Genomic DNA, 72,089 nt, shown 5'->3' on the forward strand with positions numbered 1-72,089 from the left:
TGAAATACGGAGTGGTATAAATAAGTATGAGCAAGTGGCAACGGCACCGGAAAAGTGCTTTGCCCAGGACAGTAGACAAGCGAGTAGTAACGCAACAGTAGTAACGCAGCGATAGTAACGCAGTAGTAGTAACGCAGATAAAACGAGTAAACAAGCAGCGATAGCGATATTTAGGAACAAGGCCTAGGGATTAGACTTTCGCTAGTGGACACTCTCAACTTTGATCACATAACGAATAGATAAATGCATACTCTACACTCTTGTTGGATGATGAACACATTGCGTAGGATTACACGAACCCTCAATGCCGGAGTTAACAAGCTCCACAATTCAATGTTCATATTTAAATAACCTTAGAGTGCATGAAAGATCAATAAGACTAAACCAAGTACTAACATAGTATGCACACTGTCACCTTCACACTATGTAGGAGGAATAGATCACATTAATACCATCATAGCAATAGTTAACTTCACAATCTACAAGAGATCATGATCATAGCATACGCCAAGTACTAACACGGATGCACACACTGTCACCATTACACCGTGCAGGAGGAATCAAACTACTTTAATAACATTGCTAGAGTAGCACATAGATAAATTGTGATACAAAATACATTGCAATCATAAAGAGATATAAATAAGCCCTTCACTACGCCATTCATAACAGTGAGTAAGTATTACGTGAAATATAGCCTAAGAGACCCACACGGTGCACACACTCGTCACCTTTACACACGTGGGACAAGGAGTCTCCCGGAGATCACATAAGTAAAACTCACTTGACTAGCATAATGACATCTAGATTACAAGCATCATCATATGAATCTCAATCATGTAAGGGAGCTCATGAGATTATTGTATTGAAGCACATAGGAGAGAGATGAACCACATAGCTACCGGTACAGCCCCGAGCCTCGATGGAGAACTACTCCCTCCTCATGGGAGCAGCAGCGGTGATGAAGATGGCGGTGGAGATGGCAGCGGTGTCAATGGAAAAGCCTTCCGGGGGCACTTCCCGGCTCCGGCAGGGTGCCGGAACAGAGACACCTGTCCCCCAGATCTTGGCTTCGCGATGGCGGCGGCCCTGGAAGGTTTTCCGTATCGTGGTTTTTCCGTCTCGAGGTTTTAGGCCTGGGACCTTTATATAGGCGAAGAGGCGGAGTCGGAGGGGCGACGAGGCGGTGACACCATAGGGGGGCGCGGCCAAGGCCTGGGCCGCGCCACCCTGTCGTCTGGGGCCCACAAGGCCCTCCTCTGGCGGCTCTCGGGTGTTCTGGAAGCTTCGTGGAAAAATAGGATGCTGGGCGTTGATTTCGTACGATTCCGAGAATATTTCCTTACTAGGATTTCTGAAACCAAAAACAGCAGAAAACGACAAGCGGCCCTTCGGCATCTCGTCAATAGGTTAGTTCCGGAAAACGCATAAATATGACATAAAGTATACATAAAACATGTAGATATCATCAATAATGTGGCATGGAACATAAGAAATTATCGATACGTCGGAGACGTATCAGCACTCCTTCATTAATAAGAGGGGTTTTTAGATTGGTGATGAAATCGAGAAGGCAAGACGCCATGACATGACCCGATGAAGAAAAAAACAGAGTGATTTTGGAATTGTCGTTTCCAAAACCAGGGGGCATGTGTTATCACCAGAATTTGACCGGATCAGAGGTGAGCCGCGATTAAAGATGTGCTTGAAGAATATACATGGAAGATATACATGAATCGGCCTTGTATACAAAGTTTGGGCTAGTTTGCCCGTGTATCTGTAATATAGTAGGATACGTGTCGGTTAGATAGAATTTGGCTCGTGCACGGTTGGGACTATTCCCACGTTAGAAAGTCTACGGACTTGTTGACTGCCAAAACCCACCGGCGGGCAGCGGCCTTGTCAACACCGTAGAGCCGGGAAGAGCCTAGAGCTGCGGCTGGCTGAGACCCCTCCGAGCGACGGCCCGCAATGCTCTTCCGGTCACACGCGGCGATGCAAAGTGCAAGGGCGTGCCACCGACCTATACCTGGTCGGGAAGGTGATGGGGATGCCTCGCTTAGTTTCTGCAGGGCATACATGTAAACATTAAATACGAGCCTCGATCGGCTCTCGGGTTATCTCGTGAATCGGCTCAAAGAGCCGATCCACCCATGATTCGTACGGGGTGCACGAATACTTGGTGGTCCTGCTTGGTCAAGATGAAGCTAATGAGATCTACGACGATTTAGGGTTTTCACCGCATAATCGGATCATCCTACTCCAGGTTGGGCCTCGCGGCCACGCGCGGTGCTCGTAAGCCGATCCTAAACAAGGCCTAAAAACCAACATGAAGTTGATCCTCGGAACATCCCGTTTAGGACTTGCGAACGCCACCCTACGTGCCACTTTGGATCCTCCCCCTTTGTAAGGCCTAACTATTGCGGATATTAAACTAATCCTTGTAGAACAAGGAGCAATCGTAACGGATCAGATCTACTAAATAATGATCAAGCGGGGTGCCGCCCCCACACTGAGATAGGCGTGAGGGCGGCTAGATATGCAAGGGTTGCACTACGTAAGCATGCTTAAACGAAGAACAATGCTAACCCTAACACATCTAATGATAACTACGTTGCTCGCCATCAAAAGCGCTTCGATACGAGCAACGCATGAACAACGTGGGGCTTGTGCTTGCCTAGATCGCAAGATGCGATCTAGGCGACATGTCGCTACCCGATAGAAACCCTCGAGACGAAGGAGTTGGCGATGCGCCGAGATTGGTTTGTTTTGGGGTTGAACGTGAGTTGTTGTTTATTCCATAAACCCTAGATACATATTTATAGTCCGGGGGACTTTCTAATGTGGGCATGCACTAAACCGTGCACGAGTAAGATTCTATCTCTAAACTAAAATAGATCTAATATGTTACGAGATACACGGGCAATTAAGCCCAACTTGGTATAACGGGCCGATTCATATAATTCTCCATGTATATTTCCTTAAGCCCATCTTGATTGCGGCCCACCTCAGACTCGGTCAAATCTTGGTGATAACACATGTCCCCCTGGTTTTGGAATTGGTAATTCCAAAATCACTCTGCTCCTTCGTCGGGTCATGTCGTGGCGGAACCGTCGCGAGTATCCCTCATGATGATGCCTTGCCTTCTCAACTTCTCCGCGTGACACTGGCAGTTTTTTTTTCTTTTTAGGCACCACTTCCTCGGAAGCTAGCTGTGGCATTGAATTTCCACTATATCCTCCTTCGATTTAACCGCTCTGAACAGTTCTCCTTTGTATCTCCTCCGCATTAGCACTCCAAAAACCCTCCCAGCCACCATGTCTTCCTCCTCCTCTGCCCCATCGGATCTCGCCAGCCAATCCTCCACGTCCCGTGAGCCGACGCCGGAGTACAACGCGGCGGCGGTCCACGCGGCCAACACCCGCCGCGCCATTGCAGCCGGAGAGGAGTCAGACCATGACTTCTCCATCTGGTCCGAGGACGACCAGTCCTTGACGGACGGGGAGAGCGACCTCCGCTTCCTCGCCGTTGGGGGAGCGGAGGAGGAGAGTAACGACGACAGCTTCTCCTGCGATTTCACCTCTTCCGGGGAAGAGGAGGAGCGAGGAAAGGAGGAGGAGGAGGACGACGACGAGAGCTCCTCCGACGAGCCGCCGGCCAAGCGGTTCTGCCCTTGGCCGGGCAACCTTAGCGACTTCGACAACGACGAGGACGACGTTGACGAAGAAGATGAAGATAACGAGGGCCCGGTCGGCGGCCATTGGAGCGACGAAGAGCCCGCCGGGAGCAGCGCCGATAGTGGCGATGACGGCGACGACGAGGGCAGTGATGGCCCATAGATATGACCTCTAGAATAGGGCCGAGTAGTAGTAGATGGGGCAATGGATCCCCTAGCATTTCCCTTTTGAGAGCAATTAGCTCTTTATGTAAGAAATCTCATCTTAATCAATGAAGAACTTTTCCCCAATCTTGATTTTGCCGATTCCTTCGAGTTTAATTGAGCCGATGCTCTCTTCTACTGACCTTGCCGATTCGTCCCCTTTGCCAATGCGTAATGAGCCGATCGCACCGCATCGGTCCTTTGAAATTCACCCTTCTCTTCTTCAGCTGACGATTTTCTAAATCTGGTGGAAAATGCAGGATTTTCAGGAAAACCTTCGAACTTTCCAACCAAACCCAATAATCCCTTTCAGTACCCATCATTGTGAAGAAGGTTGGAATGAAGGATCAGCCGATGGTATCCTCATCGGTTCTTTTAAACAGAGTATCCACTAGGCCGGCTGCCCCCGAGCCTCACTCGAGGCGAGAATATCGGAGAGAATGCGCCACGGCTCACCCTCTTTCTTCCTCCGACAGCCGATAATCTTCCGTTTCAGCTGAAGAAGTTTCCATTGTTTTACTCCCTCGAGGCAACAGAAGGCACCACCGTTGGTCTGGATTTGGTGGAGACTCGATAAACATTGCATAATTCCACTTCGAATTTTCATTTTTTTTTTTACGGGGCCGACCTGTGCACATCGGCCCCCATACTCCAATACCCATCACCAGAAGATGAGATGCTTCCGTTGCATATCCTCGTATTTTATCTACACAGGTGCCCCAGAGCCGATTCTGTCAAGAGAATTGATGGTATCGGCTCTGTTGGATAACATGTTGAACCCGAGCGAGAATGGTGGGTGAGGATAATTTTGGCCGATTGCTGGAATCGGCCTCCACGTTGCTTGCTCGTTGAAGGTTTTGTAAGTTCCCTTCATAAATTTTTTGGGGCCGATCACAAGGATCAGCCTCTCCTGGTTTGCTCATTGGTTTGATCTTGCTACTTGGTCAGGCTGGATAAAAACCAACCCAACCTCTGACTTGATGCGCTTGCTGTCGTCCACCTTGAGTGCTCCGTAGAGTCGTGGAGCGCTAAGCTCTGTCGGCAAGACGAGTACCATGTTTGTGCCAGCCGATGTCTCATCATCGGCTTCCCTCTGTTTGGGGCGCCACTCCATTTTCCGCGGACACCTTCTTCATCCAGGGTTCGCTCGAACACAGACACGTTGGCTGCCTCCTTCTTTTTATTGTTGCATTCTGGGCAATTGCCGATTGTGGGCAATCGGCTCATTCCTGAATCCCAGCAGTGTCTGAAGAAGGGGCAGTCCCAATGTCTGGCGTTGTCATCTTGCTCCCTTGATGCTTCCGTGGCATAGCGCTCGTGCTCCTCCTCATCGCGATCCTGCCGACGACATCTTCTGGCTTCTCTAGCCAGACGATCTCCTCTATCATCGTAATTGGACCGTCGGCGTTGGTCATACTGACTCACATATTTGTTGAGGAGGTGATCGAGAGAGGAGTCGCTGATATCTTATATTCTTCACCTCTCCCTCTGTGACATAGCGCTTGCCATCATGACGGAGCCGATCGCGTGGAGCGGCCTCCTCTGTATCCTTGCTATGAGAGCAGCTGCCCTCATCTCCATCTTTGCCAGAATGGTTTCCAGGTCCTACCATGTTGATGCTGAACGAGGGACCCGGCTGGCAACCTTCAGGGTAGGTAATTTCTACCATGTTAACGGCGGGGAAGGGTTGGGTGTCGACCTTCATGGCGTACTGGTTGAAATTAGCCGCCCCTTCTCTATCGCCGCTTGGATGTGCGACGCCACACCGGCGGTCGTTGGTGGCATGGGAAAGCGAGTTGTGGAATTTGCGGTACGGCTTTCCGTTTAGCTCTTTCGCCGTGGGGAACTTGAGACCTTCGGGAATCGTCAAGCTGTTTCTCCTTGAGCGGGAGGTCGAAGATTTGTTCGGTCTTGGTTACGTCAAAATCAAATCCCACGGGCGGCCACGGTGGCTTTACCCATTTGCGGGCCACGGGGTTCCTCCCCGAGTCCACTCGGCCACTGCTATTTCTTGGTCTCCCGCGAGCACTTCGTCTTCCTCTGTATCGACCATAACTACTGCACGCTTGAACTTGTCTTGGTACAGGTCGGGGTGGCGCTGTTCATATGCGATAGTTTCTGAACCATGTGCGCCGGCGAGGGATAATCTGCTTGGGAGGCCATGTCCTTGAGCTGTGTTGCAAGGCCTGCCTACGCCAACTCGGTTGCTTCCTTTTCGGTTATACGAACCGAATAACATCGGTTCCTAAGATTCTGAAGCGTCGGATGTGATTACTGTCACCGTTTCCCCGCGCTTCGACGTAGTTGTGCTAGATCGGCAATGCCGGACTCGGAAGCTTCGAATGGTATTGCATATGGAGCTGTTCTTCCAATTGCTTCCAAGGCTGGATGGAGTTTGTCGGCAAAGAGGTGTACCATCCAAAAGCCGATCCCGTGAGGGACTGTGAAAAGAGCCTCACGCGTAGCTGATCCGACACCGAAGCCGGTCCTAGTTGAGCCAAATATCGGGCGACGTGCTCGATGGAGCTGGAGCCATCGATCCACTGAATTTGGAGAAGTCGGGGAGCCGATATTTAGGTGGCAGCGGGATCATCTCGTAATCGTCGGGGTACGGCTTGGAATAGCCGGCGCCCTTCTTTTCGGCATCATGCCGAGCTGGTCTCTCGGTATGGTGCGATCGATCCATTGTGCTGGCCGTAGGAGTTGCACTGCGAAGATTCGCCGGGGTGGCGTACTTGGCCAGCCATGTTTGCTTTTCCAGCTACGAGCCAAGCTGCAGGAGCTGGGCTCGGGAGTTTCGTCGGTGTGGCGTATTTAGTTAGCCACGTACGCTTCTCAAGCTCCGTCGCCGACGTTCCTCCTGTCTTCGCCGGAGTCCCCGATGTTGTGGCCTGGTTTGTGAGTGCACGGTCACCACAATCCGGCACATACATGCACGCGTATCCTTGAGGGATCTCCTTAGGCGCCTCCATTAAGAGCTGGTAGTCACTAGGGTCGCCACCAATCACTGTAGACGAGGAATGCCGGTGTAGTCGGCACTTCGGCAGAGTGCTGCCAACGCATATGGCAGCGGTGGACGGAGCCTGGAGTGGCAACTCTCCTTGATGAGTCCGAGAGCTGGTCCGACGGCGAGTGCGGTGGCTCATGATCTCTGGATCACGCGCGGAGCGACACGCTCCAACACGTTGACCAAGTTCTCGAGTGGCGGTGTAGCGAGTGAGCCACCGGGTAGTTGATCTCCTGCCGCGGACCCACTGGTGCGTTCCTCCGACGGGGTAGAGAGGTCTATCCCATCGAGCGCACCTTGCGGTGAGAATCCCTTCCATCGATGCCATGGGAACGGGTTCTGCGAAAAGAGCCGATGAGGTCGGCTTCGAGGGTGGCCTTGATCTCGTTGTATTGCTTCTTGAGGTCGTCGAGCGGATCCTCGTAGGTGAGCTGGCGTGCCGTCCGCCATCTCGGATGTAGATGGCGATGTGGTTGATGTAGACGATTGTCCCACCGGTCGTGCCGAGAATGTGTTGACTGCCAAAACCCACCGGCGGGCAGCGGCCTTGTCAACACCGTAGAGCCGGGAAGAGCCTAGAGGCTGCGGCTGGCTGAGACCCCTCCGAGCGACGGCCCGCAATGCTCTTCCGGTCACACGCGGCGATGCGAAGTGCAGGGCGTGCCACCGACCTATACCTGGTCGGGGAAGGTGATGGGGATGCCTCGCTTGGTTTCCTGCAGGGCATACATGTAAACATTAAATACGAGCCTCGATCGGCTCTCAGGTTATCCTGTGAATCGGCTCAAAGAGCCGATCCACCCATGATTCGTACGGGGTGCACGAATACTTGGTGGTCCTGCTTGGTCAAGATGAAGCTAATGAGATCTACGACGATTTAGGGTTTTCACCGCATAATCGGATCATCCTACTCCAGGTTGGGCCTCGCGGCCACGCGCGGTGCTCGTAAGCCGATCCTAAACAAGGCCTAAAAACCAACATGAAGTTGATCCTCGGAACATCCCGTTTAGGACTTGCGAACGCCACCCTACGTGCCACTAGATCCTCCCCCTTTGTAAGGCCTAACTATTGCGAGATATTAAACTAATCCTTGTAGAACAAGGAGCAATCGTAACGGATCAGATCTACTAAATAATGATCAAGCGGGGTGCCGCCCCACACACGAGATAGGCGTGAGGGCGGCTAGATATGCAAGGGTTGCACTACGTAAGCATGCTTAAACGAAGAACAATGCTAACCCTAACACATCTAATGATAACTACGTTGCTCGCCATCAAAAGCGCTTCGATACGAGCAACGCATGAACAACGTGGGGCTTGTGCTTGCCTAGATCGCAAGATGCGATCTAGGCGGCATGTCTCTTACCGATAGAAACCCTCGAGACGAAGGAGTTGGCGATGCGCCGAGATTGGTTTGTTTTGGGGTTGAACGTGAGTTGTTGTTTATTCCATAAACCCTAGATACATATTTATAGTCCGAGGGACTTTCTAATGTGGGCATGCACTAAACCGTGCACGAGTAAGATTCTATCTCTAAACTAAAATAGATATAATATGTTACAGATACACGGGCAATTAAGCCCAACTTGGTATAACAGGCCGATTCATATAATTCTCCATGTATATTTCCTTAAGCCCATCTTGACTGCGGCCCACCTCCGACTCGGTCAAATCTTGGTGATAACAGGACTATAAATATGTATCTAGGGTTTCTGAAATAAACAACAATCACGTTCACCACAAACCAATCTAGGCGCATCGCCAACTCCCTTGTCTCGAGGGTTTCTTCCGGGTAAGCATCATGCTGCCTAGATCGCATCTTGCGATCTAGGCAGTACACGTTTATTCGCTGTTCATGCGTTGCTCGTGCTGAAGCCTTGTTGATAGCGAGCAACGTAGTTATCATAGATGTGTTAGGGTTAGCATTGTTTCATCGTATCATATGCTTTCGTCCGTGCAACCCTTAGACGTCTAGCCGCCCTTACACCTATCTTAGGTGTAAGGGCGGCATCCCGCTTGGTCATTATTTAGTAGATCCGATCCGTTATGATTGCTCCTTGTTCTTCAAGGATTAGTTTAATATCTGCATAGTTAGGCCTTACAAACGGGTTGAAGGATCCAGTGGCGCGTAGGGTGTAGTTTGCTAGCCCTAGGCAGGATGTTCCGAGGATCAACTTCATGTTGGTTTTTAGGCCTTGTCTAGGGTCGGTTTACGATCACCGTGCGTGGCCGCCAGGCTCAATCACGCGTAGGATGTTCCGATTATGTGGTGAAAACCCTAAATCGTCGTAGATCGTTTTAGCTTTATATTGATCAAGCAGGACCACCATGTGATCGTACACCTCGTACGAATCATGGGTGAATCGGCTCCTTGAGCCGATCCACGAGACAATGCGAGCCGATCGAGGCTCGTATTTAATGTTTACGTGTATGCCATGCAGAAACTAAGAGAGGCAAAATCCATCACCTTCACGACCAGGTATAGGTCAGGTGGCACGCCCTTGCACCAGCATCGGACGTGCGTGCCGAGTCTTTGCGGGCCGTCGCTCGGAGGGACCAGGGCCAGCCGCAGTCCTGGGAGCCTCCCGGCTCTACTGTGTTGCCCGTCGTTGCTCACCGGTGGGTTTCTGACCGCAACACATCCGTTAAGTCCTCATTAAGAGAGAAGGAACTTTCCTCCGGAGGACCAAACAGATCTTTATAATAATTAGTAATGCAAGATTTGAGTTGCTCATGGCCTTCAATCAACCCTTCATCTTGAATGAGAGAGTGAATACGTTTTTTCTGATGTCTTCCATTGGCCAAGCCATGGAAATATCGCGTATTCGAATCTCCTTCCAATATGAATTGGGCTTTGGAGCGTTGATATCATTTGAGTTCCTCTTCACGGAGAAGACTCGCTATCTGTGCATTGGATTGATTCTTAAGATCAATCTCTTGCGTGGACAACGGTCTCACCTCCGCTACAGCCTCTAGTTCATCAATCACATTTGATAAACAAGCCTTCTATTTTTTAAGAATACCAGCCATATGGGTAGCCCAACCAGAGAGATGTTTGCGCATTGCCCGCATCTTATTATTCCATCTCAAAATTGGAGTGCTACCCCCGACTGGTCTCTCCCAAACCGTCTTAACCATCTCATGGAATCCCTCTCGATGTAACCAGCCAAGTTCGAATTTGAACGGCCGTTTACAAACAGGTCGGGGATTCCCAGTAGTTAGGAGGATAGGAGCATGGTCAGACAGTTTTTCAATACGTTCTAGTGCACAGACCGACACCATAGGGTATTTATCTTCCCATTCGGTATCCATCAACACACGATCTAATTTTTTGTATGTGGGTTCAGGCAAGCTGTTGGCTCAAGTAAAGTGTCAACCGGACATAAACACCTCTCTTAAGTCAAGGCTATCAATGACAACCTTAAACAAGAAAGGCCAATGCCCATAGAAAAGGCCTTTGCTTTTCTCATGAGGAAATCTCAGCAAATTGAAGTCCTCCCGACCAAAATCGGATACGGATTATCTTTTGCAAGATTTACCAAGTCACGTAAAAAGTCAGCCTTAAAGGATTCTTGGGCAGCACCATACACAGCAACCAGACTCCAAATGAAACCGTCTGCTTTGTTCTGAATATCGAGTTTAATGCGATACTCTCCATCAGAACTAGCTAAGACATTCATGGTGTCTATGCGGACACCAAGTAAAATGCCACCGGACTTACCACGAGGCAGGCGAGAAAACCACTGAAAGTTAATCCCGCCTGACAAACGGTCGAGAAAACTCTGTGAGAAATTTCGCCTACCCGTCTCCGATATAGCAATAAAATCTAAATCATAATCTCTACAACCATCGGCAATGTAAGAATTCTTAGCCAAGTCACCAAGACCTCTGCTATTCCGAAACATGCCATTCATCGAGAAACTATTTTAGATTTAGTATTTTTGCCATATCTACGAGATTTCTTTCCGGCCGACGATCGAGAACCACGTGCAGATGCTTTTTGATCATAAACTGAACTAAGTTCCGAGTGTTCTAAATCGACTTCTGTAATATTACATAGCCGAGAGAAGCTGACCATCTAGGATGTCATCCTCTTCATCATCGTCTACTATGGTAGTTTCAAGCCGAGTGGATCCATTCGGAACAACCGTTAAACGATCAAGCTCCGTCTGTCTCAACACATTAGCCGAAACCAAAATCTCATCAGACCGATTACCCAACGAAATACCTACACTACTCAAATTTGAAGAAATACGAGCATATGAAAAAGAAGTAAATGACTTGGCTGATTGTTTAGTACCTGCCGTGTCGAGGTTCTTCTCCGCCTTGCGCCGCATGGCTCTCTGCATAACGTCCTCATCCGTAGCTCCCACGCCGTCCTCCGCCAGAGCATACCTCCCACTCCTCACCGTCGGCTGAACGACGGGTGGGGGACTAGTGGGACGAAGCTGCTGCACGGTGGAGGACGGCGGAGGAGGGCTCGAGCGTGGTGAAGAAGGTACCGAGACCGGCGCCGAGGCTGGTGAAGACGGTGGCACCGAGGCTGGTGAAGACGGTGTCGATGCAGGGGTAGATGGCGGTGTAGCCCCCCTGCACTGTTCCCGATGGTGACGACACTGCCCCCCTAGGCGAAGGGGGCGTGGAAGATGGCCGGCTGGGGCTCCCCCCAGCCCGGCCTGTTCCTCCGCCTCAGGAGGCTGGTGCCCCGGCTGCGCTTCCCTCCGGTCCTCGCTACACCAAGGGCCAGCACGTGGAGGCGGCTCCGGCGAGGCAAGCTGCGCCTCCCTCTGCTCCTCGCTGCGCCAAGGGCCAGCGCGTGGAGGCCGCTCCGCTGAGGCAAGCTGTGCCTCCGCAGACTCCCCGACGGGCTGCTGCTGCCCCGACGGAACTGTGGCCGGCTGCAGCTTCCCCAAAGGTGGCGCCGCCAACTGCTGCTGCCCCAAGTCCGTCATCACAGGCGTTGAAGGAGAAGACGTCAACGGCTGCTCCCCCTCCGTCTGTGCTGTAGTAGAAGACGGAGTGGGTACAACGGGGGAGCTACTCGGCGGTGGAGGCGATGACGCAGACGAAGAAGAAGGACGAGTCTCCCCTGCATAAAATAACACGTGTTCAGATAGTCATCGTTCCAAACATGTGATACACGAAAACAACATATACAGAGAGTAATACTTCCCGTTCCAAATTAAGTTACGCAATTTCTTTTTAAAATAAACGAATTTACACAATGAAGACATATGTAGACAAAATCTAACCAAAACTGCGTCACTTAATGTGGAATTGAGGAAATACTGTCTTTATCTCAAATTAAATATCATGGTCTCACAGATTTAAAAGATTTGTTCAGACCCGCATGCATGTATATACTATGTAGACAAATCAACAACAAGTAATTCAGTATGGAGGGAGTACTTCCGCTCAATAGCCATGACCACCAAGCAATATAACCAGGGGAAATTCAAAACTGATCTTAGGTGCATATGCACCCGATATATTTTAGAAACTTTAAAAATTTAGAAAAAAAATCGCATGTAGAAACATGTTCTATGTGTGCACATAAAGTTTCGCATAAAACCGACATTTTTTTATGTCCTGTGTAAAAAAGTCAAAATAGTGTCTCGAGAAGTGGATTAATTTAGCACCAAAATTTATCTTTTCTACACATGACATAGGACATGTCGGTTTTTGCTGAAATAACTTTATAAACATGTAACATATCAAGATATACACGAGTTGTTCATTTATTTATTTGATATTTTAAAATAATAAAGGGTGTATATGCACTCAGGTGCAGAAACACCCTGTCCTATAACCAGTTCTTGCTTTGTACAATAGGTAACAGGTTGACAAGAATACACACTCTTTCCTTCCTTGCTTTGTCTGTTGCTTTCGGTCTTTGGTTACTGAAATACATATTCTTTTTGAGGGAATTGGCTAGTGAAATCTTGCCCCAACGTGTTAGACTTTCTTCGGAATGATTTTTGGTCTGAGCTGCCATTCAATGGTTATCGTTCCGACCATGTTGTATTTTTCGAAAATGGGCTCTTTATTACTTGCGCAATAGATCCGGCCTCTGCATAGCTAAGATGCACACAGCCGCACACGAATCCGTTACAAAACCACACAAAAGGGTTCAAAGATAAAACATAGTCGAACGAACAGTAACAAGAACTAGCTAGATGGGTCTAGCCGAAGTTCACGCTGCCACCCATGTTGGGAGAAAATATCCCTCGCCGTATCCTCCAACCGTGAAGACACCTCCGTAAATAGGTCTCGGTGCTCCACACGCTGCAGCGGTATCCATGAGCGAAGCAAATCTGTGCACCGGTAGATGACCTGCAAAAAGGAAGATGAAATATTATTGAAAATCTTGTCATTTCTACATAGCCATAGCGACCAAATGATTGCAATCGCTCCCATCCTAATAAGACGTTTAAACCTAACATTCACACCATTAAGCCAGTTACCAAATAAATTGGCAACGCTACGCGGTGGGTATAAGGTAGACCCAATTTGGACGGCTGACCATATAGACCTAGCAACCTTACATTGGAAAAATAAGTGTTTAATAGTCTCGTCCTGATGACGAGAAGACACACTTTTTACTTCCATGCCAATTGCGTTTGGCAAGATTATCTTTCGTAAGAATAACCCCCCGACGAAGATACCAGGCAAAGATTTTTGTTCTCAGAGGTATCTTCATTTTCCAAATCTTGGAGTTATTATCGACCGGGATAGTAGGCTGAATTAGAGCATTGTACATGGAAGCCACTGAGAATGAACCATTCCCGGTAAGATTCCAGCGAAATTCATCCGGTCCTCAAGACGCTGTAACAAATCCTGCCAAGAGGCTTGTCTAGGACCGATGAGACTTCTTCTGAACTCCACATTTGGTGGGAAATTTTCCAACACCTTGGCGATAGTATCGCCTTTGTGGCGCACAATATTGTACAAAGCCGGATATTGTTCTCGGAGTGTGGTATTACCCAACCATTTATCCTCCCAGAAACGAATTTCCGATCCATCCTTTATAGAGAAAGAACCATATGGAAAGAAAAACTTCTTTGTTTCCATAAAACCAGCCCAAAAATGCGAATCTCCTGGTCTCCAAATAACCTGAGATAAATCCTTTGAGCCAATATACTTCCTCTTAAGGAGCGTTTGCCATATGCCATCTTCGGTAAGTAGCTTATATAATCATTTACCGAGAAGTGCCCTATTCTTGACCTGGAGATCTTGAATACCAAGTCCTCCATGATCTTTGGGCCGACACAGCACACTCCATCTAGCCAGCCGATATTTACGCTTCTCGCAATCCCCTTGCCAGAAGAATCTTGATCGGAAATAATCCAACCGTTTTAAGACTCCTCTGGAAAGTTGGAAGAAAGATATCATATAGAGTACCATATTACTCAGTACCGCATTTATGATAACTAATCTTCCACCCAAGGACAGCAATTTACCTTTCCAACTACTTAATCTAATCTGAAGCCTTTCCTCAACTAATTTCCACTCAGCATTGGTAAGCCTCCGATAATGAATCGGAATTCCCAAGTACCTAATTGGAAATTGGCCTTGGCCACAGCCAAACGAGTTCGAGCATATTCCGCAACATGATCTTGGGCCTCGCCAAAACAGAACAATTCACTTTTATGGAAATTTATTTTTAGACCCGACAAGAGCTCAAACGCAGAAAGAATTAACTTTAGGTTCCGAGCCTTGTCCATGTCGTGATCCATAAAAAGTATTGTATCGTCGGCGTATTGAAGAATGGATAGCCCTCCATCAACCAGATGAGGAATGACCCCTTCAATTTGACCCTCAGACTTTGCCCGTTCAATCAAGACAGCAAGCATATCATCCACTATATTAAATATCACTGGCGATAATGGATCTCCCTGTCTAAGTCCTTTCTTAATCTGGAAATATTTGCCAACATCGTCATTGACTTTAATGGCAACACTTCCACCCGAGATAAAACTATTGATTAACGCACGCCACTCAACATAGAAGCCTTTCGTTCTGAGAGTTTGTTGCAAAAAAGACCACTTAACCTTATCATAGGCCTTCTCAAAGTCAATCTTTAAGATGACGCCATTCAACTTCTTTCTATGCAATTCATGAACAGTTTCATGGAGGACGACAACCCCATCCAGAATATTCCGTCCTTGCATAAAAGCAGTTTGAGAAGGTCTAATGACATGATCAGCCACCGAATTTAAACGGATCGTGGCAACCTTAGTGAAAATTTTAAAGCTCACGTTAAGAAGACAAATAGGACGGTATTGTTGAATCCTTTCTTCTTCATTAACCTTGGGCAATAAAATGATCTCACCAAAGTTGAGCCTGAAAAGCTCTAATTGCCCATCATGTAGATTCGCAAAAAGAGCAAGAAGGTCATCCTTGATGACATCCCAGAAAGATTGATAAAATCCAGCAGGGAAACCATCAGGTCCAGGGGCTTTATTATGCTCCATTTGGAAGACAACTTTTCTTACTTCCTCCTCTGAGTAAGGCGAAGTGAGAAAACTATTCTCCGCTTGCGAGACTTGGGGGATATCCTCTATTCTTGTCTCATCAAGCGTGAAATTGCTTTCCTCTGGGGCACCAAAAAGCCCTTTATAATAATTTGTGATAAACGACTTTAGCTGCTCATGACCCTCAATCGTGCCCTCGTCCTGAACAAGAGTACGAATAAGTTTCTTCCTGTGTCTGCCATTGGCAACACAATGAAAGTACCTTGTATTCGAATCTCCTTCAAGAATAAATTGGGCCTTAAACCGTTGGTACCATTTCAGCTCCTCCTCCCGCAGTAGTTTTGCGATTTCCGCATTTGATTGGCTTTTTTGCTCAATCTCTTGTGCGGAAAGCGGTCTAACTTCTGCTTTGGCTTCGAGGTCATCTATAATAGATGAAAGTCGCTGCTTTTCTTTTTTAAGAATACCAGTTGTATGTCGTGCCCATCCACCGAGGTGTTTGCGTACCGCACACATTTTATTATTCCACCTTTGTATCGGAGACACTCCCACAACCGGTCTTTCCCATACCTTTTTAACCATGGTTTGAAAACCTTCTCGATTCAACCAACCGAGTTCAAATTTGAAACGGCGTTTAGTCGGAGGTCTAGGTAAACCAGTGGATAATAAGATGGGAGCATGATCCGAGAACCCAACAATACGTTCTAGTGCGCGTACCGTCACCATTGGGAATTTCAATTCCCAATCGGTATCCATTAGTACGCGATCTAGCTTTTCATATGTTGGCTCCGAAAGACTGTTAGCCCAAGTAAATTGTCTGCCAATCATTGATACCTCTCTCAAGTTCAAGCTGTCAATGACCGCGTTGAACAGGAAAGGCCAATGATTGTCAAAACTGCCCCTACTCTTCTCGCATGGAAATCTTAGCAAATTAAAATCCCCCCCAATGAGAACTGGGTGAGGGTTTTCCTTTGCTAGGTTCACCAACTCACAAAGAAAGGCGGCCTCATGAGCTTCCTGAGCAGCACCATACACGGCTACAAGACTCCATATGAAATTGTCAGCTCTATTACGGATGTGGAATTTGATATGATATTCCCCAACCGAATGTGCTAACACTTCCATAGAGTCTGTTTTGACACCGAGTAAGATACCGCCGGAACGCCCACGGGGTGGACAGGATATCCAAGTAAAGTCTATACCACCGGATATACGGTTCAGAAGACTTTGCGAGAAATCCCGTCGCCCCGTCTCAGAAATAGCCAAAAAATCCAAACTATGATCCCTAATGCAATCGGCAAAATGTAAGTGTTTAGCCAAGTCACCAAGACCTCTGCTATTTGCAAACATGCCATTCATTGGGAAACAATTGGATATTTGGGAATTTTTGAACGTTTCCGCGGTTTTTTATGAGAGGGAGATTTGGATTTCCGACGAGATGCCTTTAATTCATATAAAGAGTACATGTCATCCTCATCCAATCCCACCTCTGACACCTCACCAACTAGATGAGAAAGAAGCTGACCATCTGATGTGGCAATCGCTTCATCCTCATCCAAGTAAGTGGAGTCCAACCTAGTCGAAGCTTTTGGAATAACCGTAAAACGATCAAATATCCGACCATGTTGTATGGCACAGAGTCTAAGTGTACGAATCTTTAGAGTATATTGCGTGTATGGCCGCAATGTTGTTACAGAGGTATCTCGTGATTTGAAGCTACTTGAGAAATTGAGTTGCAATGAATAGGCGATCGATGAGCCAAAACAAAATATAGTGTTCTTTGAATAAACAAAATCCTGATGGATTAGATCAGAAAACAACATGACGTGTTCTCATATTCTCAGCAGAGCAGTAGCCTGGCTGAACCCACAACAACTGGGAGCCAGAACATGATGTGCTCCATCAGTTATGTAAGAAATTTGTAAGTTGTAACCTTGGAGCCAGCATGGCACTCCCGCTGGAGCTGCTCGCACTGGACGAGCACAACGATGGGATTCTAGCATAGGTGATGGCTGGTGGAGTGGTGGACGTACATAGCCTACACATTAATTCGATCCATAAGCGTGTGCTCAGTTCACGTTTGAGTATGACACAGACCAGGTCAGCATGTTGCCATTCAGATTTGCAATGTCTTACCTTCCGATTCGCTGATCTGAATTTAATTCCTGGCAGCATGCCATCTTTTCTTGTCTCACAAGTTAAGTCAATTCGTTGAATTCCCGATTACAAGATAGTCAATCCTTGTCCTTTGCAACCCGGTCTGCAGCAGAGAAAAGTGCTAACTGCACTTCATTTTTATCTGCACGTACACTTTTTTTTTTTTTGAGAGAAGGAGGCGTATATTCAAACAAACAAGCTGTTACAACGTGAACACGCCCGAACCCACTCGAACGCCCAAGAAGCACACGTGGCCAAACACATAGCAGAAAGGCCCTCAGAAGAACAAAAAAATACAAAGAGGTCCCTAGCCAAACTGCCAACACCATCTTCACCACGATCCACCGGCGAACGCCGGCGACGAACACGGCCAAGCACCATCGCCCAACAAGGCTTTAAGAGCTGCATAGGGGGCCCGCCCGACACGGAGCCAATAGAACATGTGGAGAACATCAGCCGGGAAACATCCCAGTGCTCACCGCGTCCCGAATCTCGCAGCCGAGATCCGTCGCCGTCAAACCACCGCCATCCCGAGCTTGACCAACCGGCGCAACCTGGACTGAAGCAGGTTCTTCCTTCGCAAGATCGCAGCAGAAGTCTTCGACAGGCTCCCCCGCGATCCAAATCTTGCCCTGGAGACCAGCCCGAGCAAAAGACGCTCCTGTACAAGGCCCAAAGCTCCACGTCAACGCTGGAGCGAGCGTCGCCGCGACGGCGGAGCATAGGCACAAAAGCCACTTCGAGGTCAACTCCGCCGCTGCGCCAACCCCGACTGGAAGAGGAGCTACCAGATCCGCCAGCGACCGCCGCCACCGGATCCGAAGCAAACTTATTCACCTCCGCCGTCGCCACCGTCGAGACCGAAGCTCCGGACAGGGGAAAACCTAGCCCTAACCTATCTACACGCCATGGATGAACCGGCGAGGTTCCTCCACCCTCCCACCGCCGGAACGGCCGGCGGAGGGCGGAGGAACCCCACGATTCACTGGCGGAGGGAGGTGGCAGATGAGTCGCCTTTCTTATCGCCTGCTTTCGCGAGAGGATAAGGAAGGAGAATAGGTGGTATCTGCACGTACACTTAGGAGATACCGAAACAATGCATTGTGCATTGTGGGATAGATGATGATAGATGTAGTCACTACGACCTAAAACTAACGTACTCTCTAAAAATAATGCAAACGTGAGCACGGCTCCGGGAAACCCTTTATTTTGGAAATTCAAAAATAGTTTTTTAAGACTTCGGAAAAAATGAAAACAAATCCACATGTACATAGTGATGTCTGCTATAAGTGTACAATTTTTTCAATGTGAAATACTCTCTCCGTCCGAAAATGTAAGGCTCCTAAAGGTTAGTCAAAAGTCAATATTTTTAAAGTTTGATCAAGTTTATAAATAAACATATAAATATTTACAATACTGAATCAATATCAATAGATTCACCGCAAAGTATATTTTCTTAATATGTTCATATTGTAGATGTAAATATTTTACTTAAATATTTGGTCAAAGTTAGTAAGATTTGACTTTTGACTAATCCTTAAACGTCTTACATTTTGGGACAGAGGGAGTACATTATACTCTAGACTACACATAAATGCCAAATCTTGATAATTTACACCCCAAAAAGGCATCCTCTCCACCTTTTTTAGACCTACATATTTTTCGGATAAAGAGAGTATATTAATACCAAAATGATACTCTCTCCGTTCCTAGATATAAGGTGTATAGGTTTTCCCACACAAATTAAGAAACACACTTGGAGAGAAAACTACACAAGGTTTTGGAAGGATTGAACCTAGACAATTCACATGATAAAATAGATGAGTTGTCAAAAGATAAGGAAACGCAAGCAAATCCCTAAAAAATGTCCACACATGTTATACAACGCAATACACCTTATATTGTGGAGACTTTTCCTAAAAAACTACACACCTTATATCTAGAAAGGCGGAGGAAGTATTAGTGTGCAAAGAAAAGAGACATAAAGGATGCACACAACATAAAGAAAAAAAGAAAAAGAAAAAAGAAGTCCCCACGGAAACAAACAGAAACTCAGAGCAGCAAGAGCAATGGCGACACCAGCTAAAATCCTAAAATGTTTCCCAAAACGATGCATCTAGAACAGTGCTCAAACAATGTCTTGTTAGGTGATAATAACATGATCAAAATCGTGAGTTTTCACCTTAAAGATGGTCCAATCCCCCAATGCCTTCCACAAGGGAACGTCTAGGAAGATGCCATTACTAGACCGATCGAGGGCTTTCGTCCCGAGAATTGAGACCGCAATAAAAAAAGTCTGTCATTTTCATCATTTCCACTCGACATTGTTGCAAAACACAGATCATTCGACACGGGTGACATAGGCATTCCAAATGGGCCTGCCGAAGATAGTACCCGGGGTTTAATGAAGGCCCACTACCCGAAGAATAAGAAGATTCGGGAGCCCAAGATATATTAAGGAAAGTAGAGTTGTAATAGGAAGTGTTGTTTGTAATCTGGCGGGATGAGTTAGAAACCGTCCCGGACTCTGTAACTTGTACGAAACGAAACTCTCGGCTCCGCCTCTTATATAAAGGGGGAGTCGAGGGACGAAGAGATCATCGAATCATTGTTCACAAACCCTAGTTTTCATAATCGTCGAGTACTTTCCGGCTGAAACCTTCGAGATCTACTTGCCCTCTACTTCTAACTAAACCCTAGCCTATAACCCGTAGGCATTGACAAGTTGATACCTTGTCAATTGGCGCCGTCTGTGGGAATTAGAGGCGTAAGGATCTGATCTCGATGGCACGTTCAAGATCTTCGACATCGTCAACCGGAAGTGATGAGGTCTAAGACCCCGTGTGTGGCCCGATCTTGCGGTTGACCCGAAATCCAAGGAGGGAGAGAGGGAGAGCGCGAGGAACACGATGAACACGAAGAACACGAAGAACTCACGCACGCACACCAACCCGATACAATCGATACTTACCCCGTGGCTCGATGGACCACGCCAATAGAATCAACCCGGGAGAGACGCGCGGTAGAATCCCGGAGTGAGAGATCGGTGAGGGAGATGAATCAAGGAGTGGGAGAGAGAGTGGGTGGCACTAGAATCTCACACTCACAAGTCCAATCATCCAACAAGGGTAGCCTTGATACAAAGGGGATGAAACCCTAGGGAGACAAAGCTCAAATCCATATCTAAGCCTAAATCATGTCTAAAGAGGTAAGGGGGTGCCTTGGGTCTATATATAGGCATACAAGGCCAGCAAGGGCGAACAGGTACGCGAATGGATAAGTTAAGGCAGTTTGGTGGGTCATTCCCGTCAGATCCGGTTTGGGTCCGGTCTGACCGGGCCTGTGACCGGGCTGTCCGGTCAAGGGTCCGGTCTGACCGGGCCTGTGACCGGGCTGTCCGGTCAGGGGTCCGGTCGACCGGTCGGAAACCGGGAAACTGCGAGGTTTCCGGTCTTCGCCCGGTACGAGGGAGCTGCGCCCGGTTGGGCGCCCGGTTGACCGGGCCTGGGACCGGGTCGTCCGGTCGTGGGGCCGGTCTGACCGGGTCCTGGACCAGGTCGGCTGGGCCTCTTCCTCCCGCCTCTTCTTCCTCTTCCTTCTTCTCTTCTCCTTCTCTCTTCCTTGCACCATGGGAGTTCCTTCTCTCTTGGTCCTTGTCGATGTCGGCACCTATAGACACAATGATGATAGGCATGAGGTAGCATACCATTCAAGTTGGTGTTGAGGTCGACCATAGAGAGGAAAGAGTTCACCTTGACATATATGGCGGGGTTTTGTGTTGTTGGTCCACTTGGGGGACTCCGTGGCCATGGTGTAGCGTCGACGATAGGCGGGGCTGCACTTGACGGTCTTGAGGTGGAGGTGTCCGAAGGCCACCCCGCATCAGGAAGCAACACAATGGATCAAGGTAAACAGATCGCTGCTGGTCTTGTCGATTTTGTTCCTCACCCACCCTCCCGTTTGGATGCATATGTGTATCTGGCGGAGCCCATGGAGATGACGTTCGGAAGGTTTCACTTTCGCGTCGAGAAGGAAGGATCGTATCGTGTCGAAATTCCGATTTCATCGGGGTCGTCGGCGGTCGATTCCGATTTTTCAAACTATACATCGTCAACCGAGTCAGGAGAAGAAGAAACTTCGGAAACACGTTACGTCAGCACCAGAGCAAGAGAGAAACTCGCCAAGATCTTCGGCGACGTATCGTTCGAGTCATCTGCGAACTCATATATAGCACACCATTGAAAACTTAAAACAATAGATGAGTAGATCACAGTTGGTATACAATACATGGTAGTCCAAAGAGAGGATACAACCAAAAGGAAGATATCCTATTGGAAGATGTGTACCAAAACTTATTATGGTTAAGCAAAAGTTACTCAAACTTGTCATAGGAGTAATAATAAGTGATTAAGATTAGTACATAAGGAAGGTATCTTACTAGAATATGTATACCAAGACAAGTAATGGGTAAGTAAAAATATCCCCAAATTGTGACACATTTGATAGTAAGTGGTAAATATAAGTTAGATGTAGTAGTATAGACCATGATAAGTCAGTCATGGGGGTAAGGAAGAGAGATAGGAATAAAATATGTCTACATACATGGTAGGGATAGTAATCATATATGATTCACCTGAGAATCATTATGTGATGGACTAGAACATCATAAATACTTAGAAGGAGAATAATAAGAAGCCAGTTGTTCAATAATAGTGCAAGAATTGTATTCCAAAACCACGGGAAGGGTGCCAAGCACATCAGAACCATAGCCTTATGGTACAATAACTAGGAAGTATAGGAGCTATATTCCAATAGTTATGTGTCTAGGATAATAAAGTTAGAAACAGATATATCATGTGAAGTAGTCCTCAATATAATGGAAGTTAAGTTAGTACTTCCAAACAAAACTAGGTTAACTTTAACCATCCCAAACCACTTTGTTTCAAGTTTATCTCTTTGCAAATGTGCAATTAAGGTAAAGGTTGAGACAAATAGTAGAAATCCCCATATTCGTGCTAAGTATCACGATATAAACCTATATTATGTGGTGTTATATACTACACATCAGAGCCTGATGTTTAGAGATGTCTTACTCAACTATTTTATTCAGGCTTATGATGGTGTGTATTATATGCACAAAGCTGAATCTTCTTGGATTTTAATGGATTTTCATTGTTTGACTAGATCCATACATGAGGTTAGACTTTGATATGCAAATGCATGTTGTAATATCAAGTCCTTACTTGATGCTATAGATCTAGAGGGTAATGGTATTCTTGTGAGGAAGTGACGGATTCTGTATATTCCGAAGATAAGATGAAGGTCCATCAGCAGAAAGGAGTAAAGTTGTGGGAAGTAACCACAATACTCTGAAAGAAGTACAATCAGAAACTCATGCTTACCTCAACAGAGGAGTACTTTAGTACAGGGGAAGCATGAAGGTGAGAAATATGATGATTATGGTGAAGCTCAAGCAGATCCCTAGTCATCATGAAAGAGGGAATGCATGGGAAATCACTTAGGATACTATAATCATAGTGTCAGCTAGTGGTTTTCTTGCAAAATAAACCCTGAACGAAGGAGGATTATATGAAATCATAGCAGACATAAGAAGACCATAGTCGATATCAGAAGACCACAATTGGTATAATATCAATACTGCGAGATAAAGTAGAAGATGTCTCGTCCAGTTCATCAGAACCTATAATAGAATCCATTTTTAGATATCAAATAGCCACAGTTGGTATAATAACCACAGCTGGTATGAGATGGTATTACAAATAGTCCATGATTTAATTATTTGTAACAAAAGTTTGTGAACAAATAAAACCTTATTAGCCAAATAACAATGATCTATAAACATTTAGTCTAAGGAGTCACATTGGATGTCCACAATTGAGTGGATACACCACTGATGTTCTTCATAAGACCTTAGAAGAGTACAACCCAGAAACTAGACCTAGACCAATATTCTAACCATTAATCTAATGGTTGGAATAAAAGGAATTGAAGACCCTAAGAAAACTCTAAGGGGTAGAGTAAAGATTGAGTTGGATGTACAATAACTCAATACTTTGAGCAAAATAGAAACAGAAGGTCTGAACTGAGAGGAAGTTCGATCTTATTTTCATAAGATTATTGAACAATACTTTCAGAAGAATGTCGGACCAGAAGCCGAGATTTATACCTCGAGGAAGTAAGAAGTGGACTATAACTTGAGAAAGTGAGTAGTATTTACTCAGAAGTACGAGAGCTCAAGTAAGTCAAGCATAAAGAAGTTGGACGAAGGAAACACCATAGACCAAATACAGCTCAAGAAGGCCAAAGACTGAAGTAGATTGACCATACCAAAACTACAGTCTATTTGAATGATTCCTTTCATGGAACCTAAATAACCCAAAATAGTTATAAGTATCAACTATAAACCATGATTGGATGGACTAAATGTGTCTAATCCATTCTTAGGGGAATAAATCATCATGATCATTTCCATGTTAAGCACCTTACCTAGTACCATTACTGCAGTTTGGTAGTAAGGGAAAAACAAAGACCTATTTTATCAAATAGGAGATTGTTATCCAATTAGTCCTCAATTAAGACTGTCAGGACAAGAAGAAGTCCCAATCATTGAATATCCAATGAGAAAGGAAACAAGCTTATAATATTGGAGGAAATCATGGAAGTAAAGGAAGTAATAGTTGCTTGATGTCAAACACTAATGGATTCCAGGAAGAATCTGGACAAGGGATGTATTCAATTATATCCGAGTGAGATCACCAAGGAGTTTGAGAAAAGATGTAGTCCGCACAAGACAGATCCACACTCCGAAACGTGAGAGATATCAAACTTCGAGGACGAAGTTTAGTTTAAGGGGTAGAGACCGTAATATCCCGGGTAATGGGGTTACGGAAATAGAGGAAACAGATGTGTGCATTGCATTCATGCATAGAAAATGCAGGGAATTTTCGCGCTTTAAAGTAAAACAGATCACGATGAATCGAAGTTTCACTTGACCTTGGTGGAATTGAAGTAGCTCATCAAGTCAAGCGCTATAAACCTCAATGTGACTTTGTTAAAACATTGTTTTGGGTAGAGATAATTTGATCTAAGGGGTTAGATCAAATGGAGTTAAAATCAACACAACAACACTAGAATCAATGATCAAATGTTTGATCTCATAAAAGATCATAATATGGAATTCCACGACATAACATATGAACATACAAATAATGGGAAATCAGGTAACAATAATTGGAGAAACTATTCCTCACTTATCTTCTCCATGTCTTAAACTAATCCATGCACTTATCATGAACTCTATGATATCCATTCTACTTTAATCTTGGAAGCAAGACAAGAAGATCCACTCCAGAAATAGATATTCTTCTCCATTCCAAGTTATTACACATCAAACCTAGAGAGGTGAGAGTTCTATGATAATTATTAAAGAAGCAATAACAAACCTTGAGTTAAACCTTGGATATACATCCAAGTATTCAAATCATCATCTTCAAGACAACTCTAGAAAGAGATAACCATTGATGTTAAACATAGATCTTGATGATCACATCAACCTCTATGGAGCCTAATATTAGGTTAGCATTGAAGTCCTTCTTAAATGAGAGAGCTCATCCATACTAATCCTAGTCTATCTATTCAAATATCCAAATGGTTAAACCATCAGTTCTTGGGAAAACATTAAGTAAATATCTCAGGCATTCCCTGGGATATAAAACTATTAAAGATAACCATGACCATCCTAGAAAGTAAAATAGAAATGATATATCCTAGTTGATCAAGACAATGCTTGATCATGGAAGTGAGAACCCATTCCATTAGAAATAATTTAGGAAGCTAAACCTTGATCATTATGAATTGAGTGATGATCATAAACCCTAAGAACTTGAGGTAAAGATATTAAGAACAAGTTGATCATGCTTAATACATGATCATGCTCTTGAGGTATGTGAGGATAAGTTAAACCCTAATAGGATAAGTAGATCTCATTCACCACATGAAATCATAGGGAGGTAACTAGTAAGCAACCCTAGGCTTATATTCCAACCTTAACTTGTGATCCAATTGGTGATCATAATTACAATCCTACCATATCCATACTTCAGAAATTAAACAACCTAAGAAAACCTTAGAGTTAAACTCTATGCTTTATATGGTGAGAAACCATATATCCATATGACCAAAGTTAACTATAAAAAGAACTATAACCAATGTAGTTACTCTAATGATAAATTGAAGATAATAATAGAAGTTAAATTGGTAGAAGATAAAAACCATTCTCAAATCCTTAGTAATTTGGGAAGCACATTAGATATGAAGCAAGCCACCACCTTATCCTGGTTGGGGGAAATTAAACCCTAGCACATGCAATATGGAGACACCCCATCTCTATAAACTAGAATTAAATCTCAACCCTAGTTGAGTATCACTTGGGTGATCACAAATAAAACCTAAACCACAATTAAGATTCAAATCATGTGTCATTAGGTAAATATCATTAGAACCCTGGAATGGCATATTAATGAAATCTTATGCTTCACATATTAAACCTCAGAAGCATCTAGTGCTTAAAATCACAATTGAAACCCATGTCTGCTGATCAACCACTTGCCCTTATAACCAAGACCAAACCCTTATAAGAGTAATGTCTACTCTAGGTAATTCAAGGTGTTATTAAATATAATCCTAGTGCCACCTTTGAAATGTGGTTACAATAAAAACCACAAAACCTTAACAAGCAAGTGCTCACATAAAATTATGTGCAAGTGACAAATTCCCTAAATTGAAACCACCTCTTCATACAACCTTTAAAATACTTTGAGATGAAAGTATCAACTATGCTAATCCAAATAATTGGATTCACAAGGAAAAAGAAAATTAAAAATGAGAATATAAACTCATGCCTATTTATTTTTGAATAAGCCAACAAGCATGAAATGTAATCAAATATAAAATACTTGCTTCATATTGGAGTGTGGTGTAATACATCACACTAAATTTTCATTGAATTAACATAATAATAAACCTGCAAGAAAATTTTGAAAACAAATTAGATTTATAACAGAATTTAATAAATGAAATTAAAAACAGAAAAGGAAAAAAAAAATAGAAAAGAGAAGAGAGCCTACCTGGCTTACCTGGCGGGCCACCACAGCCCAGCACACGGCCTGGCAGCAGCCCAAAACGGCCCAAGCCGCAACCCAAATAGCGACCCACGTACCTCTTCGTTAAAAACAAACGAAGAGGAGGTCGTCCTCATCCCCTCCGTGCGGCTGGAGGCCACGGCAACGCCGTGCTCGACCTCCCCTTCGCGCTGTCGACCTCCCCTTGCTCCAAATCGCGACGAGGCACGCGCCCTGCACCGTATAAAAGCCGCACAACGCACCGAAGCATCGAGTTCTTCCTCTCTGGCTCAAATTTCGTTCCCCAAGCCGACACCTGCCGCACCACCTCACCATTGCCGTCGGCGAACTAGGCTTCCCCGAGCCAAGCCAAGCACACCAGCGCAACCACCGACCTCGACTTGCTACGCCCACGGGAGGAATCGAGCCGAGGTACCCGAAATCGACACCAACGAGCTCGTCTGCTCCGACACCGGCGACACCAAATTCCGGTGAACTAGACCTTCCTTTGCCTCGCCATCAAGCCATGCCTGCTCAGGGTGAGTCCCTCTTCCTCCTCGTGTGCTCGTCATCCTCGATAATAGCTTGGAACGCCGCCGCGTTTGATCGCCTGTGAGCGCCGCCGTCGGACATGAACGCCGCCGCCGCTCCGGCGACCATTAGGAGGTGGCGCCGCCACCTTTAGGCCCCTCGCGGTGCGCTGGTTCGAATGGAACCAGTCGCCCAGCCGGGCTTGGCCGGAATCGGCGACGCCGGCGACGTCTGCCCGCCGGTCACCATGCTCCTGGCCACGTCGTCGATTTTGACTCTGGTCAAAATACGCGTGGCAGGTGACGTGGCCTTGGCCCACCAGTCAGAGACTGCGTGGGTAAACTGGCCGGGTAGGTTTAGTCATTTCGTTTTAATTTTTCAATTCAATAATTACTGCAACTTCAAATAATTATAGAAAAATCATATTAACTCAGAAAAATAAAAATAAGACATCAAAATTCTTATAAAAGTAAATTCTATTTAATAAAAATATAATATGAAATTTTTATTTTTGATAAAAATTTAATTGTTTAATACCTGTTAATTAAGCCTTTAATTTTAATTCCAAATTCAATTAAAATTCAATAATAAAGAAAAACCTCTAAAATTAATAAAAACCAGTAAGAAAATCAGGAAAATATTAAAACTAATTTTCCTTTTCTTATTATTTATTAAATCCTTAATAGGAGGATTTAAACCCTAATTAACAATTACCTTAATTATTAAATCCATTAAAAATAATAATATGCCAAATTCAATATTAGTTTTATTTCCAAGTTACTAATAACTTCAACTTTGCCATGAAGTTATTAATCATAGAACCATAGGGTAAATAGCAAACCCTAATTCATTATGAAATGATGTGACAACCTTACCATTTCATGTGAAACCTAAAACCCTAATTCAACTAGGAACCAAAGCTCCATTAATCAAATTGAAACTTAATTTACTTCTAAACCTAAAACCTAGGTTAAGGTATGTGATCAAGAGACATTGTATTCATATCTAGATCCATAATTAGCCACTAAGTGCATATCCAGGTCCACATAAAATATAGGAGTCTATCACTAAGACTTTAGCATTCCATGTGTTCATCCCCTCAAACCTAGATGATCAAATAGGAACACCTAAGTCTAAACCCTAATTCCTATCATCAAAAGTATCAACCTTACTCATACCTATATAGCATCACACCATTGTGATGAACTCCAATAGCATCTATGCCCAATAATTACCATTACATAACCATACTCCACTAAACCCTACTAGTGTGAGATACTTATGAACCATCCTATTTTAAGGAGCCAATTATTCCTTATTTGATAGAACCAACAGTAAAACCTAGACCACCTCAACCCTAATTGATATACTTCTTGTTATTTAAGAAGTATGTTCTTCAAAAGTTATTCTTTTGAAGAAAATAAAGAATCATCATCAACCCTGCTTATAAGGACTTATAAACCCTAGCTAGCTATCACCAACAAGATGAACCAATCATGATAGCAACCTTGTATGAATAATTTCTTAGAATGCCAGGCTTAACTCAACCTTACAAGCCCTAAGTGTTGATTAATCCAACTAGGTTGTGATCCATCTAATACCTATACCAGCAACTACATGCAGCCATCGTCAACCATAGAAAACCACCCACTTAATTATCATACTTGTTCTTTATTAAAGAACATGTTCTTCAAAAGTTATTCTTTTGAATTATATAATAAGTAATCATTAACCATGCCATATAGTACTAAAACTCGACCACTCGTTATTTACTTGTTAACATTAGGCCAATTATCGGTCTTTGTGTGCTCAATTGATTACTATGTTTTATTACCTACCTGTTCATGATACCAAGTAATCCCACTCGAATAAGAACCTTGTATGTGAATCACTCTAAAAGTGCAACACACCCTGAACTAATCATTACCACTCACTAATCCTAAATCATCGGGGTTAGGTCACGCTTAGAGCGATTGCATCTCATACTTATGCATTATTGCATCCTTGCCAATCTTTTAAACATCGTCCTTACCGGACGATGATGCTATTTCAGAATTTGGAGTTATTGCGTATCGAAGACCTTGTCTGCATAATCTTGCAGCCAAGAAAGGCAAGTTCATCGCTTGCTCATGTCATTTGAGTATTTCTATCAAATTACTTGCAAAGTATTATGGTTATCACTATCGCATAAAAATCAAAACCACTACTTTCATAATTATGAATATGACTATGTGGTGGGCAATGGAACCATGGATTGTGTTGATATGGTGGAGGTTCCATTGCACGGGTTTATATCCATCTAGGATTAAACAACAAATGTCGCCAGATGATTCTTGTGCCGTAATACCCGTGTTAACCATAAGATCCGGAGTGGGACGGAGTAGTCAAAAGTGTTTCCACCTCTCGTTCATCAACGGATGCGCTTTACCGTAGACACTTGTATCCGTCGGCGGCAAGCGGTAGGCTGGGGAAGCCTTAAGTCCCCACGGCACAGTCCGTAGACACTTGTCGTTCGAAGAACAAGCGGTAGGCCGGGGAAGCCTTAAGTCCCCACGGTATTGCGGTCTATGAGGGATTGTAAGGTGTCCGGAACGGTCTATCCATGATGATAGGGGAAGGCATATGAATGCCCGGAACGGTCTCATCATGGATATAGGGGAGGACAATCTTACAAAAGGGTGGGTGTTCGAGGTAGCGGAGGAACATGATTGGCTAGACCTTATACCGGGCCTCACACCAAAGGAAGTGTGGACGGGTCGCCCTTGGTTGGCACCAAGGTTAAGATCTCTTATGGGTAAAGCAACACACCTCTCGCGAGTGTAAAGAACCGTGACCTGTCACTCCCTGTTCCGGGATATGGAACTGCGAACGCGGCCGGAAAGGAGCTCCATGAAGTTCTAGTAAACCGGTGAAGGCCGACGGACATAGTTCTTCCGAATAAAAACAACCTCTTGAAGAAATGATTATGAAAACCTGCATTGGTATTAGACTTTCCGGTCTAATGCCGTAGCTAGTGCATTAAACACCTCTTTCCTATAATGAACTTGTTGAGTACGCTCGTACTCATCCCACTCTTAAATCCCCGCTTAGATATGGAGGCATCAAAGGAGGATCTACCGTGCAACTCAAAGGCCGAGGAGTCAACAACTACTTCAAGAGAAAGGACCATGTCAGAAGAGTCAGATACCGCATCCAACAAGGAGAAAACCTAGATTAGCAATAGAAGGGGACTAGTTCCCTAAACCTAGCTCCTATTTAGCTAGAATCTATTCTTATCCTCTGTAGTTAGTGAAATACTCTACAAATAGAGTTCGTGTTAGGACTAGGCTACGAGTCGCTCTTCTGGAGTTGAATTGCAGTTTTACCTCATTGTAAAGTAGGAGGCTGTGATGATTTTATGTAACAGAGTCAATGTATGTAATTCTATAGACATGCCTTGGACCCGCATATGTTTCTGTTGTACCACTCTGAGCGATATAATACTAGTGGAACGGTGTTTCATTGGTGTTATATCAGACTTGCATACTACACCATGCAGTGGTATGCCGGGTCACCACACGGTGGTACGCGAGTTACCCAGCTTCGGAACACCTGTACGAGGACAGGGCCTACTGCTGCTTGTCTGAAATTATCTGGGCGCTTTCGTGTTGTTACAATGAGTTGTGGTTGTGCCTCTAGGACTCCCGAGATCTAGCTTATAAAGACGCACGGATCTAGGGTTTACATGGAGAGTCCTAGCCGGAATACAATTGCCTAACTACGGAATATTACATTGTCGTGCACGTCAAGGATCCGCCCTTCCATATACATCGTACCGGATCCGGCTACCCCCGATGGGTTAGGCCGGATCCGACTTCCAGGGTTGGTTGGTGGATCCGGCTCCTTGTTCCTGGGCTGGACTTTATCCATCTTGATCTACAGCAACTGGGCCGCCCGATGGGCCACATGCCACCATCACCGTCTATGGGCCACCCGGGCTTGCCGGATCTGAGCACTTTCCATGATACACCCATGAAGTATACCCACAACAATATGCTTTCTCGAAGTCGATTTTAAATAACACCCCATCCATTTACTTAGTATGTAACTCATGTATTGTTTCATGAAGTATGACTACCCCTTCCAAAATATTTCTACCTGACATAAACGCTCATTGAGTTGGCTTTATAACTCTTGGGGCAATCCCCGAGATGCGATTCGTACCAACTTTAGTGAAGATCTTAAAACATACATTTAGCAAACAAATAGGTCTATATTGCTGTATTTGGACCGCATTATCTTTCTTGGGTAGTAAAGTGATAACACCAAAATTTAGTTTGTAAAGAGGCAAATCCCCTTTGCTAAACTGTAAAAACAAAGCCATCAGATCATCTTTTATTACTTCCCAAAAAAATTGATAGAACTCAGCTGAAAAACCATCTGGTCCAGGAGCTTTATTCAATTCCATCTGAGAAATTGCCTCAAAACCTCCTCTTCCGTAAAAGGGACTGTCAAGATCTCATTCTCTATTGATGAAATTTGCGTAATATCGTGGATCTCCTCTTCAACTAAAGAAATATTGGTTGGTGCCGGTGCCCCAGACAATTTCTTATAGTATTCAGTAATATAAATCTTCAAATTATCATCCCCAACAATAGTCCCCTCTTGTTGCTCTAATTGGAATTTTTTCTTTTTTCGGTGTTTACCATTCGCTATTAAGTGGAAATATCTTGTGTTATTCCCCCTTCTTAAATATGCTTAACCTTCGCTCTTTGGGCCCATTTATACTCCTCTTCCCTTCTTAATTTATTCAGACTATCATTTGCCTTTTTTAATTCCTCCCTTTCAATTGTATTCAATATATTTGTTTCCGCTTTCAAATCAAGATGATCAATAATATTTAACATTCTCTCTTTTTCTTTTTTATACTTTCGACTTTGATTTTTTGCCCATCCCTTAAGGAATCTACGTATATGTCTTAACTTATTCAACCAAACCTCCATTGGACTAGCTCCACCTACAACTGATTTCCACTCCTTTACTATCATGTAAAAAAAACCTCTTGCCGCAACCAATGTAGCTCAAAAGAAAATTTAGCTTGGTTACCAAGATGTGCTTTCACCCCTGAGTCAATAAGTATTGGAGTATGATCAAATACAACTATAGTTAAAGCTCTTACAGTCACCAAAGAAATTTTGTGTTCCCACAAGATGGATGCGAGTACTCTATCTAGCTTCTCATATGTAGGTTCTTCTCTCCTACTTGCCCATGTATATTGTCTCCCAGTTAGAGCAATTTCACGCCGATTCAAATACTCAATGATTGCATTAAAGACAAAGGGCCAACGCGTTTTGAAATTATCATTATTTTTCTCCTCCCTGTTGCGTATAATATTGAAATCGCCCTACCAACATAGGTAATGTTTTAGACTCACAAGTTCTTACTAATTCTGACCGAAATTCTGCTTTGTGCAAGTCCTGGGCAGCCCCATATACCGGCACCAGAATCCATTCGAATCCATCTATCTTACATTTAATATGAAACTTAACACAAAAATCTCCCGTGCTTACCTTTAACACTTGTAGCGTATCGGAGTTTATTCCAACTAGAATACCCCCTGAGCGACTATTAGGTGGTAAACAAAACCAAGAGAAATTATATCCCGCGGCTAATTGGTTCAAAAAAGAGATCGAGAAATTAGATCTCCCAGTCTCCAATAAGGCTATGAAGTCTAATTTATGTTCCTGAATCGCCTCTTTAACAAACAAATTCTTAGCAGTATCCCCAAATCCCCTGGATTCTAGTTAATTCCTTTTATGTTCTGCATTATGAAAATTGTTTTTTAATTCTTTTCCTAGAACATCTGCGAATATTGCTCGTATCATAAACTTTTCTCTGTCTATTCTTCTTAACTTTAACAACTGGTTTAAGATGTTCTAAGTGATCATCTATATCCAGTGGAACATCATCATCCTCAATCAAATCCTCACAAAGAGTAGATACTTTTGACAATACAAGAGTCTCCAGCCCTTCCTCCTGATTCTCAAGCTCATTCTCCTTTTTTTCAAAATCATTAAGATTCGTTCCTCCTCCACCATTTTAATCCCTTTAATAGATTTGCATATCTCTCCTGGTGAGTTTCCTAAGGATACACCTAAAACACCCGCCCTCTTAGTTACCTCAGAATCTGGAATATTAACAATAGAGTACATAGGGGACGTCAACTGACCTGTAGTGAAAGACTCATCCCGCAATTTAGCATTCTTCATTGCCCTCTCCAGTTGAGGCATGTTGGCATTAGGCTGGCCACCCAGCCGAGTACTCGACCTCACCCCAACAGTAGGCTTTGGAATTCCCCCGAAAGCGATAACTTCTTCTATAGAAGGATAATGGGACACAATGTCATTCTCAATTGGGTCATGGTACTATTAGATGGCTCCTTAGAAAAGAGATATGCGACTCACCGGTAGTCTTCATTGATGAGGCAACCCTCATCATTCCTTGAAGATCAACTTGAATCTTGTCCCCGCTCTTGTGTACCAAGGCATTTCCACTCACACCATCCATGTGTTGTTCCAACGAATCAACCATATTGGGGTGTAAAAAGGAACCTGCATCAATAGTGTAATTCGCATAAGATGCACAATTTGTAAAATTAGTTTGCATCGAAGAACCATAACCAACAAAATCTTAATCATCAACAGCCATAGCATTTGCAGTAGCATTATTGTGCACAGAAGATCCCACCAGGACAGGAGAACCAGAATCCATCATTGGCTCATCATTGGCAGTCATTACCCAATGGTTGGCCCTGCTCACGTTGGCAGCCTCAGCAGGCTCCAGGATCTTCTGCACCACGTTTGAAGCACGCAGCGTGGAGGGAGAGACCACAGCGGCCGCATCCGATCCACCGTTGGGCTCCACTCCATTGCAGCACGCCCGCACATGCTCCTAGGGCCCACCCTGCGGCCCTGACACCGGCGTGCCATTGGACGGCAGCTGCTGAGATAGCACGTCTCCCCGGGCGCGGTCATCAGGAGGCAGCACAGCCACTGCTGTCGGCTGCATGCCACCAGCTGGCCCGTGCGCCGATGGGTCAGTTGCCTGTCGACCAAACGCAGCTGGCAGTGTAACAGCAGTTCATGCAGCATCTACCTGGGGCGATGCCGAGGTAGATACTCTGGGCCAGATATCTACATGGGAATCAGTGTTTGTCATTTAGTATCAGGATTTAAGCACAAGAAATAGGCATAATAACATGGTCTTTTTTACCCGAATATTTTGCAGATGAAAGTATACCTTTAGGGGTAATTGGTAGTCTCATAGTCCCAATCTGAATAGCATCAACATAATCAGTTTGTACTTTCATTCCTTCCACCCCATTATTCTCATGAGCACCCTCTTGACCATTGTTATTTGATGTATTACCTTCATCCGAACCTTTGGGATCCATATCCATTGCATTAGTATCACCATGATTTTCGTCTTCATTATGTGCATCATCATTCCCATCATTATCATTGCTTGCTTCTGCCATCCTCACTTCTTGCCATCCTCACTTCTTGAGAAACTTGTTCTCTCTCCACTTCAAACTGTAATTTAAAAATCATCTTCTGATAAAAACATCACTATCAGCAGGGATAAGCTTGTGATCAAGACAACTAATCTTAGTTCTAAGCACTCTGTTCTTACGAGTGTATGCCATATCAACATCCAGAGTCTTACTAAAAAGAGTGCCTACTCCCCATAGAGCTAGATAGTCTGATCTTATGTCTGATGGCAAACCTGAAACACGAACCCAAACTTCTGGTAACATGTACAATGGTTCCTCCAAAGATGACCAGAGATCAAAAAACAACACAACATTCTTGTCAGTACAAATGTAAGTGCCAAAATTCTTCGGTCTCTGAACTTCTTGCTTGCTTGGAAGTTTGACTCTGTGTATATTATTTTTAAAATCAAAACTTCCCAATGAAACTTCTCAGCAGGTACTATCTTCTTTAAATGCTCAATTAATTCGGGTATAGTCATGGTGTCACCATCTAAAGTTACCTTGGCCAACTTTGGGTTTTCATTTTTGGCCTTAAAAGCACCACAAGTGAATTCAAAGAACATAAGTGCCTCATTAGCATAACCATGAATAATAGCTGTGGGTTTTGGAGCATTCAACAAATGACAAGCAGATGTTGTATGGTGTATAGACTCACAAAGATCACAGAAGGGCGTAGGGCAATCATCTATGTAATGACCAGGCTTCTTACAACGAAAACATCTTGTCTTGTCTTCCTTCTTCTTTTTCAGAGCCCCCTGTCCCTCAGTCTCTCTCCCTTTTGCTCCCACCCCTTGAGGATCCAGAGTCCCCTGTCCTAACTCTGTCGGCATGTGAGTACTAATAGGTGCCGCAACTGGCACTCCCACCTACTGACTCGTACTCATATCCCTGTCAGCTTCCACAGCTGGTGCATGAGATACCGACACCGCCGCTGGCTCCGCAGCCTTTGTACCAGCCGTCACTGCAGCAACCACAGCCTGTACCGTCTGCTGCAAGAGATCCGCATCTATGGCACTCCTCGACTACACACTTGCATCAGCAACCCGAGGACGATACTGATAACCACCACGACCCGTGTTCCAACGTTGTTGGCTTGCACCATGATCAAACCTAGTATTGTTACTGAAATTTGCACCTCTCTGATAGTTGGAATTCGATGCTCCCCAATTGTCCATCTGGTGACCAGACCCTCTCCCCGCCGTGCCGCTCGATTCTCCTTACACATAGTTCTGAGCGCCACCAAAACCAAAGTTGCCTTGATTGCCCTGGAAACTCCGACCAGCGCCGTAACCACGGCCACCCCGCACCGCTCCTTGGTTTGGAGCAGCACTGAAACCTCGTTCGTCTCACCCCAAAGCCTCCACGGCCATTGGCGCCTCCGCGTCCGACACTGAATCCGCCTCGGCATGGGTTGAAACCTCCCTGTCCATCTTCGCCATCTATGGAGTCCCGACGCAGCGGCGGCACCACAGGAACTCCGTCACCACACCTCTTCCAGGCTAACCCTAAATTTTTGCGAAAGGCTCGTCCAGCGACGGCGCTTTCAATCTTGACTACCCTGGGACCCCGATCCGCGACGCAATCTCTCTGACGCGCACGAACTGGGCCAGTTGTTCTCTGTTTTAATTTTTCGTCGGCCCGTGACCTTAACAGGCCCACTGACCAAAAATTTGAAAACGCCGGATTTCTCGGATCATGTGAGCAGTCATCGATCGCCGGCGACCAACGCCGCCGACGAACGACCGTCCAGCCATCAGGATTGTCTTCAAGGAAAACAGAAGGTTCCATAACCGGCTTAGCTCTGATCTTGTTGGAAAACATGCCCAACGGCAGCGAAGATGGCGATCCCGTACCTTCGAAAGGCGCGAGCAGCACCGCCGCTTTAGCCGCTCGGCGCTGATCATCTCGCCTTTTGAGCCTCTTTAGGTGCCTTCTCGTCAGCTCCGCCGTGCTCTCGTCAAGATCGCCATTACTTACCGGTGATGGCGTGCGCAGAGAAACCTTGCCGCGGGTGAAACGTCTCCAGCCTCCGCGCTCCCTTCCTCGGCTACGTCGTCTTCGTCTTTATCGTCCGAGGACTGGAGCAACCAAAAGCGACTCCCGTTGAGCCACTCTGGTGACCAGACCCCCACGCCCGTCGTCGGTGTCCTCGCCGGCGAGAGGATGGCGAGATCGCCATCTGTGTTGCCCGCCTCCGTCCCAACGGTCATGTTTTTAAAAAGCTCCCTCTTACTGTGCTAGCTGGGAGTATTTCCATTAAATATTAGAGGCAATGTTCCTCTTGCCTCTTTTGCATCCCTTCCTAACTTTACTGGGAATGCCTATCTCGACTGTAATGCCTATCTTGAGTGTAATGCTAGTGTGCGTCTAGTACAGTAACTACTTAAACCAATGCTTCATATTTGATTCATCTCGTATTGTGTCTAGACAATGGTTGCACTCTCTTTCATTATTTGAACACATTGTATCGTAGTGCTGCTGTAAAAAAAGCTGCCTAGTAGTAAATGTGTGAAGTATAAAAAACTGGCCTAATGGGAGCACACAACATATCAGGAAATAACAAGTTTAAAACATAAATTTTCCTTTGAGAACAATATAACTTATGATGCTGAAAATAAAATTTGCTTGAAAATGGATACGGAAGATAACTGTGACCTGACATGGCGGCTTCTTCTTCAGGGATGTTGACTTCCTCTTCAGTTTGTGCTAAATTTCTTGTTGGTGACCGCCAATTGCTTGTCAGTAGTGTGCATATACTCCTTGCTTGTTATACTGATAGTTGAGTTGTGTGCTTATACTACCATTACTAATGAAAAACTTTGTTGCTCTGTAGAAATTGAAGGATGGATACTACTTTTCTCGGGTGTCAAAGAAGATGCACAAGAAAGTGATATATACGATGCTTTCTGTGGCTTTGGTCATGCCAAGGACTTGCTTTTGAATCTGGCACGCCGCATTGGATATGGAAAGGTAATTTTGATATTTTTAGTGTAAAGTATCGGTTCAAGAAGGTAGCCTGCTATGTACATTTTCGCAATGGAGATTATGCTACATATGTCATTGTTTATGGATAAACTCTGAATTTTGTCCACATCTCTGTTTTTCTGTTCAACAGGGACATGTGTTGGTTGAATATGAAAGTTTTGAGGAAGCACAAACTGCAATTAGAGCAATGGCTGAGAAGCAGTTGTTAACAAAGACTATCCATGTTGATTGGACATTCAATAGAGGTCCCATCGAGCCGTGCTTTGTTAAAATGCTTTGGTAAACTTTTGTGCCGGTTTCACGTTGTACCTCATTTGGTCATAGGGCTGTTCTGATAACGTATTATGTTGTCCCTTCTCCAGTTCCTGTTGTGCATGCTAAAGTGCTGAACTAAAGAATGCTACTGTACTGAACTTCCATTTTTCTGTTAAACATAGGCTTATCAAGCAGCCCAATAACAGATCCTGAAGTGCAACTAGTGTGGCGCGTGCACATGGAGGATCGGAGCAGCGGCAGCGGGAACACATCGGTCGCTGGTGCAACGGCACGTGGCCATGCCCTATCATGGTGAGACATTAAAATATGTTGACAATTTGCTCGTGATGCTTGACTGAATTCACACATGAATACACAAGATGAAGACATTTTACTTTCCATCCATCTTGGAAACATTTCATTCGCAGCATGGTTTATACTCCATCTAGTGTCATCTTGGAGTATAATTATTCATCCATCTACTTTTAACTGTATGAGATCAGAAAAGATGTCCTGCTACTGGGACGGCAACGAGAAGCCGGTGAGGTGCTGTCGATGTAGATCACCGGCGATCTGCTCGTTGGATGGGGAAGAGAAGCTCACGAGGTGCTCCTCCCAAGCTGCTGCCCAGGACACACGCGGGGGATCATTCCGGCGACGCGCGCGAGCATACTGATTTGGCCACGCGTGCGTGGGTGGATCGACTCGGCTGCTGGGTAACGCGCGCACGTGGGTGCTGGTAGGGTGTTTGGGCGGAGGTGCTCGCCGTGATCGGGATTGAGGATGACGACGCTGGGATCGAGGAAGATAGCAATTCAAACTTAGAAGTGTTGTGATGTAATTTTTCTTGTTTTTCACCTGGTCGGGAGAAACCTTTAACGTCTTATATTTTGGATCGGAGGGAGTATTACGTAGAGAAACATAATAAATAAATACATGTTTTATCGACGAGAAGGTTATTAATCTACATCACTACGCTCGCATTGGATATTAGCTTGTTTATCCAATATAAAATCATATCGACTATAGTTTTCTATTACACTTAGAAAAATAACCGCATAAACCTAGATCTAGCTACCGAAATTCGTAATTTTGTTATACAATTCTAACATCTATCCTGAAAATATATCTCCACAAAATTTAAACATTATTTTACAATGAAAGTAACATCAGTTGTTTACTTTTGATACATCCCTTTCGGAAAGATAATTCAATAGATTGATTCCTAGCGGAAAAATACAAAAATTGGATGGAACCCCATAGCAATGTGTCACTTAGACCGGTAGTAGCGCATACACATCTGTCATGTCTATTTTAGTACCATCAATATCTTGGCGGAGAAATCTAATGCGCATTTTCTATCAAATATCTTAACAAAGATTTCTAGAGTACACGATTGTCAATCTTAGAGCTCGTGAAAATTCTAGAGTTTATAGTTTACCTTTGGAATCGCTCGTTTATTTGTTTTCTTTTCTTGGTCAAACATGTTTGCATGTTTTTCTTGGATTGAACAACCGATTGGCAGCTCGTGCGTGATATGTTAATTTCTAGAAGTTTTCTTCTAGAAGCTTAATAGTTATCATGGTATGTTTCGATGAGCAACTCACATATCATCATTTCCGGGATGTTGGATCGGGCGATGGAAGCAACCTGGAATGTCCATTCATCTTGTTGGCCTTTAACAAATGAACGAGCTGATATTTACTCAAAATGACACTTCCTTTGTCAATCTTCCAATCAGGCACATCGAATTCGTTCAATGACATGTTATGCTTTCATAGTTTTAGACTAAACATCAAGGAACCAAAAAAGTGGGAGGAGGGTTTCAGAAACAAATATTCTTGGGATTTATTTTACTTAAAACATAAATTTTGGGCAACATAGCACAATCCTAAAGCTTGAATATAAATTTTACTTAGTTCTATATGGAGTATTTCTGACATTCGAGTGCACAAGTTAGATATGAATCGGCAAATTGCTTGGTGGGATATAAAAAAAAAAATTTGAGGATAGCAAAGAAAAGAGACCAGCCAGGACTAGCCCTTGGTGGAATATGTTTATTATAGAAGAAGCCCACCCAGGTGAGATACCAGAAATTCGATCCTGATAGGATTAGAACTTAGACTCTGGTGAGCAGGAATGCAGCATTGTGACCCAACCAGTCTACCTTAGGCCTCCCTGACTTGAGGTTGAGGATATTATTTCGTCCATGCCATGTACCTGCAATGAGAACTCCTCACCCACGAGGCATGATCACAATCATAACTGGCAAATAAACCAGTTGTACACTAACATTGAACAAGACCACTTTGTACCAAACCGTCGATCCATTAAACAAGATATCAGATCCAAGAGAAAAGGCAGTTAAGAAATACAACATCTATACTTAAATTTCCTAAAGAGCTAACTGATTATGCAAAGACAGACGACAACAACAGTTGTCCCACAGTCACAAACCCAGTATCAAATTCTGCATTTACGATCTTCCTCTTTACGGCGATAAACACGAGACCGTGTCCCCCTTTTACTTTATCCTGCTGTGCAAACTAATGGCATGTACACTTGTGTTGTTGCTAAACGACTGTGCTACGCTGTGTTGATCAGCAGAAGATTAGAACCGAATGTTCAACCTGGGAGCCCTGGGTATCACGAAGCATAGTTTACCATCCACTCGAGACTCTGCACGAAAAGATCGCATAGCACAACGGATGTTAGTTTTTTTTTCGATAAAGGGAATATAATATCGAGGGATGTTAGTTGCTGTGGCACCACAAAGATTCAGTTACATCAATTTCTGTAAACGGTGAAGCGCACAATTCAGTTAATGGTGCAAATGTACATAATTTGAGGGAGGGATCAAACCATTAAACATTCAGGCAGATCGTCGTCCTTGTTCCTCATGTGAGTCTGCATTACGCGAATAGCGAGTGGTTAGGCATGTCATGTTTCTGGTCTTTGCCAGGATCAGTACGTATTATCAGAATTCGGACAGGTAGCAGACACAAGGGAAATGTATAGCGTCGGTGGACGAGTTCAGTACATACCTCCATTACCTCCCTACAGGAGGAGTCCTTGTTTGTGGCAAGGCAAGCAAGGGCTACCACCGATGCTGCCACGGTGGAGGGCCAGTAGGAGAGGTGCCTATGGTCCAGAAGGGACAGAAAAGCCAGGTGTTTTGCCAGATCCTTCACTTTGTCGTCTGCTTTTGCAGCCTTCAGATAGAACCTACAAAATTTGCAGAAGTGAACTGTTAGCTTCTCAGTTGCCCGAGAATGGCATATGCAAGGATGGAGGATGCGCGTCTTACCAGAGGAAATGGTGGACTGTCGTGACATAGCATTGGAAGTCGAGGACCTCCTGAACCAGCCACTCCATGGCGACGACCTCACTTCGGCTGTACATGTTGATCCCTACCGTGAAAGTGTTCTGCATGATGCTGAAAGAGATAACATTGTGAGATTCCTGGACAGAGACAATGATCAGAAAACAAATGTTGATCCCAGGGATAATTCACTCAATGATTCTGCAGTGCATTGTAAAGAGGTGGACTGCTAAAGAAGAATGGGTCATGCTATTCTGAGTTACTCTACTAGCGCTGTGCGCCACATTTTTCTTTTCCTTCAGACGTGGTCAAGAAGAAGAAAAGGTTCACTTGCATTCAAGCTAAAAAAAACTTCAACAAAAACCACAAAACGGATCTAACTTCTCCTGCAGAATAATGTAAGCACATTAAAATCAGAAATTGATTCAATAGGATTACTTGGGTAAAAGTAGATGGAACTCTTCAATCAGGTGGCTCTCACCAATCACTTGGGCCACCTGATTGCAGGTGAATATGAATTAGGAAAACCATTTCTAAAGTCACAACACACCAACATTTCCTAATGTAAGTAGATAAATAACAAAATTTCAAGTACTAGCCACTATGATAGAGCTATTGTCTTGTCACATGGGATTCGTTAAATGGTAAATCAATGACAGTTATCAACAAGATAAAGGCATGCCCTACGTACTTGCTAAGGTCTATCAAATGCCCGGTTAAGTTATATTCTTAGAAGAGGTTAAGTAGAATTTGACAATATTGTACTACAAACGTCTGAGGATAGAATAGGAAAGTACACAGAAAGTTTGATCTAGCGATCCATAACTTAGAGGATTCAAATGTTCAAAGGAGGCCATCTCAAACCATAAACAACAACCTGAAGTAGTACTCATACTGAAAGGAGGCATGAGAAAATATACCATTCACAAAATTTACTGAAACAGAATGAACTTCTAATACAAGGGGACTCAATACCTATTGTATGGCTGGTTCTCTTCGATGCGGGTAGCCAGAGTGACGCAGGCGATACCCAGCAACTGCAGATTCCTAGTGCCCTCTACGTATCCACGTGTCAAGAAGCGGTCCATCAGTCCAACTCCCATGAAACATGTCTCTGGCTGCAGCTCTCTCAAATCCACATACTACAAATTCATGCGAAACAGTTAGTATTGTTTTTTGCAGTTGAAATTTTATTTGAAACATTACAAGATTATTTTCATTTTAATATCTATTTGCATATCTAAAGCTTCAGGTGGAAAACAAGGTGCATAGTCTGCTGACTGAATTCCCAGAAGTACTCTCTATTCTTAACGCAGATATCAAATGCGTACAGAAGCTTAGAATTGCATAGAAGGGAACAAAAGGGGTATATACTGACAATGTACTCAACAGATGCATATCTAGATAGGCATGATGCAGGTATCCTAATTTCTATAATGTGCTTCCTAGACATGAAGGCCATACGGCAATGAATTCACAAATAGTTTACTGGGTAACTTTGCAGCATAACTGAATGAGATATTTATCCATTCCTTTTCAACCACTGAATGTCAAAACAAACGCCATGCTGAAACATCCTCAAGATTAGTGACCAGACTCGTAATGCAAGTGCTTACATTGCTACAACAGTTTCGAAAACAATATGGGGATCACTCTGATTAACGAACAATGTATGTTGAGCAATCTACTCAATAGTTGCATATCTAGATAGTTTGATGCAGGCATCCTAATTGCTACAATGTGCCTCGTAGTAGACATGAATGCCACACGGCAATGAAATTGCAAATGGTTTACTGGATAGCTTTGCAGCATAACCGAACGAGATATTTTTTCAAACACTGAATGTGAAAATGTCAAAACAAACACCATGCTTAAACATCCTCAAAATTAATGACCAGAGTAAAGTCACCAGACTCGTAATATGCAAGTGCTCACATTGCTACAACAGTTTAGAAAAACAATCTGGGGACCACTCTGCTCAACGAACAATATATGTTGAGCAATGTACTCATCGGAATGTTGTACGTACGACAATATCTTCGATAGTACGCAAGCAAGTACAATGCTAGATCTGCTGCCTCAGCACGCCCAACACAAAAATTACTACACCACAGATGAGCCTATTAATGCAGCCACACAACTTCAGTACTTTTAGAACAGATATCATTCAACAGCTGAATCGATACTGAATCTACATTACTACTGCTACTACATGGATATTACCAGCACAATACCAAGGCATGACTGATCCTGCAATGCGGCTTCCACCGCAAACTCAAATTGATCTAAAGTAGAATCGCGGATATAGATGCAGAATGCAGATCACAGGAGGAGTGGCATACGCTTACCTCCATGATCCAGTTCACCATGACAGCGCGCTGCATGAGGACGTCGCGGCCATGGTCGCCTGCCATGGAGCCGTACACCTCGCCGTAGTCGCACGCCATCACTCCGCGCCGTTCGCGCAGCCGGAACTGCTGGTAGCTCTCCTCGTCGTCCAGGTCCTCGAACCGCTTCCCCTGGCACAAACAAGGCACCTGATCGGGATGGAACGCTTGCAGAGCGGCTCAATTTCCACCAAAATTGAGGGGAACTGTGCGGAACCGCTCACCTCTGGCATGGCGGCGTCGGGGACGGCGTGTGACTTGGGGTGCGGGCAGGGGATGAACTGCTGGGCGTAGTCGAGGAAGAAGGAGAAGGTGAGGGAGGGCGCGGCGTCGTCGTCGTCGTCCTCGTCGGCGTCGTCGGAGGAGGAGGAGTAAGGGGAGGTGAGGTCGATGAGGGGGGTGAGTGAGTCGAACGCGTCGCCGGGGCTGGGGGCGCTGAGGACCTCCTCCGCGTCGGACTGCGTGAACTCGCAGCCGCAGTCGCAGCAGGCCGAGGAGTAGTCCGTGGTGTCGGCGTCGTCGGCGAGGTGCTCGGGGCAGGCGAGGTCGGACTCGAGGACGGAGCCGAGGCAGGACGACTCGGAGGCCTCGACCTCCGCGGGCGCGGGGCGCGGCCTGGCGCCGCCGCCGATGATCTCGGAGCACTCGGAGGCCGCGGGGCGCGCCTCGGCCGCGTCCGCGTCCTGGCGCCGGGGCCTCTTGTCGGGGCGCTGCGCGTCGAGGGCGGTGGAGGAGGTGGTGGAGACGACCACGCTGCGGAAGGAGGAGGAGGCCGACGTGGAGGACTCCGCGGGCCGCTTCGCCCCCGCCGCCGCCGCCGCCGCCACGATCTGGGCCGGGAGCAGGGGAGCGGCTCCTCTCCGGCGGCGGTGGAGGTTGGAGCGCGGCCTCGTCGGCACCGGCGCGAGCATGGTGGGAGGCATGGCGTGGCGTGCGCGTGTGATCATGATGCGTGTGTCGCTACGGCTAGGTGAAGCGAGACCCGGGTGGGGAGGAAGGGGAATGAAGCGAGCCCGGCTCCTGCCGTGCCGCAGGAGGAGACCTCGGTGACGTCACCGCTCGAAGCCCGACCAGTCCGTTTGAAATTTAAATTTAATGATGAGCTTGGTGGGGAAGGCACACCGGCTCCTAGCAGCGCCCGGTGCACATACACCGCTCTCCAGTGGACCCCGCTCCCTGTGAGCACACGGTTCATGGTGTAGCCCGTGTGGGTCCCACGTTCTGGAAAAGAGAGAGACCCAGGATCTGCGAGAGGACCAGAAAAAATTGTTTAGCGCTCGATCAAGATATAGGGTGCAACATTTTTTTTTTTGAACAGGGGAAGGGACCCGAAGGTCCCAGGACTGGCATTAATAAACAAAATTATTACAATACTGCAGGAAAGACTAGAAAGAAAAGGAAATTACAACCATGTCCTTCCGATTTGCACAAAGGACCCTAGAATAAAATCCAAAACGCCATCGGGTCCTCATGCCCATCCCGACCTCGCCGGCGATGCAATTGCCACCATCGCCAGGCGCGTCCTTGCCGACAAATGGCAAGGTGAAGAGGGCCTCCCGCCGGAGGTTGAAGGAGGGGGCGAGGAACAGATCCGGCGAAGCTTGAAGGAGCCAGAGAAACAGCCGCGCCACCCAAGAAGCAAGCTGCAGGAGAGGTCGTCGCAGTAGCAGATGCAGAGATGAGGTCGCCAAAGCCAGTCAGAGAAGGAGCGAGGGAGATTTGCTGCTCCAGGATGCCCTTCCATCGATCTGCTAAGAACAACACCGACAAAGATCTCATCTTCGTTGCCGCCTCCATGGTGGCGATGAAGAAGAAGATCCAGGCCAGATCTGTCCAGATCGAAGGAGCTTTATTACTGGGGGGTGAGGAAGCGCCGCCGCCTTCCGCATCTGGCTCCTCCCATCGGAGCGCCGCGGACAGCAGCCACACCACCACCAGCCACCGGGAGCAGCTCGAGCTCCGGCGTGGCCATGCCCCCAAGGGCATATCGCCAGTCTCCACAGGGGTAACACTAAGAAAAACATTAGATCTAGACCTATACCTACACCTAGCTACTCCGGCGCCCTTCCCTGACCAGCTCCGGCCGGCTATTCCGGCGGAGGAGGCCCTGGAGCGGCCCGGCCACCGTCGGCTGACTCTCAAACCCTGTAGCAGCTAGAGAGGGGAGAAGGGGGGAAATGAGCGGTGGTATATAGGGTGCAACATGGAAAAGTCCCAGTTGAACTTAGGTGCACGTTAACCCAGGTGGGAAATGCATTTTCCAAATGTTAAAAAATTCTGAAATAAAAATAACGGGGTACGTATGCATGTTTCATGTGTGCATAGAAAGTTTTCGCGGAGAAACCAATTTTTATTTCAGAATCTAAAAAGGACAAAATACGTCACATATATACTGCTATATAGCCCTGCAAAATTTCACTTTTTTGCCGAGGCAAAATAAAAGGTTTTTTCATCACGAAACTCATGTCAAGGGCACATGTTTGAGATCATCTTTGCATTCATTTTGTGTTTCAATTTTTAAAACATGTTTTTACATCACAAACGCATTTTTGAAAAAGTGGGTTCACATGCACCCAGATTCTGAAAAGCCAGTCTCGTGCAACATCACGAAATGTCTCTTTGGCACATGAGCTCCAGTGATCTCAGTATTTGAAAAATATATTTCTGTAATTCCAAAAAATCTGAAATTAAATGGGTACATATTTATAAATATTTTGAAGGTATTCTGTAAATTTCGGATGAAAATATCTTGTATTTTGAGTCATACGAAAAAGACAAATTTCTGACAAACATCTGAAGTTTCTATCCCTACAAATTTGTTATTTTTCCTGAGCTTAAAATACAAGGCAATTTCTACCAAAAATTTACACGAGTATTCAGAACATGTGTATGTATTTGTGGAATAAAATTTATGATTTTTTAAAACACATAAATACAATTTTTAAATATTACAAAAATCAGGAGAAGCAGAAATGCACTTTTGATCCAAGGTGTAGATGCTCCCTTTATTCAAAAAACAAATTTCAAAATTTCCGAAAATATGGGAACAAAATTGTGCTCATATATCTCCACATTCTACATGCGCACTTACAGTTTCATAACAAATTGACATTTTTCGTGGCCTGTGCAAAAAAGAAAAACAAATGCCTCTCAAAATGCTTTATTTTAGCACCAAATTTTTGTCTTTTTTGCACAAGACACATAACAATTTGGTTTTTCATGAAACAACTTTGTGAACACGTAAGATGTAGAGATGTATGCTCAACATTTTCTTTTCAAATATTTTGACATTATTTAATATGTTTAAAATGCATTTTAAATATAGGGAGCATACGCTCCCAGGAGCAAAAACACCATGTCCGTGCAGAAGTTATTCTTTTGCATATGCGCTAAAATGCCGCGCCAAAAACAACATTTTAACATAATTGCATACGTAATAGATCAAACACAATATATAAAAAACTGGAAATATAAATATATTGCAAAGTTCAACCCATATTTGGTACAACCAAATTTATTTAAAAACTAGACTACACTACTCGCAACCCCACACGAAGTCAGAGGAGCTCGGGGTTATCGACGACACTGACATAGGCATCCCCAATGGGTCTGTCAAAGATAGTACCCGGGATTTGCCGAAGGCCCACGACCCGAAGATTTATGAAGCCCGGAAGCCCAGCTAAGGAATAGTTTGGAAACATAGAATTGTAATAGGAATAATGGCTTGTAAATCTACGGGTTGAACTCAGAGAGTCTCCCGGAATATGTAACCGTGTGTAATACGAAACCCTCGGCTCCGCCTCCTATATAAGGGGGAGTCGAGGGGCGAAGAGGGGATCGATTTCATTGTCAACACAATCCTAGTTTCTTAATCGTCGAGTACTTTTCGACTGAAACCCTCGAGATCTACTTGCCCTCTACTTCCAACTAAACCCTAGTCTACAATCCGTAGGCATTGATAAGTTAATCCCTTGTCAGACACCGGAGCCGACGTCTAGTCGAAGGAGGAGGAAGAGTCGATGGTGATCGTCGATGGGTTGGCGCCATTCTTCTTCTCCTCCTTCCTCGCGGCCTTCTCCTCCTTCTTCCTCGTCGTCTGCTTCGCCCTCCTGGCCTCCCGGTCCGCCTTCTTCTCTGCCTTCTGTGCCACATTCACCTCTTCCTTCTAGGCGTAGAAGGCTTCCTCCGCGGCCACGTCCTCCGGGAAGCGCCGCGCCCACTCGAGGCGCATGCGTTCGTCCCGCTCGGCGATGATGAGGCACTGCTCGAGCTCGCGCTGGCGATGCCTCGCCTCGCGTGTGATGGCCGGCGGCGGCGACGCAAGGGTTCCTGCCTGCTGCCATGTCCAGACGTCGTTGAAGTTCATCGATCGGCAGGAGTGGCCGAGGCGCTAGGCGACCACGCTGTACGCGTGCGCCGCCTCGTGCACCGTCTTGAATGTCCCGAGCCCGATGCGCTCGTCACCGCTCCGGATCTCGGCGTAGAAGGTCCCGTTCGGACGTGTGCGGACGCCGCGGTAGCCTGGGCTCGAGCGGCGGCGGGGGCATCACGACAGCGTGGAGGCGGAGCGGCGCGCGAGCGAGCTGGAGGACAGCGGGAGTGACGCGCGGAGCGAGGTGGAGAGCGAAGCGACGCACGTATGAAAGTTCTGATGGTTTGTTGTGCGCGCGCCGCATTTTATATCGCACGTTGGAAGCGGCGCGACAACTTTGGCGCGTAGAATAGCGCGATAGCGCACATGGTAAAAGATTCTTTTCCCGCGCCGGTTTGGCGCCTCCGCTGGAGGAGCGCGGGAGTGTTCGCGCGTGCTAAATTTCGGTAAAACGCGATAGCGCGTCGTTTCGCACAACTGTTGGAGATGATCTTAGGATCTCGTGGAATGTCCGTCCTGGGATTACGAGCACATAGACACGCCAAGGGTCTCGCCTGCATGGCAAGACATGTCGCGGTGTCATTCTACGGTGGAAAAATCCCCGAAGTCAGAATCCCTGAAATTGGCACTCTGAACTCTATGATCCTGGTCTATTTAGAACCCTAAGTTAGATTAGGCTGAAAAATGCTGACGTGGCCGGGATTAGTGTTAGAGGAGGGCCAGGGAGATAGTCACTTAACGATTACATGTGGCTTGAACGAGCCTAGTGTTTCCTTGCGCGGGCGGCGGTGGAGGCAAAAGCAGAGCGCGACAATGGTGGTGGAGAATGTCGTTGGGAGCTTCTTCCGCGCCTAGCTTCCGTGCAGCTTTAGGTAGGAGAGGAACAGAAGGGAGGTCACTAATGATGTATCGCCAGAATCCGATGGCGTATGAGCCAGTGAAGCTCTGCAAGTGCAATCCGCCGATGAAGGCTCCTAGATGGATTCCATGGAGCATCCTGAACCGAGGAGGGATTACGCATGCGTCGATGCGTTGGTGAGTTATTCATTGTGTCCACCCCCATTTCCCCCTCATTTTCTCTGATTAATTCCATTTATATTGGCCAAATTGTGTAGAACAGCCATAGTTGTGGGTATGTTGAATGGCATGATCCGTCATTGCTAGAGTTCTAGAGTGAGCTGCTTGGTGACTTGTGTGATGAAGTGTGGAGGCTATGCACTGTGCAACATGCCGCTCCTCAGGCTGTTGAAGAGGCAAGAGATGCAGGAACAAAGCCCAGGCTTCAGGATCTGCAAGATCTGCTAAAAGAGAAGACCGAGGAGATAGCAGCTATCAACAGAAAATATAAAAAACAGATGTTAGCTTTTGTTGTATTTGTGTTTGGTTTACTGGTAGGGAAGATGTTCATGCAGTGAACAAGTGTCAATGTAGTAGTGTCATGTCTAGATGATGTTGTGACTGTAGTACTCCCATGTTTGTAAGCAATGCACTCCTGTTTCTTGGGTATTGGAGACAAGATGCTCTTATGTTGCTATTTGGGGGACGCGGCTGGAGATGCTCTTATGTTGCTATTTTCTTGGGTATTGAAGACAAATATTTCTTATATGGTACTCTCTCTGGTCTCTCTGGTCGGTCTGGCAAATGTTTCTTGGGTATTGGAGACAAGATGGACCTGTTGAGATTTCCGGTTTGGTACTGTTCTTAAAACTCACATTGAAGAAGTCATGGTTGGTTATATGTTATCTCAGCTATAATCTCTGAATTTATGAGGATGTAGTTTTATTTGCCTTTTCTTTGTTATATGGTGCACGGTGATTGCGGTGAAACAATTTACTACGTTTTTAGGTTTGTTGTGCAGTTAACTATTAAGATTACCTTGTCTACTTGGTGTTATTTTGATAACACAAAACAGAACACATATGGGACTAGGTTTCCCTTAGAAATGCTATGATTTTAGGACTGTTATTGATTTGAATGGATGATGAATTATGCTGCTATTTTCTTGGGTATTCGAGAAAAATATTTCTTATATGGTACTCTCTCGGTCTCTCTGGTCGGTCTGGCAAATATTACTATTATTTGGTTCAATGTTAGAGCCAAACTTTCAAAACTTTTACTACAAGTATCTTTACAAATATTTAGATTGGGTGGTTGCAAATCATGTTTGATTTTTTGTTGAAAGTACTTCCGCAACATATGACCTTTTGGATTTTCTACATATATTGAAATAAATCTGGAGTCAAAGTAAAATTCTACATATATCTTCACAATTTTTTTCTACATGTACATGCAATAAGTTATCTGATTACGAAAGAAGACCTATACTTTTTTAGATCTAGTAAGAAGCAGAGTTCTACTCCTGGCAACTAAGAGAATTACAAACTTAACCAGCTCCTCCTTCACCATGAAAAGGACTGAGGCGGCAAAAACACTCTGTACAATCTTTGTACCCATTCCTTTGTAAAATCCATGCAATCCCTCGTACCGAATCATCTTCAGTATCGCATCTATTGTACCTGTTAAATACAGATAGCCAGTCTTACATTACTCTCGAACTTAAATGAGACGATTAGATGCATATGACATGAAACAAAGAGGCAGACGATCATGCACTATTAGAGCACACCTGTTCAGAAAATCATTAAAAAAATGTACTACTTCTGTCCATAAAGGATGTCGAAAGTTTGTTTAAATTTAGATGTATCTAGACACTCTTTAGTGTACAGATACATCCGAATTTAGGTAAAATTTTGACATCCTTTTATGGACGGAGGGAGTAACATGTTTTGGTTTAAAAAGTTAAGACTTACCGGTGTATCTTGACGTGGCATTCCTGCCTATTTCTTGTTTTGCTTGCAACCTAGACTGCAAGGGATAAGATACATGATCAGAAAAGATTGAACAAAACTGATGTTAAAGTAAACCCTTTTTTGCACAGTACCCAGATTAGTCTGTGTAGTTGCATGCATGCCTGATTGTCTTTAGGTGTGCATTGGTGCAACTAGTCATTTATGATGCTATGCATCAGAGAGAAACCAGATAGTGAGCCTACTGAGGGGCTATTTGTGCAACACTGCACTGCAGGAGATAAAAGTACTACTCCCTCTGTACCGAATTATTAAACGTTCTGATTTTCTCTAGGTTACTAGAACGGTGAGCTATACAGTGTGCTAGAGCGTCTTATAATTCGTCACAGGGGAGTAGTGGAAGATATATTTTATGACATAGGTGGGTGAAACGGAGTACAGAAGTGGAAGAGGGACGACTTGCATCAGAGTCAATTGGCGAACTATAATCCAATTGTCTCTTCTGGGTAAGTTCACAAATACAATATGTTTCAGATTTTCCTAAACTTTCAAAATCAGCACGATTTTATACCACAATTCTGATTTATTCAAAAGGGTTTCAGATAAGTATGTGCAAAGTATGTGTCGGGTACACGCATTAGTGCTAAAACTTTGCAGGTGATAAGGTAATTAAAACTCAAAAGTAGTCTCTAAAATCAAATTTACCTTAACCACTAGCAATGGGTATGTCACAACAGTAGCTCCCAGTTTTGCCATTGCGCCTAATAAGAATACCTGCTCAAGAGAAAATACTGAGAATGAAACATAGAAATATATTTAGAAAAATCCATGTGGTTGTACTGTTATTTAGCTTTGGATCTAAAATACAAACAAACAAAAATCTGGGATATGAAACATGACTTACTGAAATAATTAATTGTCTAACTGCAATAACAGATACACAAATGTATCTGTACCCAAAAAGGGCCAACAAATATACAAATAATAAGAATCATTCCTCCCTGAATGTCACTGCACATGCTAAATTTTACAACATGCAGCATATAACTAACAAGAGTATCTAACATGTCCTAGCACTTTGTTTTCTTACACGGTAATGTGACTAAATGGTCTTGCTTTCTCAAATAATCACAATAAGTGTGTTGAAATACAATCATGTAATGGAATATGCTACAATTGCAGATACATGATCAGAGGTAATTCAAGTACTCCCTCCGGTCTGATTAAATCGACACGGAGTTCTGAAGAGATCGAGTACGGAGTGCGTTGCACCCATGTCAATGAAAACGGACCGTAGGTAGTAATAACCAATGAAGAATATTTATTACATGAAGCATCTTCTCTAGAATATTGATAAGAGAAATATAAACCTGCACTTGGTATGGATACGAGGTATAAAGAGTTTCTAGGAAGACATACACATGCAAATTTTAAACACACAAAAACATAGCTTCTACGAAGATAGTCTTTTGACAAATGTTCGCAAATACAGAGACATGAGCTATATACAAACAGTCCTTACCTCCATAGCAGTGATGTTCTTCTTGGGTAGTTGCTTTGCCCTCTTTGATCGAAGACGCTTTGAGAGTGTTTCAAATATCATAAACTGAATTGATGGATTACAAACCTGACAGTTTACATGGTTCAACATTTGGAGTTACATATATATGCACTACCTAGTAGTTCTGATGTTCTTGAAACATATAACTAACCATGATTAGTGTTGGAACAAGTCCTTTCCAGAATCCACGTATGCCGGATTCACGATAGACCTCCCGAACCTGCTTAACACTGATAGTAGTAAGTACGATCATGTCTGGTAACTTCATTTGAGAAATAGAAAGCTAATTAATTAGAAATACTGGACAGTGGACAGCGGAAACTGCAGTGTTCAGATGCGTCATCATTATTCATTATTGTTCGAACATATGCATGCAAGTTTCCGCAGATGATACTTATAATATAATGTGCAGTAATTAAACATGCAAATGTAAAGTGATCGAAGAATATATTCGAGCCTAATATTTGGTGGAGTGAATCAACATGCATGCTCGACCTATCTGGTGCTTCTAGGCTCTGTAGATAAATTGTATGCGACTTGGAGTTTAAAGGCGACAGCTCCAGCAAAAATATCATGAATATTCTCTTCAAAAAAGATATGTGAGCTGTGCCCTCACCCTCAGAAATGACATTTTTATTATCTATATTCAGCATTACAGGAATCAGATTCAAGAACTAGAGGAAAGGATGCTCACCGCTTGAATTGTGCCATATGGGTGAGGTTTTTCAGAATCAAGTTTAGCTAACCTATCCTTAAGAATTGAAACATCCACTGAATTAGCCCTAGATATTTCCTTCAGCAAAAGCTCCCTCTTGGACTCTATCATCTTCCTTTCTGCCTGTGTATGTGTCTGGAAAGTAGGGGGATAAAGTTATCTACTGATTTTCTGCAGTAAATTCATCCGATATAAAATAGTATTTCATATAGAATAGCATATAAGCGTATTGGAAATACTATGCACGATATTTTTTTGAGAAACCTTTGCACAGTTCTTCATGTTAGTGGTTGTATTGCTGGTACACACATGGTAATGACATACCTTATGCACTTCCAAGTAATTTCACAAAAGGATGACGACCATTGTGTTTAAGAGAACCAGCCACAAGGATTATTTGTCGACATCAAAGACAGAGGCAGTACGCTGTAGACATACTGAGAGCAAAGGCAACCGCAACACTGCCTGACTTCACTAGGATGTAACGGGAACTAATGCTAGCCCTCTATAAAGTCTCACTAATCCTGTTTCTAACCTAGTGCTCTTTCTGTAACTTTTTTCTTCAATGAAATTGCAATATTCCCATGCTGATGTTTCTTAATCGTGATATTATCAAAGGGAGATCATTTAACAGATAATACCTGCATACGTGTCACAAGAACCCATATTGGAATTGTAAGAAGAACATTGATCGACCTGAAACAAATAATGGTTTCTATGAGCATGCCTGAAGATCAATACCTCATGCAATTTAGTATTTTTTATTGACAGGGATGCTTCAGTTTGACCAATGAAACTAAAGATAGCTGCCAAGAACTGAAACAAGATGAACCAACATTTATGATTAATTTAAAGGTGGATAATCCAAACAGATATGACATGGATGAAAGGACTGGCGTGCTGGTAATGGAACTAGATGACTGCAATAGTTTGGGAGACAGAACCCCGTTATCCATATGGACTATTCCTATTATTTAGTAGCTTAAATGTTTATGTTGTTAGGTATAACTTTCCATAATATTTTCCCCTACAACTAATACACTAAATAAAAAAATCATTGAGACGTTGAATCTGTCAATAATTCACTGTTATATCCAATTAAACAGCTATGAAGGAGTTAGAAATGCAGAGATGATTGAGTTTGGTGAATTATGATCCACCAGAACAGAAACAGCTTGGCTGGAAGGACCACAAGCTTACAACTCGATGTGAATCATTGCTTCAGTCAGTCACAGCTGCCCATACATTATAATCAATTGATTCTTTATCATCTCTTATCCACTTTTGCAAATGATTTCAAGTTTCAACATTCCATGAACATGTTCATGTCATATTCAAAGCTTCCACAAGCACAATTATTTGGCACGAGTCTTTGTTGGATTATATTCGCGCTGCCGGAATGCCCTCTCAGACAAACAGCAATGGACAACTGGGCAGCCCATTCAGCAGTACTTGTTCGTTCTCATTTCAAAGAAAACAAGTGCTTGATGGGTTGAACTGCCGTGCAAGTACACAACTTACCCAGCAATAGCTGCAATAACAAGCCAAGAAAATATCCCAACGGTGCCATCCCCTAGGCCCTTCTTTCCCCGAGCAGCTGCCACATTTTCCACCTTGTTCTTGAGAAGCTGGTAGAAGTAGTAATAGATTCCCTGCAAACCAAAAAACATTAAACCGGACTATTTAGATTGAATTGCCCAAGTGCCAATGTACTGTGACAAACAACATCATCATAGATTCATAGGTCCATGATTCTTAGAGAATAAACGTCCAGCAGTTAGAGAAACAGAGCAAGCATGCAAAGCCAGTGGAGTTTTACCTGCGAGGCAGCCGTGCCAATAAGCGAGGGTTTGAGGCCGCTGTACAACCCGCCCCAGCCTTCCGTTTTCACCAGCTGCAGTTACTTTGGTTCCGCAATCAACCATAACCATTAGGGCATTAGCAGCTGCCTGCAACTAGGAACGAACCAGAAGCATACGAGGAACCACCTGGAGCATCTGGAAGAGGGTGGAAGCGTCACTGCCGGACTTCTTCTTCTTCGCTGTCCTCTCAGTCTGCTGCCTGGTGTTCACCTGTAATCAGGCAGCGTAGGGAGCAGCTGAGTGGAGGGGTTAGTGGGGAATTGGTTATATGGGAGGGGAGAGGTTCATACGGTCTGGAGGGGGTAGGTGATGATCTGGGCGATGATACCGGCGCCGGCGCCGGCCAGGCCGCTCACCACCGCGCTCGACATGCTCCAACCTAAACAATCGGGGTGGAATCAGCGCGCAGTACAGCTCAATTGAAGTAGAGTACATCAGATTGCTCTGAGCTAATCGGGAGAGTGTCCGAAACCGAAAAATCACCTTGCTAGTCCGCTGCTGCTTGTTCGGTGGAGCCAGCCGCCGGAGGCGTCCACCGCTGCGCCGAGCTGCCGCGGCTGCGCGAGGTGGGCTGCCGGTGCGCGTTGTGCGGAGCCCGGATGCGGACTGGGGGAGTGAGGTGGGGGAAGAGGAGGTCGAATTGGTTGCCACTGGCGGACGACGGCAGGAGGGTGTGTTCCGCGATTTTTCACATTTCGCTTTCTTTCGCGGGATTAGGGGTGTGCTCGGTTTCAGAACCGGAGATAATGGGGGGAGATTGAAAGTGGATGTAGCCCATGTATGGATGCAAATGGACACGGACGTCCGTGGAGCCTGTTTGTCCGTGTCCGTCAAAATAGCTAAACGGCCATACGGACAGGCCGTGTATTTGATACGGACTCTACGGATACCGTCCGCAGAGCCTGCCAGGCTCGGCTCTCCTGCAAAACAAAAACAAAAAATAGGAAGAGCTACTAGTATACGAACGAAAGACGAAACAGATCGAGGAAACAGAGTTCGCCATTGCTAGGCCGCTGATCTCCTTTGTGCCGCTGAGGAGCTCCTCGCAGGGTCTCAGAAGGTATCCGCCGCCGAGCGCCTGGCCTCCGGCCGCCGCCGGATTCCCTGCTCGTCGGCGTCATGCCCCTTTGACCCGAGCGCCCCCTCGCCTCGGTGGTGCTCCTCGCGCACGCCATGGCCGACCTGGCCTGGCACGCTCTCGCCCGCCGCCGCCGCGAGCGCTGCTACCTGCTCGACTACGCCTGCCACAAGCCCTCCGACGACCTGCTCGAGGAGTGCGCGACCCCCTACGACGCGCTCGACGAGATGGACGCCTTCTTCGACGACGCCGTCCGGGTCGTCCTCGCCAAGGCTGGCGTCTCCCCACGCGACGTCGACCTGCTAATCCTGCTCACCAACGACCTGGTCTTCAGGTCCCGGGCCAAGATGGAGCTCTGCTGCCTCGTGCGTGCGCACATAGGCGCCTACGACGACACGCACGCCGCCGCCGTCCACCGTGAGGACGCCGACGGCCACCTCGGCTCAGCCTCAGCAAGGACTTCCCCAAGGCCGCCGTGCGCGCGTTCGAGGGCCCCAAGATCAGCTTCAAGACTCGGGTCGACCACTTCTGCCTCCACCCCGGCGGGACGGCCGTCATCGATGCCGTCAGGAAGAACCTCGGCCTCTGTCCGTGTATAACCAGCGGAAGTCCACGGACAGGTGAACTAATTTACACGGACATCACGGACAGCTGAATAATTTTAAACGACTTGAGCAAATGACGCTACGGATATCACGGACGTGTCCGTCTACATACTGAAGCCCATGTGTGGTTTTGGTAATTAATGATAATCCCTATGGACTAATGTTTATATTGAGTTATATTTGTAGGAGTTGTCCATAGGCAATGCTTGAACCATATGTTGGCTTCAAGATTGTAATAAAAAGAAATTGATGAAAAATATCAAGTGTCAAGTATGTCTTGAAGGTGAAGTGAGCCCTCAAAGTTAACTTCAAGACATCAACATGATGAAGAAATGAAGTGCAAGTTCAAGATGAGCCACCTCAAAGAGATCATTTGCTTGAATCTTGACATCAATATGATGACCATGGATATGTGAAGATGCGCCGAAGAAAAATCTCTCCCATGGTGGATTATGGGGGAGCAATCCACAAGACTTCGTCATGCAAGCACTATCAAGAAAGGTGTTCCATCTTGTTACGGTCAAGATCGTCATCATCGAGCTCAAGAGGAATGCACAAGTTTAGTTGTCGTACTATCGAGATGGCTCTCGAGTGAGTAGCTCAATCGTATCCTTCAGAGAGCTCAAACCTTTGCATCCTTGCATCATCTTTCTTGGTTGTTATTTGGATCTTATCCATGAGATGTCTTAGAGCTTGTGCTTATTCTCATGACAAGCTCTAGTTCACCAAGAATGGTTTTTGGACGAGAAACTTGTTGCATTTTCGAGGTTGGAGGTTGTACCGGTTTGTCTTTTATAGATATGTTAAACCTTTTATTATTTTTTTCTATTCTCCCTGGCTGGACTATGATGGTTCACTGCATGATCTTGTAGAGCTTGTTACTAGCTTCGAAACGAGTCCATCAAAATCGTAGTCCGTATGCTCAAGTTATGCTCATTCTCGTTTTGTTGTTTTTGCTAGTTTTCAGAGGGGCGGATTATCCGCCCCGAAAAACTGCTAAGGACTTTTGGGCGTGAGCTCCTGTATTGGACCCGGATTTTTGGCCGGATATTTCATGCCGGGGGCCGGATAATCCGGTCTGGTAACCCCAACGGCCATATTTCGTTGGGGGCTATAAATAGCCTTCTTCTTCCCCAAAATCTGGTTGTTTCTCTCACTCTCTCTCCTTCATTGTTGACCTTGAGAAGCTTCATCTCCCTCTAATCCCTCCATGATTCTTGCACCTATTTGAGGGAAAAGAGAGAGGAGATCTAGATCTACATCTACATCTTGACAAATCAAATCTCTCTCTTTGTGAGGGGAATCCACTAGATCTAGATCTTGGAGAATTTTGGTGTTTTTCCTGTTATTTGTTCTTCCTCTCTTATTCCCCCAATAGCTTTTGTATCTTTGTTGGAATTTGAGAAAGAAGGACTTGAGCATCTTTGTCGTGTTCTTTGCCATTACATTTGATGCATCGGTTTGAATTCTCCACGGTGATTCGTGGAAGTGAAAGCAAGAAAGTTGTTACTCTTGGGTTCTTGGAACCCTAGACGGATTTGAGGCCGTTGTGGTGATTTCTTGGGAGCCTCTAACTGAGTTGTGGATGCGTGCCCCAAGCTTTGTGTAAGGTCCGGATTCCTCCTCGAAGGAAATCCCTTAGTGGAACCTGAAAGTGCATGGAGCCCCCATGTGTGGTTTTGGTAATTAATGACAATCCCTATGGACTAATGTTTGCATTGAGTTATATTTGTAGGAGTTGTCCATAGGCAATTCTTGAACCATATGTTGGCTTCAAGGTTGCAATAAGAAGAAATTGATGAAGGATATCAAGTGTCAAGTATGTCTTGAAGATGAAGATGAAGTGAGCCCTCAAGCTACTTCAAGACATCAACATGATGAAGAATGAAGAAATGAAGTGCAAGTTCAAGATGAGCCATCTCGAAGAGATCCTTTGCTTGAGTCTTGCCATCCATATGGTGATCATGGATATGTGAAGATGCGCCGAAGAAGAAGCTCTCCCATGGTGGATTATGGGGGAGCAATCCACAAGACTTCGTCAAGCAAGCACAAGCAAGAAAGGCGTTCCATCTTGTTGAGGTCAAGATCGTCGTCATCGAGCTCAAGTGGAATGCGCAAGTATAAGGTTTGCTCTTGATAGGGTTTGTTTCTCACCGGTCTCATAGTGTAGTTGGAGACCGGTTTATAGTTTAGTTGCCGTACTATCAAGAGGGCTCTCGAGTGAGTAACTCGATCGTATCGTTCGGAGAGAGCTCAAACCTTTGCATCCTTGCATCATCTTTCTTGGTTGTTATTTGGACCTTATCCATGTGATGTTTTAGAGCTTGTGCTTATTCTCATGACAAGCTCTAGTTCATCGAAAACGGATTTCGCATAGATCACTTGTTGCGTTTTCGAGTTTGGTTCATCATCTTTCTTGGTTTTATTTGGATCTTATCCATGTGATGTTTTAGAGCTTGTGCTTATTCTCATGACAAGCTCTAGTTCATTGAGAATGGTTTTTCCATGGGCAACTTGTTGCATTTTCAAGATTGGAGGTTTCTACGGTATGTCTTTTTGAGATAGGTCAAACCTTTCTTCATTTGTTTCTATCCTCCTTTGCTGGACTATGATGTTTCTATGCATATTGTTGTAGAGCTCATTGTTGTGATTTCAACGAGCCCAAGATCATCGAAATCGGAGTCCGGATGCAAAAGTTATGCCCGTTTTAGTTTTGGTGTTTCTGCAGTTTTTCTTAGGCCGGATATTTTGGAAATATCCGGGCCGGATTATCCGGGCCGGATATTTCGGAAATATCCGGCCCCCGAAATCGTCTAAGGACCGGAAGAAAAGCAGCTCCGGATAGGGGCCGGATTTTTGGCCGGATTTTGTCCAGGTTTTGTCCCCGAGGCCGGATTATCAGGCCCCGGATAATCCGGCCCCAACTTGGGCCGGAATATCCGACCCTGTTTTGCCCAAACGGCTCGATTTTCTTGGGGGGTATAAATACCCCCTTCTTCCTCCTTGGGCTGTGCTTCTCTTACTCTCTCTCCCTCCATTGTTGAACTAGAGAAGCTTGCTCCATCTCTCAATCCCTCCATGATTCTTGCCCCCATTTGAGGGAAAAGAGAGGAGATCTAGATCTACTTTTCTACCAATCAAATCCATCTCTTTGTGAGTGGAATCCTCTAGATCTTGATCTTGGTGTTCTTTGTGAATTCCTTTGTTCTTCCTCTCTTATTCCCCCAATAGCTTTTGTAGCTTTGTTGGAATTTGAGAGAGAAGGACTTGAGCATCTTTGTGGTGTTCTTGCCATTGCATTTGGTGCATCGGTTTGAGTTCTCCACGGTGATTCGTGGAGGTGAAAGCAAGGAAGTTGTTACTCTTGGGTTCTTGGAACCCTAGACGGATTCTAGGCCTTTGTGGCGATTTGTTGGGAGCCTCCAATTAAGTTGTGGATGTGTGCCCCAATCTTTGTGTAAGGCCCGGTTTCCGCCTCGAAGGAAATCCCTTAGTGGAACCGTGACCTAGGCCTTTGTGGCGAGGGTCACCGGAGATTTAGGTGAGGCGCCTTCGTGGCGTTCGGTGTGTGGTGTGAGTACCGCATCTTGGGGTGAGGCCTTTGTGGCGTTGGTGTGCATCGAGCAACCACACCTCAAGGTGAGCCTCTTGTGGCGTTCGGGAGCACTAAGCAACCGCACCTCTCCACCGGAGATTAGCACTCGCAAGAGTGTGAACTCCGGGATAAATCATCGTCTCCCGCGTGCCTCGGTTATCTCTATACCCGAGCTCTTTACTTATGCACCTTACCTTGTGATAGCCATCGTGCTTGAAGTTATATATATCTTGCTATCACATACTTGCTTGTATTGCTTAGCATAAGTTGTTGGTGCACATAGGTGAACTCTTGCTTAGAATAAGTTGTTGGTGCACATAGGTGAACCATAGTATATATGCTTTGGGCTTGACAAAGTAAACGCTAGTTTTATTCCGCATTAGTTAAGCCCATCTCGTAAAAGTTTTAAATCGCCTATTCACCCCCCTCTAGGCGACATCCGTGTCCTTTCAATTGGTATCGAGCAAGGTCTCTCATTCTTAGGCTTCACCGCCTTGAGAGTAAAGATGTCGGTTAGGGATTAGATCACAATAACCTGTTTATATTTGATGGCACAAATTATGATCTATGGAAAATTTATGTGCTTAATATTTTGCGGGGTATTTCCCCGAACATGGAGCGATTTCTTGACATGGGTTTTTCTTCTCCTAAGGATCCCCAAAATTTATCTTATGAGGAGAAGAAAAACTCTTGTCTCGATGCTCTTGCTTCTCATGTGTTTTCCATTGTTGTGAGCAATGTAGTTACTTCTTCAATCATGCCTTTTGGGAGCGCTCATGAATTATGGACAAAGCTTCGAGATAAATATGATGTGTCCAATATCATTGAGGATGATTGTATTGCTTCCACTTCCGGCCGTGATGAGTTCTCATCTTCATCCACTTCACCAAAGTGTTTCAAGACACAAGGTAATGATATGGTGAGTGGTGATGGAAATTGCAATGTTGGTATTGAGCTTACTATTGATGATCCTTCATCTATATCTCATTGCAATGGTTCATCTTTGGACTTAAACACATCTAGCACTAGAAATGATTTACATGCTTGTGTTGATAGTCCTTGCATATCATGTGTAAGTTGCTTGAAAAAAAACTAATGATGATATGCTTGCATTGTCTTGTGGCCATGATAAAAATGATTCTATTTCCTCTAGTTGTTGTGTGTCTAACAATGTAGAGGAAACCAAAGATTCTATTGGTCAAGACAAGATCTTGAAAGGAGCCTCAAGTAACTCCTCATCTTTATTTCACGGTCCTCATATATGCCTTATGGCCAAGGGTTCCACGGTACCTCCTACCATGGAACCTAATATGTCTCGTGGTGATAAGAATGAGGATGAATATGAAGAAGAGGATTGGGTTGTCTCTCTACGCGATAAAGGTGAGAGTGTATTCAAGGTTCTTTACAAAGATAAAATTGCTAGCTCTCACTTCTTTGAAATCTTGACTACCGCTATTGAGAGCCAAAAACTTATTTGGATGCATGAGAACACCATTGATAAAAAGGGTGCTCTTGAACGAGAGTATGCCGATGATGTAGCATCTTTAAAGAATGATCTTGAAGAAGAACAAGAGACCGTAGCCTCTCTTGAGGAGCAACTTCAAACCCTTGAGGTGTCTCAAAATGAAATATTTGCTAAACTCACTAAAGAAAGAGACCATGCTAAAGCTAAATTAAAATTGCTTAAAAATGAAAAGTTCAAAGTTGGTGTTGGCCATGATAAACTTGTTAAGGATCTAGATGATCTAGACAAGGCCCACAAGGCCTTGGAGAGCGAACACTCTATCCTCACCAAGTCATATGAGCAACTACAAGCTTCATATTTAAAAGAGCATGCTATGTTACCTTCTCTTTTTAATATGTCTTGTGATGATGCTTGTGCTACTAACTCTACTTCTTGTGAAGCATCTATCTTGAAGGAGAATGTTGAGCTAAGGGCTCAACTTGAATTGCTAACTAGCAATTATGGGAAATTGGAAGAAAATCATGGAAAGCTTTCTAGCTCCCATGAGGATCTTCTAGCCTCCCATGATAGGCTAAAGTTAGCTCATGAGGCTATCATATCTAAGGCAACACCTTGTGAGCCTCATGTGGGTACTAGCACTACTACTCAAAATGTTATATTGCCATGTGCTAGTCCTAGTAATTCATCCACTCATAATATTGCTAAATCTTGTGATGAATTATCTTCCTTGCCTTCTTGCTCTAACAATGAAGGTTCTACTTCCTCTAGTACTTGTGTTGTTACTAACCATGTAGAGGAAATCAAAGAGCTCAAGGCTCAAGTCACTTCTTTGAAGAATGACTTGGTAAAGAGTCATGAAGGGAAATGCAAACTTGACACGATGTTAAGTGTGCAACAATCCCCCAATGACAAGAGTGGACTTGGATTCAAATCCAACAACAAGAACAAGTCCAACAACAACAACAACAACAAGAAGAAGGGCCAAGTACAAGTCAAAGACCCGGCCAAGATTGTTTGCTTCAAGTGCAAAATTGAAGGGCACCATGTTAGATCTTGCCCTTTGAAGAAGAAGCAAAAAGGGAAGCGGCCTCAAGCTCAAACTCATATTCAACCTCAAGTTGAAGAAATTCCACTTCCCAAGAAGAATCAAGCCAATGCTCCCATTGTGGAGAAATCTAGTGAGAAGAAGGAGAGGAAAAGAACTTGCTACATATGCCGTGAGAAGGGCCACATCTCCTCTTTTTGCACTATTGGTACCTCATCCAACTCTATCTCCATTGATGATGTTTATTCTCTTCGTAAGGATGAGGGTGGCAATGTGTTTGCCAAATATGTTGGTGCTCAAAGTGGTGTCAAGAAAAGAACCATTTGGGTTGCCAAGCCTATTGTGACTAACCTCTTAGGACCCAACTTAGTTGGGGACCAACAATCCAAAACTTGATCAATAGGTGCTTGTTGGAGGGCATTGGAGACTTGGCTACATCATGAAGAGTTAAGGGATCTTCATCATTTATACTATCTCAAGCCAAGTCTTTTGGTTATCTTACTTCTATCATACACCCAATGTTCCTCCTTGCGGTAACATGTGCTCAACTCATTTATATTGAAAGTTACTCGCCCCTTTGCATGTGTTAGTTTTGTTCCTAACATGTGTTTGTATATGTTGTGCATCCTACGTGTTTTTCTTGAGAAATCAAGGCTATGTATGTTAGGTTGCACACCATGTATTTGTGCTTGTGTTGGAGCCTCTTTGCATCTTGTTGTATCTTATATGGCTCTTATGAGAGATTATTGGACTATAACATTTTGGGGGAGTGATATGCCTTTAGGAATTTCACAATCCTAACAATGTGTGTACATGAGGAATATCACTTAGAATTGATATTGCAAGATTATCTAGTCTCTATGTGGTATGTCATCTTCATGAGAAATTCAAATTCTAATGTCCATTAATATCTCTACTTGGATCTTATTTGCCTCTTGTGAAAATAAATTCCTTATCACATTATGGGGGAGTAATAAGCTTTGTGCATATTACAAGCCTAGAAAATGTGAACATTTGAGGTTGTGTCACATAGAATTGATACCGTAATTTATCTCTCTCCTATGTGGCATGTTTGCTCAAACAAGCTCCAATTTGCTTAAATGGCTTCATTGCTAATATCTTTGTGGATCTTATTTGTGAAAGTTTTTCTTGGCATGGTTTTTCACAACGTGTCCATCAATACATTTTTGGAAAACCATGTGCTTCAAGTCATACTATTAATTGCTTTGCATGTTGGTATGAATACTATTAATTGCTTCGCATGTTGGTATGAATACTATTAATTGCCTTGCATGTTGGTATGACTAAATGAAGCTATCAAGAAACTATCTTTGCATGATGGTTAACTCTTATCTTTTACCATATGCTTTGTTCGTTGTAAATATGATCTTATGTATACTTACAAACTACCACCGGGAAATATTTCCTAATACCTCTTGTCCTAGGACAATTGGTAATCAATTATGAGGTAGATATTTATTGATCATATCTACATTGGCTCTTGTGTTTAAATTGCCTTATTTATTGCCATGAATTTGTTGTGCTTTGACTCCCATGTGTCTTCCTTGCATCTTATGGATCTTGTGTTTAAATTGCCTTATTTATTGCCATGAATTTGTTGTGCTTTGACTCCCATGTGTTCTTTTTTTTCTATTCAAACTTTCTTAGCTTTTTTTTGTAGATATAGGTAGTGTGATGATCCTAGTTGTGTGCATTTTGTATCCATATTCTAAATCCTAGATAATGCACTAATCTTGGGGGAGCTCTCCTATATTTGTTATATAAACTTCTCTTGATCTTTATCAAAAATTTGGTTTTGGGAGTCATAAATTTTCTTTTTGGTACTGTGTGCCATCATAAAAAGTGTCGAGGGTTTGGTTTATTTGTTGGAACCTTGCTCTCTTGGGAGTTGGTTATCTCATTCCTTTGTGCTTAGGTTTAATTAGCTTCTTATAATGAGATAAGTCTTTGGAGTCAATCTTGTGTTGATTTGATTCTTTGATATAATTTGGACAACCATTGTCTCTTGGTTTATTTGGTGTTTTGTCCAAATTGTATCTTCCTTTGGTTCTTGAAAGTATTGTGCATGCATATTTAATATATGTATATCTTATGGCATGTGTCACTTTCTTTGATCCAATATATAGGGTAAACTCCATCAAATCCTAATTTGGCTAAGATGTGCATGAAATTCAATTTCATATCTATATGCACATAGAATTGTGGAGTTTGTCCTATATGTTGTAGTGTGTCTAACTACTTCGGACCCAATTAGTTTGGGGACCATTTTGTACTTACCTTTGTGTTAGGTACAATGGATATGCATTGAATGCTTGTCTCACTCTTGGAAAGAAGTGGTGACTCAATGGTAACGTGAGGCAAGCTAGGATGATCAACGAACACATATCTACTACATCCACACCAATGCTATCTTGGTAACAAGTATCTTCTCATGCATACTTTTCTTGTATCCAACCTTATGGTTGCATCTTGGCATGAATCTCTTGATTTGCAAATGTTGTGCTTCTTGCAAAAGTCTTAATGAAACCTCTTTATTGTGAATGTGAGTAATTTGAGATGAGTGCATGTGTTGGGAAGTATTTTAAATCATGCTCATGATTCATCCATCCCAACTATGCCTATCTAGCAATTTTGTTGCATATCAATTCCTCAAGGCTCTCACATGTGCAATATAGATGAAAGTGCAAATTTAGTTACTTCTTTTGGTATCCCCGTTTGTGATACTTGTTGCCTTTCTCAAATGCATCCCAACTATCTTCTATCCCTTGTTGATATTTGTGATGTATTTTAGTTGTTTGTGGTTGAAGTTCATGAATGTACAATAAGATAATATTGAGCCTTTGGCCATGCTATTAAGCAAAAATCTTATTGGTATATTGCATGACTTCGTCTTGGATATCATGCTATTTTTCTTGTGTATCTATTTGGTGTGTGCATGTTTCTTTGTGGATAAATATCTTTGTGATATTGTCCACTTAGAGAAACTTATACACATAAGAGATGATACATCTCCATTTGATATCTTTTTTATTTGTTGCATGTTGATTGGTCATGCTAAGAAATATAATTCATTGAAGACTATGATGATGCTTTTTGCTCATCCATATAATAGTCTTATAATATGCTTTATCATGCCTTTCACATATCTTCTTGGTTGAGCCTTTTATTATGGTGCCTCTTACTTTTTGCTCAACTATTTGTTTGTTGCAAGTGTTAAGCTTATTTCTCTATCTATGATCTATTCCAAATGTTTGTGTTTTAAATGGTAATGAGGGAGTGAGGATTCCATGTTATGCATATTGTATTCAAATACAACATTTTAATTTATGCATGTACCTTGGGGAGCTTCCTCATTTGATTTAGAGCACTATCTTGTGGTGATCATTAGAGTTTGATTCACTTGGTATCTTTTGTTTTTGAATGATATTATGGGAGTGATGATTCCATGTTTGTGCACTTTATACTCCAATGCAAATTGTCTAGTTTTGTGCACAAACCTTGGGAGCTTCCTCATATTATTTAGAGCAATCTTCTTGATCTTATCATAAGATCTATCTTTCTTTTGGTATCCTCTTTGTGACTCATTTGGTTGCTTGCTTCATTTGTTGAAGCTTCTTGACTTTGTTATCTTTTTGCAATCTTTGATCCTATCTATAGTGTGATTCCTTCCGAATATTCGCCATTGGATATGTGCATTTGATTCCACTCAAATTATGAGAAATGCACACGCTATGGAGGAACTCTCACTATATTAGCCTTTTAAATTTTTCACCCATTTCGGCAATTGGTGCCAATGGGGGAGAAGTTTGGAGGGTTTAAGGGAATTTGGTTATGTCTTTGCTTTGTGCTTAAGCATGTGCCTTTATTGCATTGCATCTTGTTGCTTTGCATAGTTGAATATTTAGAGGAAACTCCACTAGGCTTTGAATGCCAATATATGCAATGAAAGTCAAGATCATTCACACATGCATATATTATGGGGGAGTTTGCTCTATATATTCAACTTATTTGTTACTTAAATTCCTTATATAAACCCTCTCAAAGAGATTGTCATCAATTACCAAAATGGGGGAGATTGAAAGTGCATGGAGCCCCCATGTGTGGTTTTGGTAATTAATGACAATCCCTATGGACTAATGTTTGCATTGAGTTATATTTGTAGGAGTTGTCCATAGGCAATTCTTGAACCATATGTTGGCTTCAAGGTTGCAATAAGAAGAAATTGATGAAGGATATCAAGTGTCAAGTATGTCTTGAAGATGAAGATGAAGTGAGCCCTCAAGCTACTTCAAGACATCAACATGATGAAGAATGAAGAAATGAAGTGCAAGTTCAAGATGAGCCATCTCGAAGAGATCCTTTGCTTGAGTCTTGCCATCCATATGGTGATCATGGATATGTGAAGATGCGCCGAAGAAGAAGCTCTCCCATGGTGGATTATGGGGGAGCAATCCACAAGACTTCGTCAAGCAAGCACAAGCAAGAAAGGCGTTCCATCTTGTTGAGGTCAAGATCGTCGTCATCGAGCTCAAGTGGAATGCGCAAGTATAAGGTTTGCTCTTGATAGGGTTTGTTTCTCACCGGTCTCATAGTGTAGTTGGAGACCGGTTTATAGTTTAGTTGCCGTACTATCAAGAGGGCTCTCGAGTGAGTAACTCGATCGTATCGTTCGGAGAGAGCTCAAACCTTTGCATCCTTGCATCATCTTTCTTGGTTGTTATTTGGACCTTATCCATGTGATGTTTTAGAGCTTGTGCTTATTCTCATGACAAGCTCTAGTTCATCGAAAACGGATTTCGCATAGATCACTTGTTGCGTTTTCGAGTTTGGTTCATCATCTTTCTTGGTTTTATTTGGATCTTATCCATGTGATGTTTTAGAGCTTGTGCTTATTCTCATGACAAGCTCTAGTTCATTGAGAATGGTTTTTCCATGGGCAACTTGTTGCATTTTCAAGATTGGAGGTTTTACCGGTATGTCTTTTTGAGATAGGTCAAACCTTTCTTCATTTGTTTCTATCCTCCTTTGCTGGACTATGATGTTTCTATGCATATTGTTGTAGAGCTCATTGTTGTGATTTCAACGAGCCCAAGATCATCGAAATCGGAGTCCGGATGCAAAAGTTATGCCCGTTTTAGTTTTGGTGTTTACGCAGTTTTCTTAGGCCGGATATTTTGGAAATATCCGGGCCGGATTATCCGGGCCGGATATTTCGGAAATATCCGGCCCCCGAAATCGTCTAAGGACCGGAAGAAAAGCAGCTCCGGATAGGGGCCGGATTTTTGGCCGGATTTTGTCCAGGTTTTGTCCCTGAGGCCGGATTATCCGGCCCCCGGATAATCCGGCCCCAACTTGGGCCGGAATATCCGGCCCTGTTTTTGCCCAAACGGCTCGATTTTCTTGGGGGGTATAAATACCCCCCTTCTTCCTCCTTGGGCTGTGCTTCTCTCACTCTCTCTCCCCTCCATTGTTGAACTAGAGAAGCTTGCTCCATCTCTCAATCCCTCCATGATTCTTGCCCCCATTTGAGGGAAAAGAGAGAGGAGATCTAGATCTACTTTTCTACCAATCAAATCCATCTCTTTGTGAGTGGAATCCTCTAGATCTTGATCTTGGTGTTCTTTGTGAATTCCTTTGTTCTTCCTCTCTTATTCCCCCAATAGCTTTTGTAGCTTTGTTGGAATTTGAGAGAGAAGGACTTGAGCATCTTTGTGGTGTTCTTGCCATTGCATTTGGTGCATCGGTTTGAGTTCTCCACGGTGATTCGTGGAGGTGAAAGCAAGGAAGTTGTTACTCTTGGGTTCTTGGAACCCTAGACGGATTCTAGGCCTTTGTGGCGATTTGTTGGGAGCCTCCAATTAAGTTGTGGATGTGTGCCCCAATCTTTGTGTAAGGCCCGGTTTCCGCCTCGAAGGAAATCCCTTAGTGGAACCGTGACCTAGGCCTTTGTGGCGAGGGTCACCGGAGATTTAGGTGAGGCGCCTTCGTGGCGTTCGGTGTGTGGTGTGAGTACCGCATCTTGGGGTGAGGCCTTTGTGGCGTTGGTGTGCATCGAGCAACCACACCTCAAGGTGAGCCTCTTGTGGCGTTCGGGAGCACTAAGCAACCGCACCTCTCCACCGGAGATTAGCACTCGCAAGAGTGTGAACTCCGGGATAAATCATCGTCTCCCGCGTGCCTCGGTTATCTCTATACCCGAGCTCTTTACTTATGCACCTTACCTTGTGATAGCCATCGTGCTTGAAGTTATATATATCTTGCTATCACATACTTGCTTGTATTGCTTAGCATAAGTTGTTGGTGCACATAGGTGAACTCTTGCTTAGAATAAGTTGTTGGTGCACATAGGTGAACCATAGTATATATGCTTTGGGCTTGACAAAGTAAACGCTAGTTTTATTCCGCATTAGTTAAGCCCATCTCGTAAAAGTTTTAAATCGCCTATTCACCCCCCCCTCTAGGCGACATCCGTGTCCTTTCAGAACCGGGACCTAGGCCTTTGTGGCGAGGGTCACCGGAGAATAAGGTGAGGCGCCTTCGTGGCGCTCGGTATGTGGTGTGACTACCGCATCTTGGGGTGAGGCCTTTGTGGCGTTGGTGTGCATCGAGCAACCACACCTCAAGGTGAGGCCATTTTGTGGCGTTCGGGAGCACTAAGCCACCGCACCTCTCCAACGGAGATTAGCACTCGCAAGAGTGTGAACTTCGGGACAAATCATCATCTCCCGCGTGCCTCGGTTATCTCTATACCTGAGCTCTTTACTTATGCACTTTACTTTGTGATAGCCATTGACACGCGTACATCACGCGACCGTTGGGAACCCCAAGTGGAAGGTGTGATGCGTACAGCAGTAAGTTTCCCTCAGTTAGAAACCAAGGTTTATCGAACCAGTAGGAGTCAAGAAGCACGTTGAAGGTTGATGGCGGCGAGATGTAGTGCGGAGCAACACCGGGATTACGGCGCCAACGTGGAACTCGCACAACACAACCAAAGTACTTTGCCCCAATGAAACAGTGAGGTTGTCAATCTCACCAAGCTTGCTGTAACAAAGGATTAGATGTATAGTGTGGATGATGAGTGTTTGCGGAAAACAGATAGAACAAGTATTGCAGTAGATTGTATTCGATGTAAAAGAATGGACCGGGGTCCACGGTTCACTAGAGGTGTCTCTCCCATAAGATAAATAGCATGTTGGGTGAACAAATTACAGTTGGGCAATTGACAAATAAAGAGGGCATGACCATGCACATACATGATATGATGAGTATAGTGAGATTTAATTGGGCATTACGACAAAGTACATAGACCGCTATCCAGCATGCATCTATGCCTAAAAAGTCCACCTTCGAGGTTATCATCCGAACCCCTTCCAGTATTAAGTTGCAAACAACGAGACAATTGCATTAAGTATGGTGCGTAATATAATCAATAACTACATCCTCGGACATAGCATCGATGTTTTATCCCTAGTGGCAACAAGCACATCCACAACCTTAGAACTTTCTCGTCACTTGTCCTAGATTTAATGGAGGCATGAACCCACTATCGAGCATAAATACTCCCTCTTGGAGTTACTAGCAAAAACTTGGCCGAGCCTCTACTAATAACGGAGAGCATGTAAGATCATAAACAACACATAGATAATAGATTGATAATCAACATAACATAGTATTCTCTATCCATCGGATCCCAACAAACACAACATATAGCATTACAGATAGATGATCTTGATCATGTTAGGCAGCTCACAAGACCCGACAATGAAGCACAATTAGGAGAAGACGACCATCTAGCTACTGCTATGGACCCATAGTCCAGGGGTGAACTACTCACTCATCACTCCGGAGGCGACCATGGCGGTGAAGAGTCCTCCGGGAGATGATTCCCCTCTCCGGCGAGGTGCTGGAGGCGATCTCCTGAATCCCCCGAGATGGCATTGGCGGCGGCGGCGTCTCTGGAAGGTTTTCCGTATCGTGGCTCTCGGTACTGGGGGTTTCGCGACGAAGGCTTTAAGTATGCGGAGGAGATAGGTCAGGGGGCGTCACGGGGGCCCCACACGCTAGGGCCGCGCAGGCCCCTGATAACCCACAAGTATAGGGGATCGTGATAGTCTTCGAGGGAAGTAAAACCCAAATTTATTGATTCGACACAAGGGGAGGTAAAGAATACTTATAAGCCTTAACAACTGAGTTGTCAATTCAGCTGCACCTGGAAAAGCACTAGCAACGGGGGTGATGTGAAAGTAGCAAGTAATATGAGAGCAAGTAGTAACAGGTAACACGAGCAGCAGTAATAGCAATATGAGAGCAATGGCACCGAGAAGATAGTTGATACTACTTCCAATGACATGTAGAACAAGTATATTATGATGAAAGATGGACCGGGGTTCCCAGCGATCTACACTAGTGGTAACTCTCCAATAAGTGACAAGTGTTGGGTGAACAAATTACGGTTGGGCAATTGATAGGAATCAAAGCATTAAGATAGAACATCGGGCTTATTAATCATGTAGGCATGTTTTCCGTATATAGTCGTACGTGCTCGCAATGAGAAACTTGCACAACATCTTTTGTCCTACCAGCACGGTGGCGGCCAAGGCCTCAAGGGAAACTACTCGGATATTAAGGTACTCCTTTTAATAGAGTACCGGAGCAAAGCATTAACACTTGGTGAAAACATGTGATCCTCACATCACTACCATCCCCTCCGGTTGTCCCGATTCTTGTCACTTCGGGGCCTTTGGTTCCGGACAGTGACATGTGCATACAACTTGTAGATACAATCTAAGCAATAAGTCTAGAGCTTAAATCTAAGATCATGCCACTCGGGCCCTAGTGACAAGCATTAAGTATAACAAGATTGCAGCAACAATAACTTCACAAACTTTATAGATAGACTAATCATAATGTATCATCCATCGGATCCCAACAAACACAACACCGATTACATCGGATGAATCTCAATCATGTAAGGCAGCTCATGAGACCATTGTATTGAAGTACATGGGGGAGAGTATACCGACATAGCTACTTGCTAGAACCCGTAGTCCATGGGGGAACTACTCACGGAGCATGGTGGAGGCGATGGCGTTGATGGAGATGGCTTCCGGGGCACTTCCCCGTCCCGGCGAGGTGCCGGGACGGAGACTTCGTCCCCCGAATTGGAGTTTCGCGATGGCGGCGGCGCCCCCGGAGTCTTTACGGAGTTTCGTCAATTGGTACGGTGTTTTTAGGTCGAAAGGGCTTTTATAGGCGAAGAGGCGGCGCGGGGGGCACTCGGGGCGCCACACCCTAG

The 72,089-nt window shown here is 44.4% G+C and overlaps 2 protein-coding genes across 2 annotated transcripts; both read right to left on the reverse strand.

The window, feature by feature from the left end:
* Window positions 1-40,605: 40,605 nt before the first annotated feature.
* LOC124698134 (cyclin-SDS-like) lies at window positions 40,606-44,591 on the reverse strand. The gene is made up of 7 exons (XM_047230654.1): window positions 43,881-44,591; window positions 43,630-43,794; window positions 42,257-42,423; window positions 41,267-41,395; window positions 40,989-41,184; window positions 40,822-40,866; window positions 40,606-40,638 (listed from the first exon to the last, which is right to left on the reverse strand). The coding sequence occupies exons 1-7, from the start codon at window positions 44,589-44,591 to the stop codon at window positions 40,606-40,608; spliced, it is 1,446 nt and encodes a 481-aa protein (XP_047086610.1).
* Window positions 44,592-50,274: 5,683 nt separating this feature from the next.
* Window positions 50,275-55,568, reverse strand: LOC124701840 (peroxisomal nicotinamide adenine dinucleotide carrier-like). The gene is made up of 12 exons (XM_047233938.1): window positions 55,469-55,568; window positions 55,276-55,364; window positions 55,112-55,195; window positions 54,943-55,017; window positions 54,645-54,775; window positions 53,765-53,819; window positions 53,103-53,258; window positions 52,560-52,628; window positions 52,370-52,474; window positions 51,553-51,621; window positions 50,851-50,905; window positions 50,275-50,556 (listed from the first exon to the last, which is right to left on the reverse strand). Exons 2-12 carry the CDS (start codon window positions 55,354-55,356, stop codon window positions 50,360-50,362), a joined length of 1,077 nt encoding a protein of 358 aa, XP_047089894.1. The 5' UTR covers window positions 55,357-55,364; window positions 55,469-55,568; the 3' UTR covers window positions 50,275-50,359.
* Between the last annotated feature and the right edge of the window lie 16,521 nt (window positions 55,569-72,089).

Source organism: Lolium rigidum, chromosome 3, assembly GCF_022539505.1.
Source record: "Lolium rigidum isolate FL_2022 chromosome 3, APGP_CSIRO_Lrig_0.1, whole genome shotgun sequence".
In the NCBI taxonomy this organism is placed as follows: Eukaryota; Viridiplantae; Streptophyta; class Magnoliopsida; order Poales; family Poaceae; genus Lolium; species Lolium rigidum.

Excerpts from the sequence above, each read along its gene's own strand:
- LOC124698134 (XM_047230654.1), bottom strand. The coding sequence starts at position 44,591 with ATGCCTCCCACCATGCTCGCGCCGGTGCCGACGAGGCCGCGCTCCAAC. Across the intron at positions 43,795-43,880 it reads TGCCAGAGGTGAGCGGTTCC|CGGTTCGAGGACCTGGACGA; the intron begins GCACAGTTCCCC and ends TGCCAGGGGAAG. Across the intron at positions 41,396-42,256 it reads GAGAACCAGCCATACAATAG|CATCATGCAGAACACTTTCA; the intron begins GTATTGAGTCCC and ends TATCTCTTTCAG.
- LOC124701840 (XM_047233938.1), bottom strand. The coding sequence starts at position 55,356 with ATGTCGAGCGCGGTGGTGAGCGGCCTGGCCGGCGCCGGCGCCGGTATC. Across the intron at positions 55,018-55,111 it reads CCCTCTTCCAGATGCTCCAG|CTGGTGAAAACGGAAGGCTG; the intron begins GTGGTTCCTCGT and ends AAGTAACTGCAG. Across the intron at positions 52,629-53,102 it reads CATATGGCACAATTCAAGCG|GTTCGGGAGGTCTATCGTGA; the intron begins GTGAGCATCCTT and ends AGTGTTAAGCAG.